The following is a 71,975-nucleotide window of genomic DNA, read 5'->3' as shown; positions in this document are numbered from 1 at the left end:
ATACACACACACTTACAGAAATATACACATACACACTTACAGAAATATATACATACACACTTACAGGAATATATACACACTTACAGAAATATATACATACACACTTACAGGAATATATACACACACACTTACAGAAATATATACACACTTACAGAAATATATACATACACACTTACAGAAATATACACATACACACTTACAGAAATATACACATACACACTTACAGGAATATATACACACTTACAGAAATATATACATACACACTTACAGGAATATATACACACACACTTACAGAAATATATACACACTTACAGAAATATATACATACACACTTACAGAAATATACACATACACACTTACAGAAATATATACATACACACTTACAGGAATATATACACACTTACAGAAATATATACATACACACTTACAGAAATATATACATACACACTTACAGGAATATATACACACTTACAGAAATATACACATACACACTTACAGAAATATACACATACACACTTACAGAAATATATACATACACACTTACAGAAATATACACATACACACTTACAGGAATATATACATACACACTTACAGGAATATATACACACTTACAGAAATATATACATACACACTTACAGGAATATATACACACTTACAGGAATATATACACACTTACAGAAATATACACATACACACTTACAGATATATACACATACACACTTACAGGAATATATACACACTTACAGAAATATACACATACACACTTACAGAAATATACACATACACACTTACAGAAATATATACATACACACTTACAGAAATATATACATACACACTTACAGGAATATATACACACTTACAGAAATATATACATACACACTTACAGAAATATACACATACACACTTACAGAAATATATACATACACACTTACAGAAATATACACATACACACTTACAGGAATATATACACACTTACAGAAATATATACATACACACTTACAGGAATATATACATACACACTTACAGAAATATATACACACTTACAGAAATATATACATACACACTTACAGGAATATATACATACACACTTACAGGAATATATACACACTTACAGAAATATATACATACACACTTACAGGAATATATACATACACACTTACAGAAATATATACATACACACTTACAGGAATATATACACACTTACAGAAATATACACATACACACTTACAGAAATATACACATACACACTTACAGAAATATATACATACACACTTACAGAAATATACACATACACACTTACAGAAATATACACATACAAACATACAGAAATATACACATACACACTTACAGAAATATATACATACAAACATACAGAAATATACACATACACACTTACAGAAATATACACATACACACTTACAGGAATATATACATACACACTTACAGAAATATACACATACACACTTACAGAAATATACACATACACACTTACAGGAATATATACACACTTACAGAAATATACACATACACACTTACAGGAATATATACACACTTACAGAAATATATACATACACACTTACAGGAATATATACACACTTACAGAAATATATACATACACACTTACAGGAATATATACACACTTACAGGAATATATACATACACACTTACAGGAATATATACACACTTACAGAAATATATGCATACACACTTACAGGAATATACACATACACACTTACAGAAATATATACATACACACTTACAGATATATACACATACACACTTACAGGAATATATACACACTTACAGAAATATATACATACACACTTACAGGAATATATACACACTTACAGAAATATGTACATACACACTTACAGGAATATATTCACACTTACAGAAATATATACATACACACTTACAGAAATATACACATACACACTTACAGGAATATATACATACACACTTACAGGAATATATACACACTTACAGAAATATATACATACACACTTACAGGAATATACACATACACACTTACAGAAATATATACATACACACTTACAGATATATACACATACACACTTACAGGAATATATACACACTTACAGAAATATATACATACACACTTACAGAAATATATACATACACACTTACAGAAATATATACATACACACTTACAGAAATATATACATACACACTTACAGAAATATATACATACACACTTACAGGAATATATACACACTTACAGAAATATATACATACACACTTACAGGAATATATACACACTTACAGAAATATATACATACACACTTACAGAAATATATACATACACACTTACAGAAATATATACATACACACTTACAGAAATATATACATACACACTTACAGGAATATATATACACACTTACAGAAATATATACATACACACTTACAGAAATATATACATACACACTTACAGGAATATATACACACTTACAGAAATATATACATACACACTTACAGGAATATATACACACTTACAGAAATATATACATACACACTTACAGAAATATATACATACACACTTACAGAAATATATACATACACACTTACAGGAATATATACATACAAACATACAGAAATATACACATACAAACATACAGAAATATACACATACAAACATACAGAAATATACACATACACACTTACAGAAATATATACATACACACTTACAGAAATATATACACACACACTTACAGGAATATATACACACTTACAGAAATATACACATACACACTTACAGAAATATATACATACACACTTACAGGAATATATACATACAAACATACAGAAATATACACATACAAACATACAGAAATATACACATACAAACATACAGAAATATACACATACACACTTACAGAAATATATACATACACACTTACAGAAATATATACATACACACTTACAGGAATATATACACACTTACAGAAATATACACATACACACTTACAGGAATATACACACTTACAGAAATATATACATACACACTTACAGGAATATATACATACACACTTACAGGAATATATACACACACATACACGTGCATGCACACACACGCACACACACACACGCACACACACACACACACACACACAGAGACACGACACGACACATACACATACACACACATAAATACACAGGCCACTGGAGCAGAACAGAACATATGCTGTTAAACACACACTGGTCCATGATTCACTAACTGCCCTATGTTGCCAAACCAGATGGAAGAGAGGATATGTTGTTAGCAGTAATGGTTAATGTTGTTTATAATGAAGAGACAATGTAGAGTGTTTAGACGATGTTAATCTGGAGGTGTAGGTCGGTTATGTTGACCATGTTGATTAGATGCAGGTTGGTTATGTTGACCATGTTTATTAGATGTAGGTCGGTTATGTTGACCATGTTCATTAGATGTAGGTCGGTTATGTTGACCATGTTCATTAGATGTAGGATCGGTTATGTTGACCATGTTGATTAGATGTAGGTTGGTTATGTTGACCATGTTTATTAGATGTAGGTCGGTTATGTTGACCATGTTCATTAGATGTAGGGTCGGTTATGTTGACCATGTTGATTAGATGTAGGTTGGTTATGTTGACCATGTTTATTAGATGTCGGTCGGTTATGTTGACCATGTTCATTAGATGTAGGGTCGGTTATGTTGACCATGTTTATTAGATGTAGGTTGGTTATGTTGACCATGTTTATTAGATGTAGGTCGGTTATGTTGACCATGTTTATTAGATGTAGGTCGGTTATGTTGACCATGTTCATTAGATGTAGGTCAGTTATGTTGACCATGTTCATTAGATGTAGGTCGGTTATGTTGACCATGTTCATTAGATGTAGGTCGGTTATGTTGACCATGTTCATTAGATGTAGGATCGGTTATGTTGACCATGTTGATTAGAAGGGCTGATTTCTGGGCGGTGAGATCTTCATCTGATGGGATGTGTGATAGTCTGTGGAAAAATACCACATTCCTTTCTAATTCTGGGATTTGTTATTTTTCGGCGACATATTTACACGTCTGTTAAAATATTGAAAATGACTAAATGCCAGTGAGATACCAGATGCTTGCTGTACCTACGAGGTACCTTGGCAGTGAGTGCTGCCAGGATACACTACCCACTGATTCCCAGTCATAGAGCTATCCCATGAGTACACAATGTGTGTGTATCCCCGCACGGACTTCTGTGAGTGTGTGAGGGAGGCGACACTTCCGACGGAAGTGGCGATGTGCTTCGTCTCCGTGAAGCGGGCGCTCACCAGGGATCAAGCTGTCAACAGTCTTCCGACACGTCACTTTAGTTAGCCACCTGGTGAAGGAGAGTGTGTGTGTGACTGTGTGTGAGTGTGTGTGAGTGTGTGTGTGAGTGTGAGTGTGTTTGAACTGAGACACTGCAGAGACATTGCTGTGGGGGTGAATGAAGGTTGTTTAGTCAGTGCCTGTCAGACAGGGGAAGAGAGAGAGGTATCACATTGTGATGGTTTTGGTGGAAGATACTGCCCCTTGTGGCCAAAACAGAGTTTTATTTAATGGCTGCATGGTTAGAACTAGACTTGAGTCAATTTAATAGAGAATGCTGACATTGGCTGGTCTTCTTTGTTGTTTGTGCAGCGTTTCCTCCTCCTCCATCTTTCTTTGTTTATTCTCTCTCTCTCACTACTTCTCCCACCTCATTTTATCTTTTGCTCTCTCTCGCCCACTCTATCCACCCCTCTCTTATTTAGTTTCTCTCTCTCTCTTTCTGTCTTTCATTTGATCCCTCTGGTTCTCATCTTCTGCCATCCTCTCTCTCTCTCTCTCTCTCTCTCTCTCTCTCCCCTATTCTCTCTCCCTCCATCTTTCCTCTCCAGTGCCTTTGTAATAATCTTCTATATCTCCATCACTCCTTCCATCGCTCATCTCGTGTGTGTGTGTGTGTGTGTGTGTGTGTGTGTGTGTGTGTGTGTGTGTGTGTGCGCGTGCGTGCGTGTGTGTGTTGACCGGTGCATCATTAGCGCTGTGTGTGATTGGCAGCAGGCCTGACAGGGCCTCCTATGGGGGGAGGCAGTGGAGGGAACCTGCCGCTCTGCTCCGCAAGGGAAGACTGCCAAGCGTCCTCTCTCACACACTGAGACATGCATCCATCCATGCACAATAATGGCATGTTGTGTCTCTATGCAGGGTAGTGTCTTTGCCCCCTACTGTATCAAACATCCTAGCCTGTCAGAAACCTTTCACCCTCCCAGTAAAATATATTTCATTTAGCCTCACACTCACTAAGACAGTCAGTCTCAGTCCTTTTTGTCAACTTTGGACTCCTACAAAATCCAACCGTTCAATTATTCAGCGACTTTGCCGCTCGCCCTCTGATCCCTCCCTCTCTTGACGTGTCCATTTGATGAGGATTACTAGAAACCGTATAAATCAGGAAATAAATACAGAAAAGTTGATGACAGCCCGAGTAAAGAAGGATAGGGGAGAGAGAGAGGAGGAGAGACAGAGTAAAGAAGGATGGGGGAGAGAGAGAGGAGGAGAGACAGAGTAAAGAAGGATGGGGGAGAGAGAAAGGAGGAGAGACCGAGTAAAGAAGGATGGGGGAGAGAGAGAGGAGGAGAGACCGAGTAAAGAAGGATGGGGGAGAGAGAGAGGAGGAGAGACAGAGTAAAGAAGGATGGGGGAGAGAGAGAGGAGGAGAGACAGAGTAAAGAAGGATGGGTGAGAGAGAGAGGAGGAGAGACAGAGTAAAGAAGGATGGGGGAGAGAGAGAGGAGGAGAGACATAGTAAAGAAGGATGGGGGAGAGAGAAAGGAGGAGAGACAGAGTAAAGAAGGATGGGGGAGAGAGAGAGGAGGAGAGACCGAGTAAAGAAGGATGGGGGAGAGAGAGAGGAGGAGAGACATAGTAAAGAAGGATGGGGGAGAGAGAGAGGAGGAGAGACAGAGTAAAGAAGGATGGGGGAGAGAGAGAGGGAGGAGAGACATAGTAAAGAAGGATGGGGGAGAGAGAGGAGGAGAGACAGAGTAAAGAAGGATGGGGGAGAGAGAGGAGGAGAGACAGATTAAAGAAGGATGGGGGAGAGAGAGGAGGAGAGACAGAGTAAAGAAGGATGGGGAAGAGAGAGAGAGGAGGAGAGACAGAGTAAAGAAGGATGGGGGAGAGAGAGAGGAGGAGATACAGAGTAAAGAAGGATGGGGAGAGAGAAGAGGAGGAGAGACAGAGTAAAGAAGGATGGGGGAGAGAGAGAGGAGGAGAGACAGAGTAAAGAAGGATGGGGGAGAGAGAGAGAGGAGGAGAGACAGAGTAAAGAAGGATGGGGGAGAGAGAGAGGAGGAGAGACAGAGTAAAGAAGGATGGGGGAGAGAGAGAGGAGGAGAGACAGAGTAAAGAAGGATGGGGGAGAGAGAGAGGAGGAGAGACAGAGTAAAGAAGGATGGGGGAGAGAGAGAGGAGGAGAGACAGAGTAAAGAAGGATGGGGAAGAGAGAGAGGAGGAGAGACAGAGTAAAGAAGGATGGGGGAGAGAGAGAGGAGGAGAGACAGAGTAAAGAAGGATGGGGGAGAGAGAGAGAGGAGGAGATACAGAGTAAAGAAGGATGGGGGAGAGAGAGAGGAGGAGATACAGAGTAAATAAGGATGGGGGAGAGAGAGAGGAGAGAGGAGGAGACAGAGTAAAGAAGGATGGGGGAGAGAGAGAGGAGGAGAGACAGAGTAAAGAAGGATGGGGGAGAGAGAGAGGAGGAGAGACAGAGTAAAGAAGGATGGGGAAGAGAGAGAGGAGGAGAGCCAGAGTAAAGAAGGATGGGGGAGAGAGAGGAGGAGATACAGAGTAATTAAGGATGGGGGAGAGAGGAGAGAGGATACAGAGTAAAGAAGGATGGGGGAGAGAGAGAGAGAGGAGAGACAGAGTAAAGAAGGATGGGGGAGAGAGAGAGGAGGAGAGACAGAGTAAAGAAGGATGGGGGAGAGAGAGAGGAGAGAGAGTAAAGAAGGATGGGGGAGAGAGAAAGGAGGAGATACAGAGTAATTAAGGATGGGGGAGAGAGAGAGAGGAGGAGATACAGAGTAAAGAAGGATGGGGGAGAGAGAGAGGAGGAGATACAGAGTACATAAGGATGGGGGAGAGAGAGAGGAGGAGAGACAGAGTAAAGAAGGATGGGGGAGAGAGAGAGGAGGAGAGAGTAAAGAAGGATGGGGGAGAGAGAGAGGAGGAGAGACAGAGTAAAGAAGGATGGGGAAGAGAGAGAGGAGGAGAGCCAGAGTAAAGAAGGATGGGGGAGAGAGAAAGGAGGAGATACAGAGTAATTAAGGATGGGGGAGAGAGAGAGAGGAGGAGATACAGAGTAAAAAAGGATGGGGGAGAGAGAGAGAGGAGGAGAGACAGAGTAAAGAAGGATGGGGGAGAGAGAGAGGAGGAGAGACAGTAAAGAAGGATGGGGGAGAGAGAGGAGAGAGAGTAAAGAAGGATGGGGGAGAGAGAGAGGAGGAGATACAGAGTAAAGAAGGATGGGGGAGAGAGAGAGGAGGAGAGACAGAGTAAAGAAGGATGGGGGAGAGAGAGAGGAGGAGAGAGAGTAAATAAGGATGGGGGAGAGAGCGGGGTGAGTAGAGAGGGGGGGAGAGAGAGAGAGAGAGAGAGGGGGGAGAGTAGAGAGAGAGAGAGAGAGAGAGGAGGAGAGACATTAAAGAAGGGTAGGGAGGAGAGAGAGGAGGAGAGACAGAGTAAAGATGGGTGGGGGAGAGAGAGAGGAGGAGAGACAGAGTAAAGAAGGATGGGGGAGAGAGAGAGGAGGAGAGACAGAGTAAATAAGGATGGGGGAGAGAGAGAGAGGAGGAGAGACATAGTAAAGAAGGGTGGGGGAGAGAGAGAGAGGAGGAGAGACAGAGTAAAGAAGGGTGGGGGAGAGAGAGAGAGAGGAGGAGAGACAGAGTAAAGAAGGTTGGGGGAGAGAGAGAGAGGAGGAGAGACAGAGTAAAGAAGGATGGGGAAGAGAGAGAGGAGGAGAGCCAGAGTAAAGAAGGATGGGGGAGAGAGAGAGAGAGGAGGAGAGACAGAGTAAAGAAGGATGGGGGAGAGAGAGAGAGGAGGAGAGACAGAGTAAAGAAGGATGGGGGAGAGAGAGAGAGAGGAGAGACAGAGTAAAGAAGGATGGGGGAGAGAGAGAGGAGGAGAGAGAGTAAAGAAGGGTAGGAGAGAGAGAGCGGGGTGAGTAGAGAGAGAGAGGGGGGGGGGAGTAGAGAAAGAGAGAGAGGGGGGGAGAGTAGATAGAGAGAGAGAGAGGAGGAGAGACATTGAAGAAGGGTAGGGAGGAGAGAGAGGAGGAGAGACAGAGTAAAGATGGGTGGGGGAAAGAGAGGGGAGAGACAGAGTAAAGGGATGGGGGAGAGAGAGAGAGGAGGAGAGACAGAGTAAAGAAGGATTGGGAAGAGAGAGAGGAGGAGAGACAGAGTAAAGAAGGGTGGGGGAGAGAGAGAGGAGGAGAGACAGAGTAAAGAAGGATGGGGAAGAGAGAGAGGAGGAGAGACAGAGTAAAGAAGGATTGGGAAGAGAGAGAGGAGGAGAGACAGAGTAAAAACGGATGGGGGAGAGAGAGAGGAGGAGAGACAGAGTAAAAAGGATGGGGGGAGAGAGAGGGAGGAGAGACAGAGTAAAGAAGGATGGGGAAGAGAGAGAGGAGGAGAGCCAGAGTAAAGAAGGATGGGGGAGAGAGAAAGGAGGAGATACAGAGTAAAGAAGGATGGGGGAGAGAGAGAGGAGGAGATACAGAGTAAAGAAGGATGGGGGGGAGAGAGAGGAGGAGAGACAGAGTAAAGAAGGATGGGGAGAGAGAAAGAGGAGGAGAGACAGAGTAAAGAAGGGTAGGAGAGAGAGAGGAGGAGAGACAGAGTAAAGAAGGATGGGGGAGAGAGAGAGGAGGAGAGACAGAGTAAAGAAGGATGGGGGAGAGAGAGAGAGGAGGAGAGACAGAGTAAAGGGATGGGGGAGAGAGAGAGGAGGAGAGACAGAGTAAAGAAGGGTGGGGGAGAGAGAGAGAGAGAGGAGAGACAGAGTAAAGAAGGATGGGGGAGAGAGAGGAGGAGAGAGAGTAAAATTAGGAGAGGGGAGAGAGAGAGAGGAGGAGAGACAGAGTAAAGAAGGGTAGGGGGAGAGAAAGGAGGAGATACAGAGTAAAGAGATGGGGGAGAGAGAGGAGGAGAGAGAGTAAAGAAGGATGGGGGAGAGAGAGGAGGAGAGAGAGTAAAGAGGAGGGGAGAGAGAAAGAGGAGGAGAGACAGAGTAAAGAAGGGTAGGGGGAGAGAAAGGAGGAGATACAGAGTAAAGAAGGATGGGGGAGAGAGAGGAGGAGAGAGAGTAAAGAAGGATGGGGGAGAGAGAGGAGGAGAGACAGAGTAAAAAAGGATGGGGGAGAGAGAGAGGAGGAGATACAGAGTAAAGGATGGGGGAGAGAGAGAGGAGGAGAGACAGAGTAAAAGAGGAGAGGGAGGAGAAAGAGAGAAAGAGAGAGTCCTAGATTTCTTTCTGCAACACTGATGTTATAATTGAAGGTGACATTACAGACAGGCGGTGACATGGACGTGTGACCCAGACACACTTACAGACACTCAGACACACACACACACACACACACACACACACACACACACACACACACACACACACACACACACACACACACACACACACACACACACACACACACACACACATGCTTAAGAGACCCGGAGGTTAAGTATTAGGCTGTCTACAGAGACTGGTTGAAGAGCACTTCTTCTTGTCTAGACACCAGTGATATCAATCTGGTTGAAACTTCTGCTGAGCAGTTAGTGAGAGCTGCCATGTTTCACTGATACCCTACCATTATACCTGTCAGGAAGACCTCTGGTCACGTTGGACAGTTCAAACACAATCCCTCTACATTATACAGTAACTATCCAGTTAGTGGGGCAGGACATTGGCTGGCTGTTGTCATGGCGACAGCAGAAAGTCTATCACTACACAACTCTGAAGAGAACTGTGTAAAAAGTAGCAACTGTAATCTCCCCGTGTGAATTTGGAACGGTTCGTCCTTGAGTTGCTGTCCGTTGTGAGTGGAGTGAATGAGACTTGGAGCGAGAGGGCGATGCCACGAGTTATTCTATGTTTTTATTTCGACTTTTACTATGAGTTTCTAGACTCTTAACACTAGCCTAAGTTGTTAGGTTCTGCGCTTCTGTTCAGAGCTCGTATTCAGTGCACATGAATAGAACTTCAAATGAGAGCCAGGCCGCGAAATAGTTTATCAACGTTTTCGACTTCTACCACAATGCCCTTTTGTGAAGGCATACCCTTGAACGTGTAGATTTTCAACAACAACAAAGTAGATTCCGGGGGAGAGTTGTACAGCACAATGGCTGTCACACATCACAACGTTTGATAGCCCCCTTGAGATTCGTGTGTGTGACTCATTCATTCTAGAAAACACCAATTATTTCCTGGTTGACACCTGGTTTAATACTTGGTCATAATGGTTTCTCCTGTTTTCCTTTCCCTTCCTGTTCACCCTTCCTCCCTCGTTTTCCCTTCCCTCTCACCCTTCCTCCCTCCTTTTCCCTTCCCTCTCACCCTTCCTCCCTCGTTTTCCATTCCCGTTCACCCTTCCTCACTCCTTTTCCCTTCCCTCTCACCCTTCCTCCCTCCTTTTCCCTTCCCTCTCACCCTTCCTCCCTCCTTTTCCCTTCCCTCTCACCCTTCCTCCCTCGTTTTCCCTTCCCGTTCACCCTTCCTCCCTCCTTTTCCCTTCCCTCTCACCCTCCTTTTTTCCCTTCCCTCTCACCCTTCCTCCCTCCTTTTCCCTTCCCGTTCAACCTTCCTCCCTCCTTTTCCCTTCCCTCTCACCCTTCCTCCCTCCTTTTCCCTTCCCTCTCACCCTTCCTCCCTCCTTTTCCCTTCCCTCTCACCCTTCCTCCCTCCTTTTCCCTTCCCGTTCACCCTTCCTCCCTCCTTTTCCCTTCCCTCTCACCCTTCCTCCCTCATTTTCCCTTCCCTCTCACCCTTCTTCCCTCCTTTTCCCTTCCCTTTCACCCTTCCTCCCTCCTTTTCCCTTCCCGCTCACCCTTCCTCCCTCCTTTTCCCTTCCCGTTCACCCTTCCTCCCTCCTTTTCCCTTCCCTCTCACCCTTCCTCCCTCCTTTTCCCTTCCCTCTCACCCTTCCTCCCTCCTTTTCCCTTCCCTCTCACCCTTCCTCCCTCCTTTTCCCTTCCCTCTCACCCTTCTTCCCTCCTTTCCCTTTCCATCTTCCTCCCCTCTCTCGTCCTCCTCTCTCCATCCCTGTTTTTCCAGAACATGTTGGTGGAGAAGGTGGATCAGATGATGGAGTGGAGCTCCAGGCGTTCCGTGATCCGGATGAACGGCGATAAGTTCCGGAGGTTCGTCAAGGCCCCGCCCCGGAACTACTCGGTCATCGTGATGTTCACTGCGCTGCAGCCACAGAGGCAGTGCTCCGTCTGCAGGTATGGAACCCCTCCGCGCCGCCACACGACCACAGACAGGAGGCGCTATGCTACACAGCACTGGGTACAGTTTTTGCAGTTTTTTGCTCCAGCCCAGTGTGTTGAGACCATGTGAAATACACTTGAAATAAATAGTGATTTGATTTGAAGATCAGGATGAGCTGTTTATTTGAATCAGGGATGCAGCAGGTAGCCTAGCGGTCAGAGGGTTGTGCCAGTAACCCGAAGATGGCTGGTTAGAATACCCGACTAGGTGAAAGACATGTGGATGATAGTTTGATCCAGGGTGCGCTGTACTTCTATGTCTGAACCCTGTAAAACAACACATTTCACTGCACCTACCTGGTGTGTGTGACAATAAAACATAGATTTATTTGATTATCTTGGAACAAAATGGTGCACACACAGCAGCCCTTCAGGCCTGGAGTTTCCCACCTCGGCCCAATCAGTCAATACAAGATAATACAAATCAATCATACAGTTGATGAAAGAGACTAAACAGAATAAAGAAAAGTATGATGACCTTTTGTTTGATCTCTAGTGATGACCCATCAACAACTCTACAGAACAGTCAGTCTATTCAGTCTAGATCTACGTTTGGGTATAGGGGGGAGTTTAAAGACAACGACATAGGCTGAAGTCATCAGGCCCTTTTGACCTCTGGTGATAGTCCATCAACCTGCCAGTCTGTTCAGTCTAGATCTGTGTTTGGCTATGACGTAGACGACAGTCAACATGACCTGTTGACGTGTAGTGATGACCTCCAGACAGTGATCTACTCTACATAACAGCCAGTGTGTTCAGTCTAGATCTCCGTTTTGGGGCCCAGTGTCTCACCAGGGTGTTTCTCTCCTCAAGGAGCCTTCACACGGAGAACCCTTCACACGGAGAACCGTTCACACGGAGAACCCAGCCGTTCGCTTCATTGAATAAAGATGACGCCGACCAGGGAATAATCATGTGTATTACGGAAATAGAGGAAGTTAATTTAATCCACACTGACCTTTCCCACTCCCATCATCCTCTCTGTTCCCCGTGACCCATAATGCTTTTTTAATCATCTGCTGTCGACTCAAATCACTTAATTATTTATCTCTCTCTCTCTCTCTGTTCCTCTTGTTTTTTGTTTTTCCCTCGCCCTTTCTTCCGGCTCTCAACGACGGCAGGGCCAACCTCGACGTATGCATTTATATATCCATTCATATTAAAATGATTCATCTTAACCAGGAAACAAGGTTTCCTTTCAATTTGAGGACGTCACTCCGAAGCGCATTAGTTAATGTCACGCGCCAGCTCTCTCTGCTTCGCAATTGGAACGGACCATTTGCATAAACGATACCATCGCGTCGCTATTCAGCGGGCGCCCAAGACACATTTTGGGTTGTGACCCCCCCCCCCGTCAGCGTTCAAAGTACAGACGGGCACCGGGAGGGACTGCTAATTGCCGGGGTCCTCGCACTGCCATCACTCTTTCTTTCATTCTTCTCTCTCTCTTTTCTGTACCACTCTCTCTTTGTTTGTTTCCTTCTCTCCGTCTCAGTTCCTCTTTCTCTCTCTCCCTCCCTCCAACGACGGTACGATTTAAAGTGCACTGTGCTGAAAGCTACTAATTGTTTACAGACTTTAATCACCAAAAGAGCCACCAAATACAACGCTCTCTGAAGAGACACACTATACGTAGAGCAGCGCCAGAGCGCCCAACACTACACACCATATCACTTATGGAGGAGCATGAATAGTACATGAAGTCAATGCAACATTGATGCAAGTCGACATGCAATTTATGGCACTTGTGTTTAATTCCCAACAGAAACGAGTGTTTTGCTACTTGTTTTATTCATGATTTTCTGTTGTCCCGTTTGTTAATTCATGTACTGTAACGTGTGGCAGAGGACATTAAAGTTGTCAGAGGACATTAAAGTTGTCGCCAGACGTTGGCGCTGCGACTTTACGAAGCCATCTGGAGTAAACATGCTTTTATGAGGTTATTTGAGCACTAAATGGGAAGCTTCAAGACTTCCACAGGCCCAAACTCTCTTTCCACTAGTTTTAAGTGTACTTCTAACTAGGGTTGCATAATTCCTGGAACTTTCAATACATTCCCTGGTTTTTCCGGTTTTCCTCTTGGACAATTCCCAGAAACAGGAGGGAATAAGCAGGAAATCCAGAATCATCCAACAAGGATTTCTGGAAAACCAGTGAATTTATTGAACGTTTCAGGTATTTTGTAACCCTACTTTAAACTCTATTACGTCAGATTATATAAAGAAGTTTGCTGTACATTCATTTCCATCTTTTTATCCACCACTGTGACAGACCTGGCGGGCCCACCGCTGTATGTATTTACCCGTGACAGGTTGAGTGGCTACGGCTCAATTTGCAAAATGTCTGCCGTAATTTCCCCTCTAATTGGCACGTTTTATTTATTTGTTGTTATCGTTCCCCCTGTCATGCCACTGTGGGGGAATTGCGACGGGCATAAGAAGTGGCAGCAGCGCCAGAGTTAAAAGGAAAGCGATGGGTAGAGACGGTGGTTCGTCGTGATGTTTTCCTCGTCTGTCCAGGACAGGATAGAGCAGACAGTAATTACAGCTGTAGCGACATTCTTCTCACGGCATGGCGTCGTTATCCTTCTCTCTCTGGGGAGGAACATGTGGCATGAGTATCTCTCTCTCTCTCTCTCGTCCGTCTCTTCCAACTCAAGCCAGCGTGGCCATGATCATCACCAGCATTTACTCATCTGTTTCTTCTTCCCTCTTTCTCTCCTTCTCGTTTGCTCTCCCTCTCTTGTTCAATTTCCCTTTTGCCTTCGTCTCTGCCCCTCTGTCTTCCTCTCCTCTTTTCAACTCTATTTTCTCCCCTGTTCCCCCTCTCTCTCTTCCCCTCTCTCTCTCTCTCTCTCGCTCTCTCTCTCTCTCTCGCTCTCTCTCCCTCTCTCCTCTCCTCTCTCTCCTCTCCCTCTCCCTCTCCCTCTCCCTCTCCCTCTCCCTCTCGCTCTCGCTCTCTCTCCCTCTCGCTCTCTCTCTCCCTCTCTCTCTCCCCCTCTCTCTCTCTCTCTCTTTCTCTCTCTCTCTCTCTCTCTCTCTCTCTCTCTTCCTCTGCCTCGGTCTCTCTCTCTCTCTCTCTCTCTCTCTCTCTCTCCTCTCTCTCTCTCTCCCTCCCTCCCTCCCTGTCTTTTTAACAGACAAGCTAACGAGGAGTACCAGGTGCTGGCTAACTCCTGGCGCTACTCTTCAGCTTTCTCTAACAAACTCTTCTTCACCGTGGTGGACTATGATGAGGGGGCGGACGTCTTTCAGCAGGTAACCGTCTGGATCTACCCCAGCACCCCTCCCTCCAACCGTCCCCCTCTCCGTTCCCCCGCTCGCTCCCTCCATCCCCAAAGCCTTCATTTCCATGTTCATAGTTGCCTGTCAGCCTCGGCGCGGAGACACAGCATGCTAATTAGCACGCAGGTCACGTTTTAAAGGAGAGATGAATCATTGAAATAAGGTAAATGAATCAGAGGTGGCTGACAGGCTCTCTGCATGGTTTTATTTACCCGCGGGGGCTCGTCGTCCGGCGGCCGTTTTAAGATCAGGCCACTTGGGGAGAGAGTTTGGGGTTTATATATATATACGGTAGTGTCGGATGACATTTAGTGAAGTACTCGCAAACACAAACGCTCATGTACCTTGCAATGGCTGTTTAGTCTTGATTTATTTAGATGAGCTCTCTTATCCAACCCACATACTGTACTCCTGACTCAGTCCATACACACCCTGCATACAGTACTCTGAAGGTATAATCCATATTATAAACTGAGTTTGTCCAGCCCCTCAATTCTGATTGGCCGAAAGTGGTGGTATATCAGACCGTATGTCACGTGTATTACTGTACTAATTACATTTGTAACCAGTTTATAATAGCGATAAGGCACCTCGGGGGTTTGTGGTATATGGCCAATATACCACGGCTAAGGGCTGTGTCCAGGCGCGTTGTGTCGCGCTAAGGAACCGTGGTATATTGTCCGTAGCAGCCACTGTCACTGCAGGCTGGCAGCTAGATAAACACCCGTGTGGGAGATTAATACGAGTCGGTTCTGCGCAACCAACCTCTTTCCCTGGGGTTGTCATTATTTTCCCAGGGTGCATCCATAGGTGGGCCGTGGGCGAAGCCCGTGTGGGCGTATGTGTGTGCATGTCACCGGGCTCCGGAGTTTCTTACAGTACATCACCGCCTGCTGTGTCACTCAGTGCAGACCTCGATACAGTGGGAAGACGACCGCCCCAACACATAAATAACATATTCCACATCGCCATAGCAACTCAGCACCAGAGAAACCCATAATAGAACGTTGGTTTCTTATCACTAACAGTCGTTTGCATGACAATAAACAGATGTGAAGCTTCCAACCGCCCATTACCATAGCCAATGAGCAATTAATCTGGGTTAAATACTCACCCCTGAGGTACGCCTCACACTCTTCACTCGAGCAATTATGCGATTACGGGCCTCTAAGATTAAAAGGACATGTAATTAAATGCAGATCACTTTGTCTAGCTTTTCTTTTGTTATAATGGAGAGAGTGCTAATGTAGCACTCCTAATGGGCGAATCACCTCTACGCTCCAGGGAGGATGCGGTGGGCTCGTTTCATGCAATTAAGAGAAATAACCTCTGTAACGATCCTCACTTTGTTCTCTGTGAGTTTGGACTGGGGAGGAGGTGGGAATAGACTGACTTTTTAGTTGATTTGAATTGCAGGAAGAGGGGTTTGGAAAGCAAACCGAGTGGAAAGAGAGAGAGACTGAGAAGCACACAGTGGAGAGGTATCGACACAAGTAGTCAGAGATATATCTAAGAGGGAAAGAGCAGTTCATTTTAGAGACAGAATCGGGCAAGACAGATACAGATTGAGGGAAAGATAGAGAGAGAAACAATTGAGAGAATACTTTTGAGAAAGAGGGAATATCGTTGAGCAGGAGAGAGAGAGATTACTGTTGAAAGAGAGGGAGGAGGCAGACACCTAACATAATAAGTATGCAGTGTGCATGCCTATCCATTCATTAGGCCTAATGGCCAGCCTGTGCAGAGGGAGAGTGTAGTAATTAGATGTATGTTAGTGCCACCAGTGAGTTCTCTGCACCGTTCTCCTCCCTCCCTGGGTAGGTGGCCTCATGGCCAGTCACATCATGTGGTGGGGCCCCTGCTTGATCATAACACCACTGGGGAAAGGGAACTGTGTATAGGGGATGTTTTTGTAGGGGCAGTGGTATATATGCACACGTCATGTAATTGGGGTTCTCACCACTTCTCTTGATTCTCTCTCTGCCTTTTCCACCTATGTCCCTCTCCCTCTCTCTCCTCCTACCTACTGTATCTATCCCTCCCTCCCTCCCTCCCTCTCTCTCTCTCCTCCCTACTGTACCTTTCCCTCCCTCCCTCTCTCTCTCCTCCTCCCTACTGTATCTATCCCTCCCTCCCTTCCTCTCTCTCTTCCTCCCTACTGTACCTATCCCTCCCTCTCTCTCTCCTCCTCCCTACTGTATCTATCCCTCCCTCCCTCCCTCTCTCTCTTCCTCCCTACTGTACCTATCCCTCCCTCTCTCTCTCCTCCTCCCTACTGTATCTACCCCTCCCTCCCTCCCTCTCTCTCCTCCTACCTACTGTATCTATCCCTCCCTCCCTATCCTTCTCCTCCCTACTGTATCTATCCCTCCCTCCCTCTCTCTCTTCCTCCCTATTGTTTCTATCCCTCCCTCCCTCTCTCTCCTCCTCCCTACTGTATCTATCCCTCCCTCCCTCTCTCTCTTCCTCCCTATTGTATCTATCCCTCCCTCCCTCTCTCTGCTTCTCCCTACTGTATCTATCCCTCCCTCTCTCTCTCTCCTCCTACCCACTGTATCTGTCCCCCCTCCCTCCCTCCCTCCCTCTCTCTCTCTCCTCCTACCCACTGTATCTACCCCTCCCTCCCTCCCTCTCTCTCCTCCTACCTACTGTATCTATCCCTCCCTCCCTCTCCTTCTCCTCCTCCCTACTGTATCTATCCCTCCCTCCCTCTCTCTTTTCCTCCATACTGTATCTATCCCTCCCTCTCTCTCTCTCCTCCTACCCACTGTATCTGTCCCCCCTCCCTCTCTCTCTCTCCTCCTACCTACTATATCTGTCCCCCGTCCCTCTCTCTCTCCTCCTACCTACTATATCTGTCCCCCCTCCCTCTCTCTCTCCCCCTACCTTCTATATCTGTCCCCCCTCCTTCTCTCTCTCTCCTCCTACCTACTATATCTGTCCCCCTCCCCCTACTCTCTCTCTCTCTCTCTCTCTCTCTCTCTCTCTCCTACCTACTGTATCTATCACCAATCCTTTCCTCTCTTTCTCTCTCTCCCTCTGTCTCTCTCTCTTTTCTCTCTCTCTCTCTCTCTCTCTCTCTCTCTCTCTCTCTCTCTCTCTCTCTCTCTCTCTCTCTCTCTCTCTCTCTCTCGCTCTCTCTCCCTCTCCCTCTCCCTCTCCCTCTCCCTCTCCCTCTCCCTCTCCCTCTCCCTCCCTCCAGCTGAATATGAACTCAGCCCCTACCTTCATGCACTTCCCAGCTAAGGGGAAGCCTAAGAGGGCAGACACCTTTGACCTCCAGCGGATCGGCTTTGCCTCGGAGCAGCTGGCCAAGTGGATTGCAGACCGCACCGACGTACAGGTGAGAATTTAACATAATACAATTTAACATAATACACCTGTGATGATTGTACAGGTGATATAAGACCCGGGTTCAAATAGCATCTGTTTTATGTCAGCTGCGCCTGATCGGGCTTGCCTGGAGGAATGGAGCTAATGGAATTGTCCCAAAAGTGCAAATGCCACCAATTTAGCAGGCTCAATCGAACGTTCAACATAGTTGAAAGACAAACAAATACTCTTTAAACCCAGGCCTGCCTATCACATTTTTATTTATTTATTTTAAACTAAACCCCCCTTTTCTCCCAAATTTCATGGTATCCAACTGTTATTAGTTACTATTATCTTGTCTCATCGCTACAACTCCCATACGGGCTCGGGAGAGACGAAGGTCGAAAGTCATGCATCCTCCGAAACACAACCCAACCAAGCCGCACTGCTTCTTAACACAGCGCGCATCCAACCCGGAAGCCAGCCGCACCAATGTGTTGGAGGAAACACCGTGCACCTGGCCACCTGGTTAGCGTGCACTGCGCCCTGCCCGCCACAGGAGTTGCTAGTGCGCGATGAGACAAGGATTTCCCTACCGGCCAAACCCTCTCCTAACCCGGATGATGCTGGGACGAATTGTGTGTCGCCCCATGAACCTCCCGGTCGCGGCCGGCTGCGACAGAGCCTGGGCGCGGACCCAGGGTCTCTGGTGGCACAGCTAGCACTGCGATGCAGTGCCCTAGACCACTGCGCCATCCGGGAGGCCCCGCCTATCACATTTTAATGCTTTTACAAAGTGCACACACAACTACTTACCTGTCACAAAACAGACAAGCATCACAAAAACATATCAGATATAATATTTGCAGCCAACTCTGTGCCAAACATGTATAGAATACCAGAGGTTATGCTTTTTATAGCCGCGCCAGAGACGACATCATCCGTTTCAGATCCATCTTAGAGATGCAAGAAGGACAAGATCACTTTGAGCACAACCTTTTATACAGCCCCGAAAACACAATGACCAGCTAATGGCTGTGGTATCCAATGCTTTCTGTATGGCCCACTGCTCTCTGAGAATTCAACCTTTTATACAGCCCTGAAAACACAATGACCAGCTAATGGCTGTGCTATCCAATGCTTTCTGTATGGCCCACTGCTCTCTGAGAATTCAACCTTTTATACAGCCCTGAAAACACAATGACCAGCTAATGGCTGTGCTATCCAATGCTTTCTGTATGGCCCACTGCTCTCTGAGAATTCCAATGAGGTTAGAAACTGTTATCCTTTATTAGATCCACGGCGTCCATTAAGGCTTTTTTAAAAGCCACCGTCCTCCATTACGGGGCGACGTCTCCCCCAGTCGCCCGTTAATCCTTTGGGTTCCACGTCGTCCTGCGGATTTGAAAAACGGCGGTTGACAGTGGACAGAATGCGACTGGTACACTTTATAATGTTTCATTGTCACATACACTGGATAGGTGCAGTGACATGTGTTGTTTTACAGGGTGGTGCAACGCCCCTGGAGCATATTAGGGTTAAGTGCCTTGCTCAAGGGCGCGTCGACAGATTTTTCACCTTGTCGGCTCGTGTATTCGAACCAGCAACCTTTCGGTTACTGGCCCAATTCTCTAACGCGCGCACACAATCTCCCTCTCGGTTCCACAAGCAGACTGAATTATGGGATATGTGGTTCCCTTCATTTGAGCTAATCCAATAGCATTAGAAGGCAAGGCCGGCGATCGACCAACAAGACGACTCAGATCTGGGTTGTGTTCAAACTGAAGATAAAAAAACAGACTGAAACAGTGAGGGGACTACCTGAACTTGTCCAAAATGAAATGCTCATTATCGTTTTCTGTTTCCCAAATGTTTTTCAACAGTATGTCCTAATGAATACAACCCTGGCCTACTAAAGCTCCACATGTAGATCTCTTTGTTTGAATGGGAATGTGACGTATCTTTTCATTACTGAGGGTATCCTATTCCCCAGTAATATCATATTATTATACTTGCTATGCCTCTATTGTAGCCTTCAACCTAATGCCACACTGTGCCCAAATCACATCTCACTGACAGGAACCCTTGTGTTATTCAACTAGGTGTAATTACATTGTACTGAGCTATATCATTCTAAAATAGTTTTCTTTGATCAGACGAAAACTAACCGTCTCCCTCCCTCTACCTCACCTCCTTTCACTGGGTCTCCCTCCCTCCCTCTACCTCACCTCCTTTCACTGGGTCTCCCTCCCTCTACCTCACCTCCTTTCACTGGGTCTCCCTCCCTCTACATCACCTCCTTTCACTGGGTCTCCCTCCCTCTACCTCACCTCCTTTCACTGGGTCTCCCTCCCTCTACCTCACCTCCTTTCACTGGATCTCTCTCCCTCTACCTCACCTCCTTTCACTGGGTCTCCCTCCCTCTACATCACCTCCTTTCACTGGGTCTCCCTCCCTCTACCTCACCTCCTTTCACTGGGTCTCCCTCCCTCTACCTCACCTCCTTTCACTGGATCTCTCTCCCTCTACCTCACCTCCTTTCACTGGGTCTCCCTCCCTCCCTCTACCTCACTTCCTTTCACTGGGTCTCCCTCCCTCCCTCTACCTCACCTCCTTTCACTGGGTCTCCCTCCCTCTACCTCACCTCCTTTCACTGGGTCTCCCTCCCTCCCTCTCCCTCACCTCCTTTCACTGGGTCTCCCTCCCTCCCTCTCCCTCACCTCCTTTCACTGGGTCTCCCTCCCTCTACCTCACCTCCTTTCACTGGGTCTCCCTCCCTCCCTCTAACTCACTTCCTTTCACTGGGTCTCCCTCCCTCCCTCTACCTCACCTCCTTTCACTGGGTCTCCCTCCCTCCCTCTACCTCACCTCCTTTCACTGGGTCTCCCTCCCTCTACCTCACTTCCTTTCACTGGGTCTCCCTCCCTCCCTCTACCTCACCTCCTTTCACTGGGTCTCCCTCCCTCCCTCTACCTCACCTCCTTTCACTGGGTCTCCCTCCCTCCCTCCCTCTAACTCACTTCTTTTCACTGGGTCTCCCTCCCTCCCTCTACCTCACCTTCTTTCACTGGATCTCTCTCCCTCTACCTCACCTCCTTTCAACCTCACCTCCTTTCACTGGGTCTCTATCCCTCCCTCCCTCTACCTCATCTCCTTTCACTGGGTCTCTCTACCTCACCTCCTTTCACTGGATCTCTCTCCCTCTACCTCACCTCCTTTCACTGGGTCTCCCTCCCTCTACATCACCTCCTTTCACTGGGTCTCCCTCCCTCTACCTCACCTCCTTTCACTGGGTCTCCCTCCCTCTACCTCACCTCCTTTCACTGGATCTCTCTCCCTCTACCTCACCTCCTTTCACTGGGTCTCCCTCCCTCCCTCTACCTCACTTCCTTTCACTGGGTCTCCCTCCCTCCCTCTACCTCACCTCCTTTCACTGGGTCTCCCTCCCTCTACCTCACCTCCTTTCACTGGGTCTCACTCCCTCCCTCTCCCTCACCTCCTTTCACTGGGTCTCCCTCCCTCCCTCTCCCTCACCTCCTTTCACTGGGTCTCCCTCCCTCTACCTCACCTCCTTTCACTGGGTCTCCCTCCCTCCCTCTAATCTAACTCACTTCTTTTCACTGGGTCTCCCTCCCTCCCTCTACCTCACCTTCTTTCACTGGATCTCTCTCCCTCTACCTCACCTCCTTTCACTGGGTCTCTGTCCCTCCCTCCCTCGACCTCATCTCCTTTCACTGGGTCTCTCTACCTCACCTCCTTTCACTGGGTCTCTCTCCCTCTTCCTCACCACCTTTCTCTCGGTCTCTCTCCCTCTACCTCACCTCCTTTCACTGGGTCTCCCTCCCTCTACCTCACCTCCTTTCACTGGGTCTCCCCCCTCTACCTCACCCCCCCTCCCCCGCTCTCCCCCTCCTCCTCTCTCCCCCTCCTCTCTCCTCCTCCTCCCCCCTCCTCCTCCTCTCCTTCCCTCCTCCTCCTCTCCTCCTCTCCCTCCCCCTCCTCCTCCTTTCCCTCCTTACCCCTCTCTCCTCTCCTCTCCCCCTCCTCTCCTTCCCTCCCCCTCCTCCTCTCCCTCCCTCCCCCTCTCTCCTCCTCTCCTCCTCCTCCTCCTCCTTCCTCCTTTCCCTCCTCTCCCCCTCCTCCTCTCTCCCCCTCCTCCTCTCTCCTCCTCCTCCCCCCTCCTCCTCTTCTCCTTTACTCTCCTCCTCTCACTCCCCCTCCTCCTCCTCTCCCTCCCTCCCCCTCTCTCCTCCTCTCTCCTCCTCCTCCTCCTCTCCTCCCTCCCCTCCTCTCCCCCTCCTCCTCCTCTCCTCCCCCTCCTCTCCTCCTCCAGATCCGTGTGTTCCGCCCCCCTAACTACTCTGGCACCATAGCCTTGGCCCTGCTGGTGTCCCTGGTAGGAGGGCTGCTCTACCTCCGCAGGAACAACCTGGAGTTCATCTACAACAAGACTGGCTGGGCCATGGCCGCGCTGGTGAGAGAGGACTACACCCACACCCCAGGGAGCACACCCACATCCCAGGGAGCACACCCACATCCCAGGGAGCACACCCACACACCAGGGAGCACACCCACACACCATGGAGCACACCCACACCCCACCTCAGCTCAATCACACCCCACCTCAGCTCAATCACACACACATACAAACATGTATGCATATGCAGACAGGCACACACACAATCACACACACAATGGACTGGAGAGAGCACAACATCCCTGAAGTAGGTAAGCAGAATGTCCCTATGAACGGTTCTCACAGCGTGATATTGTCTTTCCTAAGTGTTCCACATAATGGTTTCTTAGAACACTTACGTTAACAAGCTATTGATGAAGCTACCCACACCCCACACGTTCTGCCCACCTAGGGGGAGGTGCATTACCATAGTTACATATATATATATATATATATATATATGGTTAGAAAGGCCTTTGTACTCAACTCAACTTCGGCAGAAAAGCACTTTGTGTACAGTCTATAAAGCAGTCTATAAGTCTATAAAGCAGTCTATAAAGCAGTCTATAAGGCAGTCTATAAGGCAGGCTATAAGGCTATAAGGCAGTCTATAAGGCAGTCTATTAGGCAGTCTACAAGGCAGTATATAAGACAGTCTATAAGGCAGTCTATAAGGCAGTCTATTAGGCAGTCTATAAGTCTATAAGTCAGTCTATAAGGCAGTCTATTATGCAGTCTATAAGGCAGTATATAAGACAGTCTATAAGGCAGTCTATAAGGCAGTCTATAAGGTCTATACAGGTCTAAGGATCTTCATCTGATCACCCTGTTGCAGGAAGTGTCAAACTTCCAGTGTATTTGAGGTTTAAAAAGGCTTCTGAAGTTTGTAATTTCCACTTTCAAATCTCAGACCTGATTTCCCTCGTGAAAAATGTTTCAACCCCCTACAAAAATGTCCATTAATTATAGTCCACTAAATAATTCAAACAGGCTCAAGTTAAGATTCTACATCTGTATGTGAAACAATATAATGTCAATTCTGCATTTCTTCAGTATCTTTGTGAACTACAATCAATGAGCGCGATCCAGCATGCTGGTCCGTCTTCATCAGCAGCAATGCTCTGACTGATAGTGAGGGCAGTACGAGGCAGAGTGGACGAGTGTCCTATGTGTAGACAGAGAGGGCTGTTATCCCATATGTTAAGAGACAGGGAGAAGGCTGAGGAAGCCACAGAGAGTATTGATCGTAAAGGGAGCAGCGGGCAAGTCACGGAGGTCAGGTTCAATGTGGGTTTTACCTCTCCTCTGCTCTGTTGGAGTGGCGAGATGGATCGATGTGGGTGTGCAGCCTCTCTCTCTCTCTCTCTCTCTCTCTCTCTCTCTCTCTCTCTCTCTCTCTCTCTCTCTGTCTCTAACTCTCTCTCTCTCTCTCTCTCTCTCTCTCTCTCTGTCTCTAACTCTGTCTCTGTCTCTCTCTGTGACTGTGAAGAAATAGCAGCAGGAGTGTTGATGAGTGTAGCGTCATTTCTACCTGTTGGTTCTGTAACTTTTAAACTTTTTTTTCTCTCTCTCTCTGTCTGTCTCTGTCTGTCTCTCTGTCTGTCTCTGTCTGTCTCCTCTGTCTGTCCATCCGTCTCTCTCCCTCACTCTCCCTCTCTCTCTCTCTCTCTGTCTCTAACTCTCTCTCTCTCTCTCTCTCTCTCTCTGTCTCTAACTCTGTCTCTCTCTCTCTCTCTCTGTCTCTAACTCTGTCTCTGTCTCTCTCTGTGACTGTGAAGAAATAGCAGCAGGAGTGTTGATGAGTGTAGCGTCATTTCTACCTGTTGGTTCTGTAACTTTTAACCTTTTTTTTTTCTCTCTCTCTCTGTCTGTCTCTGTCTGTCTCTCTGTCTGTCTCTCTCTGTCTGTCTCCTCTGTCTGTCCATCCGTCTCTCTCCCTCACTCTCCCTCTCTCCCCATCCCTCGCTCTCTCTCCCTCTTTCCCTCTCTCTCTCTCTTCCTCTCTCCCTCCCTCCCTCCCTCAGTGTGTGGTGTTTGCCATGACATCAGGCCAGATGTGGAACCACATCCGCGGCCCACCTTACGCACACAAGAACCCCCAGAACGGCCAAGTGGTGAGTCTGTCCACCTCTACATCCACTCCTGATTGATGTTTTTCTGGGGCTGTAAACACTGAATGGACAAAACATTAGGAACACCTGCTCTTTCCATGACACAGACTGACCAGGTGAATCCAGGTGAAAGCTATGATCCCTTGATGATGTCACTTGTTAAATCCACTTCAATCAGTGTAGATGAAGGGGAGGAGGCAGGTTAAAGAAGGATTTCTGAGCCTTGAGGCAATTGAGACATGGATTGTGTATGTGTGTCATTCAGAGGGTGAATGGGCAAGACAACAGATTGAAGTGCCTTTGAACGGGGTATGGTAGTAGGTGCCTTTGAACGGGGTATGGTAGTAGGTGTCTTTGAACGGGGTATGGTAGTAGGTGCCTTTGAACGGGGTATGGTAGTAGGTGCCTTTGAACGGGGTATGGTAGTAGGTGTCTTTGAATGGGGTATGGTAGTAGGTGCCTTTGAACGGGGTATGGTAGTAGGTGTCTTTGAACGGGGTATGGTAGTAGGTGTCTTTGAACGGGGTATGGTAGTAGGTGTCTTTGAACGGGGTATGGTAATAGGTGCCTTTGAACGGGGTATGGTAGTAGGTGCCTTTGAACGGGGTATGGTAGTAGGTGCCTTTGAACGGGGTATGGTAGTAGGTGTCTTTGAACGGGGTATGGTAGTAGGTGCCTTTGAACGGGGTATGGTAGTAGGTGCCTTTGAACGAGGTATGGTAGTAGGTGCCTTTGAACGGGGTATGGTAGTAGGTGCCTTTGAACGGGGTATGGTAGTAGGTGTCTTTGAACGGGGTATGGTAGTAGGTGCCTTTGAACGGGGTATGGTAGTAGGTGCCTTTGAACGGGGTATGGTAGTAGGTGCCTTTGAACGGGGTATGGTAGTAGGTGTCTTTGAACAGGGTATGGTAGTAGGTGCCAGGCACAGCGGTTTGTGTCACGAACTGCAATGCCACTGGGTTTTAAAACCTCAACAGTTTCCTGTGTGTACCAAGACTGGTCCACCACCCAAAGGACATCCAGACAACTTGACACAACTGTGGGAAGCCTTGGAGTCAACATGGGCCAGCATCCCTGTGGAACGCTTTCAACACCTTGTAGAGTGGGGGGGGCAACTCAATATTAGGAAGGCGTTCTTAATGTTTTGTACACTCAATGTTGGCTATTGGCTTTTCACTCTTTCCCTCTCCTCTCATCCCCCCTCTCATATCCCTCCTCTCATCCCTCCTCTCATCCCTCCTCTCATCCCTCCTCTCATATCCCTCCTCTCATCCCTCCTCTCATCCCTCCTCTCATCCCTCCTCTCATATCCCTCCTATCATCCCTCCTCTCATCCCTCCTCTCATATCCCTCCACTCATCCCTCCTCTCATCCCTCCTCTCATATCCCTCCTCTCATCCCTCCTCTCATCCCTCCTCTCATCCCTCCTCTCATCCCTCCTCTCATATCCCTCCTATCATCCCTCCTCTCATCCCTCCTCTTGTGGGAAGGTTCCTGACTTTTTCCGTGGCTAAACCAACCAGGCTCCTAATGTAACAATTTGATTTGTATTTATGAACAGAGAACAGATGTCACTAAGGTTCTGCCTAGCAACAGAGATGCATGCATTGGCTGTTCAGATGTGTAGGAGGAAACTCGTTATAGGAGAAAGGGTTAAATATCAGTGCTTGTGTGAATGTATTTTGTCTTACTCAGCTGTATCGACCCAATGGGTGAATAAACTTGGTTTGAGCTTTATGAAGCGTCCGTGAGTTTTAATAGGTTCATTTAGAACCTAACAGGTGTTAGGTTTAGTGTTAGGTTTAGGGGTGAGGGAAAATAGGATTTGGAATGGAAATCAATTTTAGGTTTCCACGAGCATAGAAGAACAAAAGTGTGTGTGTGTGTGTGTTTTTTTATCAGCTTCTGCAGTTCCAACAGATTTTTCAGACTACAAAGGGAAGCCAACCAAACCCTAAGCATCTGTTGTTGTTACTGTGCTTATTTACTGGGAAAATATTATCCTTGTCGAAAGGCAACCAAAAACTAAAAATAGTACTCTCAAACTACAGGGTGTTTTTCCAGAAAGATTTCCCGGTCATCATTTATAGTTGTGCATCGGAGTGTGAAATTAAAAAAACAGAGAGAAAAACATTTAGCGGAGAGGGAGGAGAGAAGAAACGGTGCCTTGATTACCAAACTAAAAGCTACATTTGCATGAAATGATCCTCTTGTCAGACTACTGGATGTCCTTTCTGCTTTTTCTTCCCCCTCTTTCTCTCCTCCCTCCTTCTTCTGGCCCATCCAATCTTCTCTCCCTTATCACCCTCTCCCTTCATCTCTGGCCGGGCTCTAAACCCTTTGGAGAGAGAGAGAAGGAGAGGGAGGGAGACCAGGGTTGTTTGGGTAGTAAAAGCGACTGATGCGGTTGGCCAGTCGGTTCAGCCTGTGCAGAAAAGTTCATGGGCGACTGGAGCTGTTTGACGACACAGAGAAGAGAGAGAGTGAGAGAAGAAAGAGGGAGAGAGAAGAGAGAGAGAGTGAGAGAAGAAAGAGGGAGAGAGAAGAGAGAGAAGAGAGAGAGAGAGAAATAGACCTCTTACAATCCTGTCTGCTTTTCTCTGTTTCCCTCTCTTACTATCCCCACTTCTCTCGCGCTCTTTTACCTCTTGCTCTTTCTCTCACCTCCCCCTCTCTTTCTCTCACCTCTCCCTCTCTTTCTCTCACCTCCCCCCTCTCTTTCTCTCACCTCCCCCTCCCTTTCTCTCACCTCCCCCGCTCTTTCTCCCACCTCCCCCTCGCTTTCTCTCACCTCCCCCTCTCTTTCTCTCACCTCCCCCTCTCTTTCTCTCACCTCCCCTTCTCTTTCTCTGACCTCCCCCTCTCTTTCTCTCACCCCCCCCTCTCTTTCTCTCACCTCTCCCTCTTTCTCTCACCTCCCCCCTCTCTTTCTCTCACCTCCCCCTCTCTTTCTCTCACCTCCCCCCTCTCTTTCTCTCACCCCCCCTCTCTTTCTTTTACCTCCCCCTCTCTTTCTCTCACCTACCCCTCTCTTTCTCTCACCTCCCCCTCTCTTTCTCTCACCTCCCCCTCTCTTTCATACACCTCCCCCTCTCTTTCTCTCACCTCCCCCCTCTCTTTCTCTCATCCCCCCTCTTTCTCTCCCCTCCCCCTCTCTTTCTCTCACCTTCCCCCTCTCTTTCTCTCACCTACCCCTCCCTTTCTCTCACCTCCCCTCTCTCTTTCTCTCACCTCCCCCCTCTCTTTCTCTCACCTCCCCCTCTCTTTCATACACCTCCCCTCTCTTTCTCTCACCTCCCCTCTCTTTCTATCACCTCCCCTCTCTTTCTCTCACCTCCCCCTCTCTTTCTCTCACCTACCCCTCTCTTTCTCTCACCTCCCCCTCTCTTTCTCTCACCTCCACCCTCTCTTTCTCTCACCTCCCCCCTCTCTTTCTCTCACCTCCCTTCTCTCTCTCTCCCCCTCTCTCTCTCTCTCTCTCTCCTACTCTCTCTCTCTCCTACTCTTTCTCTCTCACCATCTCTCTCTCTCCTACTCTCTTACCATCTCTTAACATCTATCTATCTCTCTCTCTATCTGAACAGAAAGGTACACCACAAACCAGACTGGTCTGTATCCATACAGCCTTCTCTGCCCACAGTCATTTTTTGTTGTATTTTTGTCTGCAGGCAGTTGGCTACCAGACAGGATAATAACATTATAAAAAATGGCCCAATCCTGGAGGAGTATATTGAAAGAATTTGTCAATTGATGAATGGGAACCAAACAGGACTAAACTAGATGAAATTGTATCTGCTCGGTGCCCAAGAACTGCTCTTGAGGATCCCGGATAATGAGAGATGTTGGTGACTAAACAAAGGCCATTTGTTAGTCTATGAGCAGTTTGAGATCCTCCAGGAAGTGACTTTGCAGGCTCAGTGCTGCCCTCTCTCATTGAGGAACTCCAGTTGAAGACCACCCAGGGTTCTGCAGGCTACCATTTAGTAAATCACTTATCCTTATAACTTCTTCTATGTACGATTTTAAAATATACCAGGACATACATCTGGTATATTAGAAGCAATTAGAGGTACCATGAATGCCTTCTAAAATAATTTTCTGTTCACTATAATGTTGGGGCCTGTTTTCTGCTAACAATTCCTGCAGTATCGCGGTCAGCCTTGAACTTCCTTGGCTTTAATGAGAGGGCGCAGTAGTTCTCCCTTGGTTCAAAAGGAGATCTCCAACTGCCGTTCAAGAGAACCAATTTCGCATCCAGGAACTTAAACTGTGGCTTTAGATTGAACCAAAATGGCTGAAGCACTCAGTGCTTTCAGCCTTTCGCTCAAAAATGGTGTACCCATGCAGTTCCAGAGGGGGATGCTCGAAGTAGACGTTGTCACTAACCACAGATCAGATTATATTAACCCCAATCTGAACCTTAACTATGAGGGAGGCGAAACAATATCTGACCCCGTATCTGTGGTTTGGTGGAACTTCACCTCAGCAGCCTAACAGACAGTCAGAAAAGGATGTTCAGAGCCCTGAGGACCTTCTTCTGTTGACCCCTTAGAAATATGTTTTACTTCAACGTTTCATCTGGGTGTTTTAGAGTTCCCCCTGACTGGATCCATCTGTGAAACCGAGACGCTGGGGCGGCTATCTCCTCTGCCTACACATCAGCCACGCCTCACATCCCTTTCCCATATCATCCCAACCCATTACTTCATTAAGTTTGGCTGCAAACAACCTCCTCCGCCCTGCTTCCCAAAGACACGACTCAAGTATATATAAATCTCATCTTTTTTTCATAATCCGAGCAGACCGTTGTCACTTTTAATGCGTCTTAGCAAATATTTAGGTTTTCTCCCGGAGATGTTCGTGGGGGGGGGACTGAGTCTATATTAAGTGAATTGAACTGTGAACCAAAGCATGAAACACATATTTGTATTTTGGGCCCTTTTCCAGGATGCTTAGCTCTCCATTCCAAGGGACTGGAGCATTAAAAATGAATCTTTGTGGCGAACGAGCGCCTTAATTAAGAATGGGGAGACCTAGGAGGGATGGAGGGAGGAAGAAAACAGAAGGAGAAAAACAAGCTGAAAAACAAACGCTGATTAACTGTGAATGAATCACTTTGATGGAAAACGTTTCCTTACGGGGACCGGCAGTAGAAAACAACTAAAGGCTCGCCGGGAGCAAGAGGTTTATTATTTATGGAGCTTCTTTTTTTAAATTCTAAATATGTGATTTTTTTTTCTAGATATTTATTTTTATGTGTGCTAGTGCTGGGCTGGAGCAAAACCCCTTCACACCCACCAGCTTCCCAACCCAGAGAGGAGCCTTTTCTACTGTCTGGCACCGATGTTTTTTTACTGAGGTCTGAAGTAGATGATCAAAAGTGCTTCTCTATCGACAGTGGTTGCTAGGGCGGGAGAAAAATCTCCTTAGCAACCCCTCCACCTGTCAATCATTCCCGGAACTCTCAACACAATTGGCTATCGTCTTCCCCCGTTCACCTTAATGCACTTTAACCCACTGGCTCCGTGTCTGTATCCATCTACCCACCCCTCTGTGGTCGCATCACTTCCTCCTCTCTCTCCCAGGCCATCTGTCTCCGAGCCCAGAGATTGAATCAATACGGCTGCATGTGTCAGCGGTATTGCTATATTGAATTTATGTGAGGTTCTTATTGAAATATTATAATGTGGCTGTATGAATTCCAGGCCTCCTGCTCAGCATACAGGGGCGCTGGCAGAATACAGCGTAACGTTTTATGGCCCGGCTAATATTGGCCCCGGGAAAATCTCAGGGTTATGTGGACAATGACTTATGAGGATAGCGAGGACTCTCTGGGACTTTAACGCCACGTTTGAGACGTGCAGCGCTAGTGTCCTTATTGTAGTGTGTGTGTGTGTGTGTGTGTGTGTGTGTGTGATGTTTCAGGCGATATATTATATGATTATTGTGGTAGTGGTGATGATGATAACAGTGATGATGACAGTGAGGATGGTGATCTGGCATTGATAATAGTGACATTATGATGGTTGATGATAAGAATGTGGAAGGTTGACAACTTTTCCAGATACCTTAGGATAGGACAGACAGACTATTTAGGTATTTTCACTGACAGACAGGAATCCAAACATACTCCATTCATCTGAACTGTGTTTTCTCTTTCTCTCTGTCTGTTTCTCTCTGTCTCTGTTTCTCTCTGTTTCTCTCACTGTTTATCTCTGTTTCTCTCTCTCTGTTTCTCTCTGTTTCTCTCTCTGTTTATCTCTGTTTCTCTCTCTCTGTTTCTCTCTGTCTCTGCCTCTCTCTGTCTCTGCCTCTCTCTCTGTCTCTGCCTCTCTCTCTGTTTCTCTCTGTCTCTGCCACTCTCTCTCTGTCTCTGCCACTCTCTCTCTGTCTCTGCCTCTCTCTCTGTCTCTGCCGCTCTCTCTGTCTCTGCCTCTCTCTCTGTTTCTCTCTCTCTGTTTATCTCTCTCTCTGCCACTCTCTCTCTGTCTCTGCCTCTCTCTCTGTCTCTGCCTCTCTCTCTGTCTCTGCCACTCTCTCTCTGTCTCTGCCTCTCTCTCTGTCTCTGCCGCTCTCTCTGTCTCTGCCGCTCTCTCTCTCTCTGCCTCTGTCTCTACCTCTGCCTCTGTCTCTGCCTTTCTCTGTCTCTGTCTCTCTCTCTGGCTCACTCACGCACTCACTCACTCACTCACTCACTCACTCACTCACTCACTCACTCACTCACACACACACACACACACACATGCACGTTTTCTCACTCACAACGGGCCAGGCTCTGTGCAATATCGATCCTATACACCAGGCTTCCTACTGACTCCTGAACAATGCCTCCGCTGTAGACCACATTCTGACTCTTATCTGAGGAATGCTACAGTGTCTGTCTGGAGACCAGTAAATGGGTAGACAGTGGAGAGGTACAGCTCACATGCATTTCACTCAGTGTCCACTGAATAGAATACAGGGGTCAGTAATGGGTGATGGGGTGGCATTGTACCCTGTTAGAATACAAAGATCAGTAATGGGTGATGGGGTGGCATTGTAACCTGTTAGAATACAGGGATCAGTCATGGGTGATGGGGTGGCATTGTAACCTGTTAGAATACAGGGATCAGTCATGGGTGATGGGGTGGCATTGTAACCTGTTAGAATACAGGGGTCAGTAATGGGTGATGGGGTGGCATTGTAACCTGTTAGAATACAGGGATCAGTCATGGGTGATGGGGTGGCATTGTAACCTGTTAGAATACAGGGATCAGTCATGGGTTATGGGGTGGCATTGTAACCTGTTAGAATACAGGGATCAGTCATGGGTGATGGGGTGGCATTGTAACCTGTTAGAATACAGGGATCAGTAATGGGTGATGAGGTGGCATTGTAACCTGTTAGAATACAGGGGTCAGTCATGGGTGATGTGGTGGCATTGTAACCTGTTAGAATACAGGGGTCAGTAATGGGTGATGGGGTGGCATTGTAACCTGTTAGAATACAGGGGTCAGTAATGGGTGATGGGGTGGCATTGTAACCTGTTAGAATACAGGGGTCAGTAATGGGTGATGGGGTGGCATTGTAACCTGTTAGAATACAGGGATCAGTAATGGGTGATTGGTGAACTTCCTCCTCCTTCCTTCTACCCCGTATACAATTAGTATAATTAACAATCATCTCTTTCGCTTTGCTTCTCGCCAACCAAAACACACACTCTCTGTTTCTCCCTGTTCCCTACTCCGCCTCTCCTTTCTGCTTGGTTAACTCCTCATTTATCTGGCTCCTCGAGCCACGTCTTTTGACCTTTGAAGACAGAGGCCGCGGAAACATTGGGTAAAAACAATGAACAGAATCATTTGTTAAAGGTTACCACACGGCACCCCATTAGGCACCAGCCGTGGCTCTCTGGGAAACTATTTGTTTTTGGAGTACCCTCTGGAAAATAACAAGTCAACCATGTTTGACTAGATGCTTTATTTTTCTGAAGCTCTGAGTGGGAGCTTGCGGTCATTTACCAGCTTTTCGATACATCTGCGGGTGTTTGGAATGTCAGACTGTTGAGACGAGATGGAGGACGGGACGTGTGTAGATGGAGAACGGGACGTGTGTAGATGGAGAACGGGACGTGTGTAGACGGAGAACGGGACGTGTGTAGATGGAGAACGGGACGTTTGGAGACGGAGAATGGGACGTGTGTAGATGGAGAACGGGACGTTTGGAGACGGAGAACGGGACATGTGTAGATGGACAACGGGACGTGTGTAGATGGAGAACGGGACGTGTGTAGATGGAGAACGGGACGTGTGTAGATGGAGAACGGGACGTGTGGAGACGGAGAACTGGACGTGTGGAGATGGAGAACGGGACGTGTGTAGATGGAGAACGGGACGTGTGTAGATGGAGAACGGGACGTGTGTAGATGGAGAACGGGGCGTGTGTAGGTGGAGAACGGGACGTGTGGAGGTGGAGAACGGGACGTGTGTAGACGGAGAACGGGACGTGTGGAGACGGAAAACGGGACGTGTGTAGATGGAGAACGGGACGTGTGTAGATGGAGAACGGGACGTGTGTAGATGGAGAACGGGACGTGTGTAGATGGAGAACGGGACGTTTGGAGATGGAGAACGGGACGTGTGTAGATGGAGAACGGGACGTGTGTAGACGAGGACGTGTGTAGATGGAGAACGGGACGTGTGTAGATGGAGAACGGGACATGTGTAGCTGGAGAACGGGACGTTTGGAGATGGAGAACGGGACGTGTGTAGATGGAGAACGGGGACGTGTGTAGATGGAGAACGGGACGTGTGTAGATGGAGAACGGGACGTGTGTAGACGAGGACGTGTGTAGATGGAGAACGGGACGTGTGTAGATGGAGAACGGGACGTGTGTAGATGGAGAACGGGACGTGTGTAGATGGAGAACGGGACGTGTGTAGATGGAGAATGGGACGTGTGGAGACGGAGAACGGGACGTGTGGAGACGGAGAACGGGACGTGTGTAGATGGAGAACGGGACGTGTGTAGATGGAGAACGGGACGTGTGTAGATGGAGAACGGAACGTGTGTAGACGAGGACGTGTGTAGATGGAGAACGGGACGTGTGTAGATGGAGAACGGGACGTGTGTAGGTGGAGAACGGGACGTGTGGAGACGAGGACGTGTGTAGATGGAGAACGGGACGTGTAGATGGAGAACGGGACGTGTGTAGGTGGGGAACGGGACGTGTGTAGGTGGAGAACGGGACGTGTGTAGATGGAGAACGGGACGTGTGTAGGTGGAGAAGGGGACGTGTGTAGATGGAGAACGGGACGTGTGGAGACGGAGAACGGGACGTGTGGAGACGGAGAACGGGACGTGTGTAGGTGGAGAACGGGACGTGTGTAGGTGGAGAACGGGACGTGTGTAGGTGGAGAACGGGACGTGTGTAGGTGGAGAACGGGACGGGTGTAGATGGAGAACGGGACGTGTGTAGGTGGAGAACGGGACGTGTGTAGGTGGAGAACGGGACGTGTGTAGGTGGAGAACAGGATGTGTGGAGATGGAGAACGGGACGTGTGGAGACGGAGAACGGGACGTGTGGAGACGGAGAACGGAACGTGTGTAGATGGAGAACGGGACGTGTGTAGGTGGAGAACGGGACGTGTGTAGATGGAGAACGGGACGTGTGGAGACGAAGAACGGGACGTGTGTAGATGGAGAACGGGACGTGTGTAGACGAGGACGTGTGTAGATGAGAACGGGACGTGTGTAGATGGAGAACGGGACGTGTGTAGATGGAGAACGGGACGTGTGTAGATGGAGAACGGGACGTGTGTAGACGGAGAACGGGACGTGTGTAGACGGAGAACGGGACGTGTGTAGGTGAAGAACGGGACGTGTGTAGGTGGAGAACGGGACGTGTGTAGATGGAGAACGGGACGTGTGTAGATGGAGAACGGGTGTAGATGGAATCCTAAAGAGACGTTTCCTCAGTGTTCAGGGTCTATATGCATGAGAAGAAAAAAGACAATTGAAAATACATTTGTTTGGTAGTTTTGAGAAAAGGTCTCCATTTATTTACAGGGGTACCTTAGCTGGTGTCTCCCACTGTAGATTGAGCCGTCAATTGATGCATCTTGTCAATGCTTCTATCTCTGTAGTAAAAGGTTAAACCCGTAGTTTTATAGGAATATGTTAAACACAGAATACCTGGGAGCTATTATAAATGTCATTAGAATGTTCTAGACCTTGTCAAGACTACGTGAGAGTTGATCTATGTGTTTCCATGAACATGGACTGACCAGGTGAATCCAGGTGAAAAGCTATGATCCCTTATTGATGTCACTTATTAAATCCACTTCAATCAGTGTAGATCAGTGGTCACCCACCTTTTTTGAGTCGAGACCACTTTCTGAGTCAAACTGCAAGCCAGTTTTTTGTTGTTAACGTGACTTAACAAAAACGTTAGCCTATGTAACATGAACCTATTCAAAACAGTACTGTAGTAATGAGGTTGGTGCAGTAGGCTATAGGCCCAATATATTACATGCAATGTTCTTCTCAGATCATCTATTTCAACATGTGAGGTAGGCTATATGATCACACCGGTAATAGATCAGCTGTTGTATTACTTGTGAGGCACAGCATACATAAAAAAAAAAAATGTTTTACTGGGTTGATGGTACCTGCATCTGATGGTCAGGCTCTGCCCTTCCTCCTCTGACACTGACCAAAAAGGGACACTGTCATCCATCTGATGGTCAGGCTCTCCCCTTCTTCCTCTGACACTGACCAAAAAGGGACACTGTCATCCATCTGATGGTCAGGCTCTCCCCTTCCTCCTCTGACACTGACCAAAAAGGGACACCGTCATCCATCTGATGGTCAGGCTCTCCCCTTCCTCCTCTGACACTGACCAAAAAGGGACACCGTCATCCATCTGATGGTCAGGCTCTCCCCTTCTTCCTCTGACACTGACCAAAAAGGGATACCGTCATCCATCTGATGGCCAGGCTCTCCCCTTCCTCCTCTGACACTGACCAAAAAGGGACACCGTCATCCATCTGATGGTCAGGCTCTCCCATTCCTCTTCTGACACTGACCAAAAAGGGACACTGTCATCCATCTGATGGTCAGGCTCTCCCTTTCCTCCTCTGACACTGACCAAAAAGGGACACTGTCATCCATCTGATGGTCAGGCTCTCCCCTTCCTCCTCTGACACTGACCAAAAAGGGACACCGTCATCCATCTGATGGTCAGGCTCTCCCCTTCCTCCTCTGACACTGACCAAAAAGGGACACTGTCATCCATCTGATGGTCAGGCTCTCCCCTTCCTCCTCTGACACTGACCAAAAAGGGACACCGTCATCCATCTGATGGTCAGGCTCTCCCCTTCCTCTTCTGACACTGACCAAAAAGGGACACCGTCATCCATCTGAAGGTCAGGCTCTCCCCTTCTTCCTCTGACACTGACCAAAAAGGGACACCGTCATCCATCTGATGGTCAGGCTCTCCCCTTCTTCCTCTGACACTGACCAAAAAGGGACACTGTCATCCATCTGATGGTCAGGCTCTCCCCTTCTTCCTCTGACACTGACCAAAAAGGGACACTGTCATCCATCTGATGGTCAGGCTCTCCCCTTCTTCCTCTGACACTGACCAAAAAGGGACACTGTCATCCATCTGATGGTCAGGCTCTCCCCTTCTTCCTCTGACACTGACCAAAAAGGGACACTGTCATCCATCTGATGGTCAGGCTCTCCCTTTCCTCCTCTGACACTGACCAAAAAGGGACACTGTCATCCATCTGATGGTCAGGCTCTCCCCTTCCTCCTCTGACACTGACCAAAAAGGGACACCGTCATCCATCTGATGGTCAAGCTCTCCCCTTCCTCCTCTGACACTGACCAAAAAGGGACACCGTCATCCAAACTTTAGTCGCATCGCATTGTATCTGCCTCATGCACAAATTCATGTTGTTACTCCTTTGAACAGAGGAGGTGACTTTTTCCTCAATATGGAAAAAATACCCAAGCCGCTAATAATAATAACAACACAAGCCTTTCCATTCCACTTTCCTACTCATTCATTACTGCTGCAGTGCTGGTTGTAGGGCGAGTGGAAGTAGGAAGAAAGCACATTTTATGGAGTATAAAAGTGTTGACAGTGCTGAGTGAGAACTTGAACATGAACTCACTCATAAAAACAGCAGCTCTTTGCTGTATTCGTTGACTCATTCGTCATGGTTTTAAAAGTTTAGAAGTCTCACAGTATCAACTTTGCTGTAGATTTATTTCACGCCTGCCTAGTTACTGCAGACATGCTAATCTGAGCCATCCGACTGGCCAGTGGTAGGCCTATGGTGCACTTGATTTGCACCCCCTGGGAAGGCAGAGTTTGCACCTTTAAAACATATGAAATGGCTGAAAATGGAAACACGTCACCTACCCGGCGCGCAGGGCAGCTGAATCCGGTGCGCCTACCGCCAACAGCGCGTGACAAATAAATAAAAAATAGGACACAAGGCTTTGTTGTTGCGTTTTTTACAGAAATGTTTGTCCATGGACTAGGAATGCCTTGGAGATCGACCAGTCTATCGCGATCGACCAGTTGGTGACCACTCGTGAAGATGAAGGGGAGGAGACGGGTTAAAGAAGGATTTTTAAGCCTTGAGACATGGATTGTGTATGTGTGTCATTCAGAGGGTGAACGGGCAAGACAACAGATTTAAGTGCCTTTGAACGGGGTACGGTAGCAGGTGCCAGTTTTGAGTGTGTCAAGAACTGCAATGCTGCTGGGTTTAACACACTCAACAGTTTCCCGTGCATATCCAGAATGGTCCACCACCCAAAGGACATCCAGACAACTTGACACAACTGTGTGAAGCATTGGAGTCAACATGGCCCAGCATCCCAGTGGAAGGCTTTCGACACCTTGTAGAGTCCCTGCCCCGACCAATCGAAGCTGTTCTGAGGGCAAAAAGGAGGGTGCAACTCAATATTAGTTCCTAATGTTTTCTACACTCAGTGTATATGTGTCTTTTAGTTATTGACCTCTTTGGGAACCTATTTCACATGTCATTGACCCTTTGTAGACATTGAAGATATGAAGCTAATGTAAGCTTCCGTTCTATGTAAAGGTGTGTAGGTATGGAGTGTTTTCTCTAAGTTGTTATTGCATTCATCTTAAAGCCGTCGGCAGCCAATGAGGCGCGGCTCTTTAATCCCAGACGGAGAGGAATATTCCCTCTAATGAATTGAGGGAACAAAACCTAATCCATCAGATTAATTGGATGCGTCCGTGCGGGTTTTTCAACCCGCCGTCCCGCGCTCTCAATTCTGATTTATGTGGCCAGACCACGCCAGCGTTCAGCCTGTATTTCTGGGACTAAGAGTCAGGAGTTGGGACTCGGGAGCGACAGGGGTGCTGGTCTGATTCTGTTGTTTTCCTTGATTGAGAATGAGATTAACCGGGGCCATCCAAGTGGGAAAATAGGGGAAATTAATTGAGAAAACGGGATGAGTAATATTTTATTGGGCGTGCCGATCGCGTGAGAAGACGATGTTATCAGGTTGCTTATCGCCCAGATGGGTTTTCTCTGATGAGAAATCATCAACATAAATTCTGTTTGACAAATTCTCTCCATTAGTTTCTCTAGTTGGAAAAGCCAAAGCAATTTTGAAAGTGCAATGAGTGGAAATCTCTACTGAAATGTAGTGAGATAACCAGAGTAAGAATCATGCATTGTTGTTTAGTTGGTGTGGAGACATATTCCCTATGGGCCAAATGAGGTGTACATACACACACTCAGTGTCTCTACTCACTGGAAAAGTGATGGAGGCAGGTAGATCTGAGGCCCCAAAGCATACACAGACACACTCACTCACTCACTCACTCACTCATAATACACCTGCATACACTTCCATCTGCATATTATGACTCCCATTTCCTGTTGCTCAAGGGGTGTTTGGTGGTCAAAAGGTCATTATAATTTTACATTCCCTCCCTTACCCTCCCATTAATCCACCTACTGTGGTGTGTGTGTTTAGAGGTGAACAGGTTAACCTCTCCACCAACATCAGAGCCAGACAGACTCTGGGCAGGCTCATCTCTTCATTTTTCACCGGCAGACTGCTGTTTGGGGAGAGAGAGGGGGGGGGGGAGTGTGAGAGAGAGAGAGAGAGAGAGAGGAGGGAGTGTGAGAGAGAGAGAGAGAGAGGAGGGAGTGTGAGAGAGGAGGGAGTGTGTGAGAGAGAGAGAGAGAGAAAGAGAGGGGGAATGTGTGATAGAGAGAGGGGGGAGTGTGTGTGAGAGAGAGGGGAGTGAGAGAGAAAGCGCGAGGGGGGGGGGGGTTGTGAGAGAGAGAGGGGTGGGGGGCGAGAGAGAGAGATGAATGCAGGCCCCCTCCAGACACATGGTTCCATTACAGAGTACTGCATTCACAGCACAAGGGCCTGTCGGGATGGAGAGAACTAGAAAGAGAGAGAAAAAGAGAGGGCAAAGGGAAAAGAGGGAGACTCACTCTCCAGAATTGGTAATCACTCGCTCTCGTCCATCGCACACTCTCCACATCCATAATTTCCTCCTCCTCTCCTATCCTCTCCTCCAAATCTCTTTATTCTAATGAGTTCCTGAGATAATGTTGCCCAGACCCTTTCACTTATATTCTCTCTTATTTAGGAAAATACATTCAGCGTTTTGTCCTTCCAAACGAGGAAATATCTTCTCCCTCCTCCTTCTCTTCTCTCTCCTCTCCCTCTCATCTCCTCCTGTCCTCTGTTGCTCTCCTCTCCTCAGTTCTCTACTATACTCCTCTCCTCAGTTCTCTAATATACTCCTCTCCTCAGTTCTCTACTATATTTCTCTCCTCAGTTCTCTGATATACTCCTCTCCTCTCCTCAGTTCTCTACTATATTTCTCTCCTCAGTTCTCTGATATACTCCTCTCCTCTCCTCAGTTCTCTACTATACTCCTCTCCTCAGTTCTCTAATGTACTCCTCTCCTCTCCTCAGTTCTATACTATATTCCTCTCCTCAGTTCTCTAATACACTCCCCTCCTCAGTTCTCTACTATTCTCCTCTCCTCAGTTCTCTAATATACTCATCTCCTCTCCTCTCTTCAGTTCTCTACTATATTTCTCTCCTCAGTTCTCTGATATACTCCTCTCCTCTCCTCAGTTCTCTACTATACTCCTCTCCTCAGTTCTCTAATGTACTCCTCTCCTCTCCTCAGTTCTCTACTATATTCCACTCCTCAGTTCTCTACTATACTACTCTCCCCAGTTCTCTAATATACTCCTCTCCTCAGTTCTCTGCTATACTCCTCTCCTCAGTTCTCTGATATACTCCTCTCCTCTCCTCAGTTCTCTACTATACTCCTCTCCTCTCCTCAGTTCTCTACTATACTCCTCTCCTCAGTTCTCTACTATACTCATCTCCTCAGTTCTCTACTATACTCCTCTCCTCAGTTCTCTACTATATTCCTCTCCTCAGTTCTCTAATATACTCCTCTCCTCAGTTCTCTACTATACTCCTCTCCTCTCCTCTCCTCAGTTCTCTACTATACTCCTCTCCTCAGTTCTCTACTATACTCCTCTCCTCAGTTCTCTACTATACTCCTCTCCTCCTCAGGGCTCTACTATATTTCTCTCCTCAGTTCTCTACTATTCTCCTCTCCTCTCCTCAGTTCTCTACTATACTCCTCTCCTCAGTTCTCTACTATACTCCTCTCCTCAGTTCTCTACTATACTCCTCTCCTCTCCTCAGTTCTCTACTATACTCCTCTCCTCAGTTCTCTACTATACTCCTCTCCTCAGTTCTCTACTATACTCCTCTCCTCCTCAGTTCTCTACTATATTTCTCTCCTCAGTTCTCTACTATACTCCTCTCCTCTCCTCAGTTCTCTACTATACTCCTCTCCTCAGTTCTCTACTATACTCCTCTCCTCAGTTCTCTACTATACTCCTCTCCTCTCCTCTCCTCAGTTCTCTACTATACTCCTCTCCTCAGTTCTCTAATATACTCCTCTCCTCAGTTCTCTACTATACTCCTCTCCTCAGTTCTCTAATATACTCCTCTCCTCAGTTCTCTACTATATTCCTCTCCTCAGTTCTCTAATATATTCCTCTCCTCAGTTCTCTAATATACTCCTCTCCTCTCCTCAGTTCTCTAATATATTCCTCTCCTCAGTTCTCTAATATATTCCTCTCCTCTCCTCAGTTCTCTACTATTCTCCTCTCCTCAGTTCTCTAATATATTCCTCTCCTCTCCTCAGTTCTCTAATATATTCCTCTCCTCAGTTCTCTACTATACTCCTCTCCTCTCTTCAGTTCTCTACTATATTCCTCTCCTCAGTTCTCTACTATACTCCTCTCCTCTCCTCAGTTCTCTAATATACTCCTCTCCTCAGTTCTCTACTATACTCCTCTCCTCAGTTCTCTAATGTACTCCTCTCCTCTCCTCAGTTCTCTACTATATTCCTCTCCTCAGTTCTCTACTATACTCCTCTCCTCAGTTCTCTAATGTACTCCTCTCCTCTCCTCAGTTCTCTACTATATTCCTCTCCTCAGTTCTCTACTATACTCCTCTCCTCTCCTCAGTTCTCTAATATACTCCTCTCCTCTCCTCAGTTCTCTAATGTACTCCTCTCCTCTCCTCAGTTCTCTACTATATTCCTCTCCTCAGTTCTCTACTATATTCCTCTCTTCAGTTCTCTACTATACTCCTCTCCTCTCCTCAGTTCTCTACTATATTCCTCTCCTCTCCTCAGTTCTCTACTATACTCCTCTCCTCAGTTCTCTACTATACTCATCTCCTCAGTTCTCTAATATACTCCTCTCCTCAGTTCTCTACTATACTCCTCTCCTCAGTTCTCTACTATACTCCTCTCCTCAGTTCTCTACTATACTCCTCTCCTCAGTTCTCTAATATACTCCTCTCCTCAGTTCTCTAATATACTCCTCTCCTCAGTTCTCTAATATACTCCTCTCCTCAGTTCTCTACTATACTCCTCTCCTCAGTTCTATACTATATTCCTCTCTTCAGTTCTCTACTATACTCCTCTCCTCTCCTCAGTTCTCTACTATACTCCTCTCCTCAGTTCTCTAATATACTCCTCTCCTCAGTTCTCTGATATACTCCTCTCCTCTCCTCAGTTCTCTACTATATTCCTCTCCTCAGTTCTCTACTATATTCCTCTCTTCAGTTCTCTACTATACTCCTCTCCTCTCCTCAGTTCTCTACTATACTCCTCTCCTCAGTTCTCTAATATACTCCTCTCCTCAGTTCTCTACTATATTCCTCTCCTCTCCTCAGTTCTCTACTATACTCCTCAGTTCTCTAATATACTCCTCTCCTCAGTTCTCTACTATATTCCTCTCCTCTCCTCAGTTCTCTACTATACTCCTCTCCTCAGTTCTCTAATATACTCCTCTCCTCAGTTCTCTAATATACTCCTCTCCTCAGTTCTCTGATATACTCCTCTCCTCTCCTCAGTTCTCTACTATATTCCTCTCCTCAGTTCTCTACTATATTCCTCTCCTCAGTTCTCTACTATACTCCTCTCCTCAGTTCTCTAATATACTCCTCTCCTCAGTTCTCTACTATATTCCTCTCCTCAGTTCTCTGATATACTCCTCTCCTCAGTTCTCTAATATACTCCTCTCCTCAGTTCTCTACTATATTCCTCTCCTCAGTTCTCTGATATACTCCTCTCCTCTCCTCAGTTCTCTAATATATTCCTCTCCTCTCCTCAGTTCTCTAATATACTCCTCTCCTCAGTTCTCTACTATACTCCTCTCCTCAGTTCTCTACTATACTCCTCTCCTCAGTTCTCTAATATACTCCTCTCCTCAGTTCTCTACTATATTCCTCTCCTCAGTTCTCTGATATACTCCTCTCCTCTCCTCAGTTCTCTACTATATTCCTCTCCTCAGTTCTCTAATATACTCCTCTCCTCAGTTCTCTACTATACTCCTCTCCTCGGTTCTCTAATGTACTCCTCTCCTCAGTTCTCTACTATACTCCTCTCCTCAGTTCTCTAATACACTCCTCCTCAGTTCTCTACTATTCTCCTCTCCTCAGTTCTCTACTATATTCCTCTCCTCAGTTCTCTAATACACTCCTCCTCAGTTCTCTACTATTCTCCTCTCCTCAGTTCTCTAATATACTCCTCTCCTCTCCTCAGTTCTCTACTATACTCCTCTCCTCAGTTCTCTACTATATTACTCTCCTCAGTTCTCTACTATATTCCTCTCCTCAGTTCTCTACTATACTCCTCTCCTCTCCTCAGTTCTCTACTATACTCCTCTCCTCAGTTCTCTACTATATTCCTCTCCTCAGTTCTCTACTATACTCCTCTCCTCTCCTCAGTTCTCTACTATACTCCTCTCCTCAGTTCTCTACTATACTCCTCTCATCAGTTCTCTACTATACTCCTCTCCTCTCCTCAGTTCTCTACTATACTCCTCTCCTCTCCTCAGTTCTCTACTATATTCCTCTCCTCAGTTCTCTACTATATTCCTCTCCTCAGTTCTCTACTATATTTCTCTCCTCAGTTCTCTACTATACTCCTCTCCTCTCCTCAGTTCTCTACTATACTCCTCTCCTCTCCTCAGTTCTCTACTATACTCCTCTCCTCAGTTCTCTACTATACTCCTCTCCTCAGTTCTCTACTATACTCCTCTCCTCTCCTCAGTTCTCTACTATACTCCTCTCCTCTCCTCAGTTCTCTACTATACTCCTCTCCTCAGTTCTCTACTATATTTCTCTCCTCAGTTCTCTACTATACTCCTCTCCTCTCCTCTCTACTATATTCCTCTCCCCAGTTCTCTACTATACTCCTCTCCTCTCCTCAGTTCTCTACTATATTTCTCTCCTCAGTTCTCTACTATACTCCTCTCCTCTCCTCAGTTCTCTACTATACTCCTCTCCTCAGTTCTCTACTATACTCCTCTCCTCGGTTCTCTACTATATTCCTCTCCTCAGTTCTCTACTATATTCCTCTCCTCAGTTCTCTACTATACTCCTCTCCTCAGTTCTCTACTATATTTCTCTCCTCAGTTCTCTACTATACTCCTCTCCTCTCCTCAGTTCTCTAATATACTCCTCTCCTCAGTTCTCTAATACATTCCTCTCCTCAGTTCTCTACTATATTCCTCTCCTCAGTTCTCTAATATACTCCTCTCCTCTCCTCAGTTCTCTACTATATTCCTCTCCTCAGTTCTCTAATATACTCCTCTCCTCTCCTCAGTTCTCTACTATATTCCTCTCCTCAGTTCTCTACTATACTCCTCTCCTCAGTTCTCTACTATACTCCTCTCCTCAGTTCTCTACTATTCTCCTCTCCTCAGTTCTCTAATATATTCCTCTCCTCTCCTCAGTTCTCTACTATTCTCCTCTCCTCAGTTCTCTAATATATTCCTCTCCTCTCCTCAGTTCTCTACTATACTCCTCTCCTCAGTTCTCTACTACACTCCTCTCCTCAGTTCTCTAATATATTCCTCTCCTCTCCTCAGTTCTCTACTATACTCCTCTCCTCTCCTCAGTTCTCTTCTATATTCCTCTCCTCAGTTCTCTAATATATTCCTCTCCTCTCCTCAGTTCTCTACTATACTCCTCTCCTCAGTTCTCTACTATACTCCTCTCCTCAGTCCTCTAATATACTCCTCTCCTCCTCAGGGCTCTGCACTGGCTCTGGTTTGCCAGGTTGGTGAGATAGAACGAAAGAGATGGACTACACAGAAACCTAGAGGTTTTTCTCAGCGCCTCTGGCAATACACAGGATGATATTCCCTGCTATTTCCGCATGTTGTTTTGGACCTGCCGTGAAGCACGCGTGTTCTTCTTACCGTGTCACATGTCGGCAGTGTCGGTGTAGGCGTGTTCTTGGAGAGCTGAATGACAACAAGTTGACAGTGATGATGTGATTTGGTGAAGCTAGGTGCTGTATATGGTTTCAGGGTTTCTCCACTCTGAGGGGTGTATGCAGATTGTACTCTGTGTATTTCTGGGTTGTGCTTGCGTCCTAGCAACCGGAATGACGACAGCCGCTGTTATATTTTCAGACGAAGTTGGCGGCCCACTTCCCTTGACTACGCTGGCATGAAGTCTTGTACTACACACACACACACACACACACACACAACAGAGAGGCATCTGGCTCTCCCCTCGTCATGTTCATCATCATCATTATGCACTCCACTTTGAGATAGTTTTTCTAAGAAAAGCATGTTATAAATTCAGTGGTTTATTGTTATTGTTGTTATTATTATTATTATTATCATGGTAAACCTGTGTTAGCGAACCTGTGTTAGCGATCCTGTGGTAGCTAGTAAGATGCTGGAGTCCCTCAGGAGGGCCATCATGACGACCGACCGCCAGCCCACACTATGCAGACACGGTGCGGCTGAAACCCACACGTGTTACGTAGCCTAGCGGAGATACGGGGGAATGGATGACTCACTCACACGCATACGACAGGAGTGCAGCGAGCGCCCGCACACACACACTCTTTCTCACACACACACACACAGACACACACACACACTCTTTCTCACACACACACACACACACACACACACACACACACACATACACACACACACACACACACACACGCAGGGACCAAATGAGGACAAAATGGCACTGACACTAGTATCTATATGGCTGTTAAAGGCCCATGTTATCAACCATGTGAATGTAATGAATTCATCCTGTTTCTATGTTATCAACAGAACCTAATGTCTAGTAGCTATTCTCCCTGGTGCTCACGATAGGCCCTCAGCTATTCTCCCTGGGGCTCACGATAGGCCCTCAGTTATTCTCTCTGGTGCTCACGATAGGCCCTCAGCTATTCTCCCTGGGGCTCACCATAGGCCCTCAGCTATTCTCCCTGGTGCTCACGATAGGCCCTCAGCTATTCTCCCTGGGGCTCACGATAGGCCCTCAGCTATTCTCCCTGGTGCTCACGATAGGCCCTCAGCTATTCTTCCTGGGGCTCACGATAGGCCCTCAGCTATTCTCCCTGGGGCTCACGATAGGCCCTCAGCTATTCTCCCTGGTGCTCACGATAGGCCCTCAGCTATTCTCCCTAGGGCTCACGATATACATTTCTCTGCTATTGGGTTCTCTAGTAGAATCAGAATGGATTCTGTCCAACGGTCTGCAATTCAATTATTTACAGCCACTGTGGTTGGTAAACACACACACCCACCTGTGGAATCTTATCGCCGTAGGGAGATAGATGGTATGTACAGGGACATGGGATGCCTTTTTCCCCCTCCATACCGTGTAGCTGGTGGGCCTCAGTTTGACCACACTGTCTCGTAAAAACACACACACACGCACACCGCGGACAAGGATAGGAAATAGATGTTTTCTTATCAGTGGAGACACAGGCTCCTTGTGTGAGGACACTTTTCTGGTAACTGAGTACACTGTAGTGTACATTCTCTCCTCCTATTGGCTAAGGTTAGTTAGTAAAGAGTTGTGATTGGCCACAGTTAGTAATGCGTTGTGATTGGCCATGGTTAGTAATGCGTTGTGCCTTGACCTTGTGACAACAGGTAGACCAGACTTCTCTTTCATGGAGCTGTGAAAAGGCATAGGGCCATGTTTGTTTTCCTGGGGTGAGTGGTGTGTGAGAGAGAGAGAGAGAGTCTAAGACGGGGAATAGGCATTGCTTATCTTGAAGCCACACAGCTAGCGAGTGTTTAGCACCGTTGTGAAATATGTGGCCATTGTGAGGGAATTTTTACCCATTTCATTTGTACATTTTTTATCTTGGCCTTTTCCCCCTCTCTCTCATTCATGGTCTATAGCTCACGTGCTGTACGTCTCTCCAATTCCATCTCTCTCCCTACCTGTTTTTTCATAATAAGTGAATTTTGACCAATTGTGACTAACATTTTATCTTCTCTCTCTCTCTCTCTCTCTCTCTCTCTCTCTCTCTCTCTCTCTCTCTCTCTCGTTCTCTCGCTCTCTCTCTCTCGTTCTCTCTCTCTCTCAATACTTCTCTCTACCTCTCTCTCCGGTTCTCCCCTCCTCTCTCTTTTTCAGAGTTATATCCATGGGAGCAGCCAGGCCCAGTTTGTAGCTGAGTCCCACATCATCCTGCTGCTCAGTATCCTTAAGACAAATGCCTCATTGGAGAACTGAGGATTAACCAATGGGAAGCCTGTATTCACTACTTCTTCTATATGATACAGAGGATTAACCAATGTGAAGCCTGTATTCACTTCTTCCTCTATATGATACAGAGGATTAACCAATGTGAAGCCTGTATTCACTACTTCCTCTATATGATACAGAGGATTAACCAATGTGAAGCCTGTATTCAATAACTACTATGTATGATACAGAGGATTATCCAGTAGGAAGCTTATACTTACTACCTACAGTACTCTGTATGATACATATGACTAACCAATGGGAAGCCTGTATTCACTACTTCCTCTATATGATACAGACGATTAACCAATGGGAAGCCTGTATTCACTACTTCCTCTATATGATGCAGAGGACTAACCAATGGGAAGCCTGTATTCACTACTTCTATATGATACAGAGGACTAACCAATGGGAAGCCTGTATTCACTACTTCCTCTATATGATACAGAGGACTAACCAATGGGAAGCCTGTATTCACTACTTCCTCTATATGATACAGAGGACCAACCAATGGGAAGCCTGTATTCACTACCTATTCTAGAGCCAGATTCAGGAGGGAGATTCCTCAGGAAAAACAATTGTAGACCTCCACAAGTCTGGTTCATCCTTGGGAGCAATTTCTAAACGCCTGAAGGTAGAACGTTCATCTGTAGAAACAATAGTACGCAAGTATAAACACCATGGGACCACGCAGCCATCATACTGCTCAGGAAGGAGACTCGTTCTGTCTCCTAGAGATGAACGTACTTTGGAGCGAAAAGTGCAAATCAATCGCAAAACAACAGCAAAGGACCTTGTGAAGATGCTGGAGGAAATAGGTACAAAAGTATCTATTTCCACAGTCAAACGAGTCCTATATCGACACAACCTGAAAGGCCGCTCAGCAAGGAAGAAGCCACTGCTCCAAAACCGCCATAAAAAAAGACAGACTACGGTTTGCAACTGCACATGGGGACAAAGATCGTACTTTTTGGAGAAATGTTCTCTGGTTTGATGAAACAAAAATAGAACTGTTTGGCCATAATGACCATTGTTATGTTTAGAGGAAAAAAGGGGAGGCTTGCAATCCAAAGAACACCATCCCAACGGTGAAGCACGGATGTGGCAGCATCATGTTGTGGGGGTGCTTTGCTGCAGGAGGGACTGGTGCACTTCACAAAATAGATGGCATCATGAGGTATTGTGAATATATTGAAGCAACATGTCAAGACATCAGTCAGGAAGTTATAACTTGGTCGCAAATGGGTCTTCCAAATGGACAATGACCCCAAGCATACTTCCAAAGTTGTGGCAAAATGGCTTAAGGACAACAAAGTCAAGGTATTGGAGTGGCCATCACAAAGCCCTGACCTCAATCCTATAGAACATTTGTGGACAGAACTGAAAAAGCGTGTGCAAGCAAGGAGGTCTACAAACCTGACTCAGTTACACCAGCTCTGTCAGGGGGAATGGGCCAAAATTCACCCAACTTATTGTGGGAAGCTTGTGGAAGGCTACCTGACACATTTGACCCAAGATAAACAATTTAAAGGCAATGCTACCAAATACTAATTGAGTGTATGTAAACTTCTGACCCACTGGGAATGTGATGAAAGAAGTAAAATCTGAAATAAATAATTTTCTCTATTATTCTGACATTTCACATTCTTAATATAAAGTGGTGATCCTAACTGACCTAAGACAGGGCATTTTTACTAGGTTTAAATGACAGGAATTGTGACTTTGACTAATGTGTATGTAAACTTCCGACTTCAACTGTATCTAGCGTCATTCTAGTCCATAGTGTATCGCCGTAGAGACCTACAGTCATTCTAGTCCATAGTGTATCGCCGTAGAGACCTACAGTCATTCTAGTCCATAGTGTATCGCCGTAGAGACCTACAGTCATTCTAGTCCATAGTGTATCGCCGTAGAGACCTACAGTCATTCTAGTCCATAGTGTATCGCCGTAGAGACCTACAGTCATTCTAGTCCATAGTGTATCGCCGTAGAGACCTACAGTTATTCTAGTCCTTACTGTTTCCTACAGTGTCATTCTGGGGGGGGGGTTGGATGGGACATATGTGGGATATAGACACCAGTGAAAACACAGAGGCACACATACATCAGGCAGCATCTGTAAAGGGCCCATACAAACACACTGACATGATGCACAGCTGTACACAAAACACAGTTCCACCCACATGCTCTACCCTTTCTCTGTGGTTCACATTCAAACACTATCTGTAGCTCTCACACACAATCAATGGAACACATGCTAAAAGGCTTGAGAGCAGCAGCCTTGAGAATGAGGCCTGAGACTCTCTCACACACACACAGCTGGCAGTTGTCTTCTTTTTTTCATTAGTACTATCTCCAGTCTCTTCCAGTTTTAATTCCACTTTAATTAGAATGGTTTGTTTGCTCCGTGTTGGCTCTGTCCAACCCCCACTCCCACCCACCCACACACAGACTCACACTCACACACTGCTTGGGGAGATGAGAAGCCGATGTGTGCGTGCGCAGGTGTGTATGTCTCAGGCCTGATTCTCAAGGACCCGTTGGCATAATCACATATGCTGTTGTCAAGCCTCTCAACATCACGATGTGTTCCATCGAAGGTGGCCCAGTTTAGTTATGGAAGTGGCCTTTCAAAAAGATCCATGATTTCCATATGCATGAGAGCCCGTGCACAAGGAAATGGCTAGACTTGCTTTAGGAATGACTGTAATGCACTTAAATGAAATAGTTTTGTTAATATTTCATGTTCCTTACTTTACTGGTCATAATACCAGACACTTCTTTCCAAAGTGACAGGTAGTGTTCAGTATATGGTATGTGACCCATGCGGGAGTCAAACCCTCGACCCTGGCCTTATCATCACTACACTCTAACCCGCTGAGCTAATGGAACTTCCTAAATAGGCGTCAAGATGAGTGCATCCAGTGGTCCGAACCTCAGCCACCTTGTGGCTCCAGAGTCTTTATGTCTGGGTGGTCCACACAACTCCCCTGTCCACAGCTAACGTCGTAGTCCATCGGCATCTCTTCTCCTTCCGTTCTCTAGCCATCTCCTATTCCGTCGTTAGCAATGCCTGCACAATAGCTACAATAGCCGAGGAGTTGATTAACCATTTATCCCTCAGTAATCGCTACTTTCACAGTCTGGAGTTAACGGCTCACTGCTCACCCTGAGTGAGAACACACTGCAGCTGAATAGACTTTTGACTTTTGGAAGATTGACATTGTCTGGGTTATACACAGTGCACGCGCACACTATCACAAACATACACTTACAGCACACACACTGTGGTTAGTCCGTTTCCTTGACAACTGCCCACAGATGCCGCCATCACCATGGGGATGGTCCTGCTCAACGAGGCGGCGACGTCCAAAGGAGATGTGGGCAAGAGGAGAAGTGAGTGATTCCTCCTGGTTTGTTATTGTATCACGGACTGTATTACAGGGCCATTCAGCTGCCGGGCCCCCAAGGGCCCAAGTGCTGTACTGCTGCTTTCCTTCTCTACCTGCTAGTCAATTGGTGAACTGTCAGGTGGTTGGTCAGTGCTGTCCCAGGTCCCTGATTAGAAGGAGGAAATGGCCAGAAGGTTTTCTACCTCGGCTCCAGGACTGACTGCAGTTGAATAGTCCCGCTGCTGCGTTGTAATCTCTGTAGTATGAGGGGTGTGATTGTTGTGGTTAGAATAGAGGGACTTTGTATGGAAATGAGAGGATCTCTTGTTCCACTGTCAGTGATTGGGTCACCTGCATTTGTTTGTGTGTGTCTGAAAACTCAGTCACACACAGCATGAAACTATCATCCCGTTGCTAATTGTTACGCTGAAAATATTGGTGAGGTAACGTCCTGGTCTTTGACATCAGACACCCGATCACTCTTCAACTCTACTGTTTTAGCTGCTGAGTGTGGAGTGTTCAGACACAACTTCTCTACCGAGCAGGACCCAGATAAGTAAACCTAAAAACAAAATGGCGGTTAAAGGGGTGTGTTATCCCCTTAACAATGTAAAGTAAAGGCAAATGCCAGTTTTTCATTGTTACCGTCATAAGCATTCCTTTTAGCATCAACCGCTAACAAGCCTTTGAAATGCTAATTAGCGCGCTAGGATCATGCTCCTATTATGGGGCTTAGGCCAGTGGTGGAATCAGAGGTTGGCTGAACTTTGATCTCGCGTGCTAATCCTGAAAAGCACAGCCCAAACCAAGCTGCGTAGCTAATGAGGGAAATTATAAACAGGGCTTAAATTAGCTCTCACGATGAAACAAACAGGCCACGACATGAAACAGTTGGATCGGCCGGTTCCCTGGTCCGGGATCAGATTTACTTAAGCGCGAGAACACATTGAACAAAATCGATTAAAAGGACTGATTAGATAATATCTTTAAATGTTCTCTGTAATGAGTGAAATCTTTCAAAACACTTAGCAACATAAACTGAATGAGTGATGCAGGGCTTTATCAAATTTCTATTAGAGGAAAATCACTGACCTTTATCGCAAGTATGTACACAGAAGCACAAATAACCAGATGTTGTGTTAATATGGAAGCCACACACACACACCCTTCCACCATTGTTAGCATGTGTGTGTGATTGTGGTGGCTGATCAACTTGCAGCGGCTCAGTGAATACACACACACAGTGAAAACAGTGGCAGCTGCTGGGTGAAATGAAAGCTAATGGAGGCTCCATCAAACCCAGTTAACCCCAGTCTGACGAAGGCCACCATCAATAACAGGATCAGCAGCACTGGAGCCCACCCTAATGAGCCTACTGTTCAATCACATAGTCACACACTGTCATTAACTACTGTTCAATCACATAGTCACACACGGTCACTAACTACTGTTCAATCACATAGACACACACGGTCACTAACTACTGTTCAATCACATAGTCACACACAGTCACTAACTACTGTTCAATCACATAGTCACACACGGTCACTAACTACTGTTCAATCACATAGTCACACAGTGTCACTAACTACTGTTCAATCACATAGTCACACACTGTCACTAACTACTGTTCAATCACATAGACACACACTGTCACTAACTACTGTTCAGTCACACAGACTGTCACTAACTACTGTTCAATCACATAGACACACACTGTCACTAACTACTGTTCAGTCACACAGACTGTCACTAACTACTGTTCAGTCACACAGACTGTCACTAACTACTGTTTGTCACACAGATTGTCACTAACTACTGTTCAATCACATAGACACACACTGTCACTAACTACTTTTCAATCACATAGTCACACACTGTCACTAACTACTGTTCAATCACATAGACACACACTGTCACTAACTACTGTTCAGTCACATAGACACACACTGTCACTAACTACTGTTCAATCACATAGACACACACTGTCACTAACTACTGTTCAATCACATAGACACACACTGTCATTAACTACTGTTCAATCACATAGTCACACACTGTCACTAACTACTGTTTGTCACACAGATTGTCACTAACTACTGTTCAATCACATAGACACACACTGTCACTAACTACTGTTCAATCACATAGACACACACTGTCACTAACTACTGTTTGTCACACAGATTGTCACTAACTACTGTTCAATCACGTAGACACACACTGTCACTAACTACTGTTCAATCACATAGACACACACTGTCACTAACTACTGTTCAATCACATAGACACACACTGTCACTAACTACTGTTCAATCACATAGTCACACACTGTCACTAACTACTGTTCAATCACATAGACACACACGGTCACTAACTACTGTTCAATCACATAGTCACACACAGTCACTAACTACTGTTCAATCACATAGTCACACACGGTCACTAACTACTGTTTAATCACATAGTCACACAGTGTCACTAACTACTGTTCAATCACATAGACACACACTGTCATTAACTACTGTTCAATCACATAGTCACACACTGTCACTAACTACTGTTTGTCACACAGATTGTCACTAACTACTATTCAATCACATAGACACACACTGTCACTAACTACTGTTCAATCACATAGACACACACTGTCACTAACTACTGTTTGTCACACAGATTGTCACTAACTACTGTTCAATCACATAGACACACACTGTCACTAACTACTGTTCAATCACATAGACACACACTGTCACTAACTACTGTTCAATCACATAGACACACACTGTCACTAACTACTGTTCAATCACATAGTCACACACTGTCACTAACTACTGTTCAATCACATAGTCACACACTGTCACTAACTACTGTTCAATCACATAGACACACACTGTCATTAACTACTGTTCAATCACATAGACACACACTGTCATTAACTACTGTTCAATCACATACACACAGACTGACACAGACTGTCACTAACTACTGTTCAGTCGCGTAGTCTCATGCACGCATGGAAGCAAGCTCACACATTTTTAATTACATTTAAATTAATCAGCCTCAAACTGGAGCTACACACATCTCCCAGTGAAAAACACACAGTCACACACATTATGCCAACAGGTCCATGAGAATGAGTCACCCACAAAATATCCTGGTGTCACCACTCCCTGTCTCACCACTTATCTCTCTTTCTCTCTCTCTCGCTCTCTCGCTCTCTCGCTCTTTCTCTCTCTCTTTCTCTCTCTCTCTTTCTCTCTCTCTCTCTTTCTCTCTCTTTCTCTCTCTCTCTCTTTCTCTCTCTCTCTCGCTCACTCGCTCTCTCGCTCTTTCTCTCTCTCTTTCTCTCTCTCTTTCTCTCTCTTTCTCTCTCTCTCTCTTTCTCTCTCTTTCTCTCTCTCTCTCTCTCTCTCTCTATCTCTCTCTCTCTTTCTCTCTCTCTCTTTCTCTCTCTCTCTTTCTCTCTCTCTCTCTTTCTCTCTTCTCTCCTCTTTCTCTCCCCTCTCTCCTCTTTCTCTCTTCTCTCCTCTTTCTCTCTTCTCTCCTCTTTCTCTCTTCTCTCCTCTTTCTCTTTCTCTCTCCCTCTGTCCCTCTCTCTGTTCTTTATTTATGTCTCTCTCTCTCTCTCTCTCTCTCTCCCTCTCTCTCTCTCTCTCTCTCTCATTCAATTCAATTCAAGGGGCTTTACTGGCATGGGAAACGTGTTAACATTGCCATAGCAAGTGAGGTAGATAATATCCAAAAGTGAAATAAACAATAAAAATGAACAGTAAACATTACACATAGAGAAATTTCAAAATAGTAAACACATTACAAATGTCATATTATACATATATATATATATATATATATATATATATATATATATATATATATATATATATATATATATATACAGTGTTGTAACAATGTACAAATGGTTAAAGAACACAAGGGAAAATAAATAAGCATAAATATGGGTTGTAATTACAATAGTGTTTGTTCTTCACTGGTTGCCCTTTTCTTGTGGCAACAGGTCACAAATCTTGCTGCTGTAATGGCACACTGTGGATTTTCACCCAGTAGATATGGGAGTTTATCAAAATTGGATTTGTTTTCGAATTCTTTGTGGATCTGTGTAATCTGAGGGAAATATGTATCTCTAATATGGTCATACGTTGGACAGGAGGTTAGGAAGTGCAGCTCAGTTTCCACCTCATTTTGTGGGCAGTGTGCACATAGCCTGTCTTCTCTTGAGAGCCATGTCTGCCTATGGCGGCCTTTCTCAATAGTAAGGCTATGCTCACTAAGTCTGTACATAGTCAAAGCTTTCCTTAAGTTTGGGTCAGTCACAGTGGACAGGTATTCTGCCACTGTGTACTCTCTGTTTAGGGCCAAATAGCATTCTAGTTTGCTCTGTTTTTTTTTGTTAATTCTTACCAATGTGTCAAGTAATTATCTTTTTGTTTTCTCATGATTTGGTTGGGTCTAATTGTGCTGCTGTCCTGGGGCTCTGTGAGGTCTGTTTGTGTTTGTGAACAGAGCCCCATGACCAGCTTGCTTCGGGGACTCTTCTCCAGGTTCATCTCTCTGTAGGTGATGGCTTTGTTATGGAAGGTTTGAGAATCGCTTCCTTTTAGGTGTTTTTAGATTTGAACAGCTCTTGTCTGGATTTTGATAATTAGTGGGTATCGGCCTAATTCTGCTCTGCATGCATTATTTGGTGTTCTACGTTGTACACAGAGGATATTTTTGCAGAATTCTGTATGCAGAGTCTCAATTTGGTGTTTGTCCCATTTTGTGAAGTCTTGGTTGGTGAGCGGACCCCAGACCTCACAACCATAAAGTGCAATGGGCTCTATGACTGATTCAAGTATTGTTAGCCAGATCCTAATTGGTATGTTGAAATTTATGTTCCTTTTGATGGCATAGAATGCCCTTCTTGCCTTGTTACTCAGATTGTTCACAGCTTTGTGGCGCTGATGTTTCGGCCAAGGTATGTATAGTTTTTTGTGGGCTCTAGGGCAACAGTGTCTAGATGGAATTTGTATTTGTAGTCCTGGCAACTGGACCTTTCAGGAACACCGTTATTTTGGTGTTACTGAGATTTACTGTCAGGGCCCAGGTCTGACAGAATCTGTGCAGAAGATCTTGGTGCTGCTGTAGGCCCTCCTTGGTTGGTGACAGAAGCACTAGATCATCAGCAAATAGTAGACATTTGACTTCGGATTCTAGTAGGGTGAGGCCGGGTGCTGCAGACTTTTCTAGTGCCAGCGCCAATTTGTTGATATATATGTTGAAGAGGGTGGGGCTTAAGCTGCATCCCTGTCTCACCCCACGACCCTGTGTGAAGAAATGTGTTTTTTTTGTTGGCAATTTTAACCGCACACTTGTTGTTTGTGTACATGGATTTTATAATGTCGTATGTTTTACCCCCAACACCACTTTCCATCAATTTGTATTGCAGACCCTCATGCCAAATTGAGTTGAAGGATTTTTTGAAATCAACAAAGCATGAGAAGACTTTGCCCTTGTTTTGGTTTGTTTGGTTGTCAATTAGGGTGTGCAGGGTGAATACATGGTCTGTTGTACGGTCATTTGGTAAAAAGCCAATTTGACATTTGCTCAGTACATTGTTTTCATTGAGGAAATGTACGAGTCTGCTGTTAATGACAATGCATAGGATTTTCCCAAGGTTACTGTTGACGCATATTCCACGGTAGTTATCAAATTTGTCTCCACTTTTGTGGATTGGGGTGATCAGTCCTTGGTTCCAAATATTGGGGATGATGCCAGAGCTAAGGATGATGTTAAAGAGTTTTAGTATAGCCAATTGGAATTTGTTGTCTGTATATTTGATCATTTCATTAAGGATACCATCAACACCACAGGCCTTTTTGGGTTGGAGGGTTTTTATTTTGTCCTGTAACTTTTTCAAGGTAATTGGAGAATCCAGTGGGTTCTGGTAGTCTTTAATAGTTGATTCTAAGATTTGTATTTGATCATGTATATGTTTTTGCTCTTTATTCTTTGTTATAGAGCCAAAAATATTGGAGAAGTGGTTTACCCATACATCTCCATTTTGGATAGATAATTCTTCGTGTTGTTGTTTGTTTAGTGTTTTCCAATTTTCCCAGAAATGGTTAGAGTCTATGGATTCTTCAGTTACATTGAGCTGCTTTCTGACATGCTGTTCCTTCTTTTTCCGTAGTGTATTTCTGTATTGTTTTAGTGATTCACCATAATGAAGGCGTAGACTCAGGTTTTCCGGGTCTCTATGTTTTTGGTTGGACAGGTTTCTCAATTTCTTTCTTAGATTTTTGCATTCTTCATCAAACCATTTGTCATTGTTGTTAATTTTCTTCTGTTTTCTATTTGAGATTTTTAGATTTGATAGGGAAGCTGAGAGGTCAAATATACTGTTAAGATTTTCTACTGGCAAGTTTACACCTTCACTATTGCAGTGAAACATTTTACCCAGGAAATTGTCTAGAAGGGATTGAATTTGTTGTTGCCTAATTGTTTTTTGGTAGGTTTCCAAACTGAATTCCTTCCATCTATAGCATTTCTTAATGTTACTCAGTTCCTTTGGCTTTGATGCCTCATGATTGGGGATTGCTCTGTTCAAGTAGACTGTGATTTTGCTGTGGTCTGATAGGGGTGTCAGTGGGCTGACTGTGAACGCTCTGAGAGACTCTGGGTTGAGGTCAGTGATAAAGTAGTCTACAGTACTACTGCCAAGAAATGAGCTATAGGTGTACCTACCATAGGAGTCCCCTCGAAGCCTACCATTGACTATGTACATACCCAGCGTGCGACAGAGCTGCAGGAGTTGTGACCCGTTTTTGTTTATTTTGTCATAGTTGTGCATATGTGGGAAGGAATGCTGTCACCTGCAGGCAGGTGTTTGTCCCCCTGTGTGCTGAGGGTGTCAGGTTCTTGTCCGGTTCTGGCATTTAGGTCACCACAGACTAGTACATGTCCCTGGGCCTGGAAATGATTGATTTCCCCCTTCAGGATGGAGAAGCTGTCTTCATTAAAGTATGGGGATTCTAGTGGGGGGATATAGGTAGCACACAGGAGGACATTTTTCTCTTTTAAGATAATATCCTTTTGAATTTCTAGCCAAATGTAAAATGTTCCTGTTTTGATTAATTTAATGGAGTAAGTTAGGTCTGCTCTATACCAAATTAGCATACCCCCTGCTCTCAGGTTGTTTGTGCCTGTGTGTATTATTATGTGGCTAGGTGAGCCTAGTTGGTCCTCAGACAGAAGGTCGAGGGCACGCTGGGTGTTTGGACACCAGAGTTTAGACACACTGTGTTTGGGAAAAAGTTTTTTTTCTTCTATATATTTCCCATTTGTGTCCATAAGGAGTACAATCTGTGTCTTGTGTTTGTCCTCAGTGGGTGTGGGGGGGTTGTCAGAAGGGCTGACAGGGGGGGTGCTACGAGGGGGTGATGTTCTGCTGTGATGTCGACTCTATGGTCAGGGTCTGGTGTGGACTGTTCTGCTGTGGTGTCGAGACTTTTGTCGGGTGCTGAGGTGGGCTGTTCTGCTGGCTTCTCTGTGGGGGTGGCCACCTCTCTAGTTGGTTGTTCTCTGTCACACGCCATCCCCCTCACCCTCTCCTCCATCCCCCTCAACCTCTCCTCCAGCAGTCTGATCCTCTCCTCCACCCCCCTCACCCTCTCCTCCACCCCCCTCACCCTCTCCTCCTCTGCCCCCTCACCCTCTCTTCCAGCAGTCTGATCCTCTCCTCCATCCCCCTCAACCTCTCCTCCAGCAGTCTGATCCTCTCCTCCATCCCCCTCAACCTTTCCTCCAGCAGTCTGATCCTCTCCTCCATCCCCCTCAACCTCTCCTCCAGCAGTCTGATCCTCCTCCATCCCCCTCAACCTCTCCTCCAGCAGTCTGATCCTCTCCTCCATCCCCCTCAACCTCTCCTCCAGCAGTCTGATCCTCTCCTCCATCCCCCTCACCTCTCTCCTCCAGTCACCCTCTCCTCCAGATCCTCTCCTCCATCCCCCTCAACCTCTCCTCCAGCAGTCTGATCCTCTCCTCCATCCCCCTCAACCTCTCCTCTAGTCCTCTGTTCTGCTCCTGCTCTTTCTCCTGTTGTAGTTGTCTCACCACTGTCCAGAGTGCAGATATGTCTCTGTCCACCTCCAGCTCTCCGGGTCTGGTTAAAGGGGTGTTGTTGTGCTGGACTGTTGTTTGTGCTGTCTCTCTCTCTCTCTCTCTCATTCAATGCATACTTCAGTGGAGTGAGATTCCACTCTCCTATTTAAACACCACCACGATGTGAACAAGGTGAGGACCAGATAGTTGTTCTTCAATGCCAGAAGTAATTTCTCTCTGCTATTAACAGTACAGTAGAGATAAATATCAGGAAGTTCCAGCAATGCTGTACTGCTTGGAGAAATATGTCAACCGGTGTACAGGGCATTAACATGGTGAACAATACAAAGCACATTCGTCTCAACACTGTACTGTTTCCAATGTCAGAATATGTGATGTGTCTGAGCCCATCTCTCTCTGAGGGGGTGTGAATATGATTTCCAGAAGGACATCCCCCATAAGCACATGTAGGAACAGAAACACACATTTGTCATTGCCTCACAGCATCTAATCCTTGATCTCTCACACACACACACACACACACACACACACACACACACACACACACACACACACACACACACACACACACACACACACACACACACACACACACACACACACATACTGTATGCAAACATTCCCCTCCACCTCTCTCTTCCTTCCCCTGCTCCTCTACTCCTTTGCCTGCTCCTCTCTCCTCCTCCCCTCTCCTCCTTCCCCTGCCCCTCTCTCCTCCTCCCCCTGCTCCTCTCTCCTTCCCCTGCTCCTCTCTTCTCCTTCTCTCTCCTCCTTCCCCTGCTCCTCTCTTCTCCTTCCCCTGCTCCTCTCTCCTCCTTCCCCTCCTCCTCTCTCCTCCTACTCTCTCCTCCTTCCCCTGCTCCTCTCTCCTCCTTCCCTGCTCCTCTCTCCTCCTCCTCTTTCCTCCTCCTCTCTCATCCTTCCCTTGCTCCTCTCTTCTCCTCCTCTCTCCTCCTTCCCCTGCTCCTCTTTCCTCCTCCTCTCTCCTCCTTCCCCTGCTCCTCTCTCCTCCTCCTCCTCCTCTCTCCTTCCCCTGCTCCTCTATCCTCCTTTGCCTGCTCCTCTCTCCTCCTCCTCCTCCTCTCTCCTCCTTCCTTCTCCTCCTTCCCCTGCTCCTCTCTTCTCCCACTACGTGTGTGTCTGTGTGTGTGTAGGGGGTCTCCTCCTCACAGCAGGGGGAGGAACAGAGGGACCAAGGCATGTTCCCCCAGCTAATGTTGTATGACTGAATCGTGCCCCCCACCCCACACAACCTTCCCCTGCTCCTCTCTTCTCCTTCCCCTGCTCCTCTCTCCTCCTTCCCCTGCTCCTCTCTCCTCCTTTCCCTGCTCCTCTCTCCTCCTCCTCTCTCCTCCTTCCCTCTCCTCCTTCCCCTGCTCCTCTCTCCTCCTCCTCTCTCCTCCTCCTCTCTCCTCCTTCCCCTGCTCCTCTCTCCTCCTTCCCTCTCCTCCTTCCCCTGCTCCTCTCTCCTCCCACTATGTGTGTGTCTGTGTGTGTGTAGGGGGTCTCCTCCTCACAGCAGGGGGAGGAACAGAGGGACCAAGGCATGTTCCCCCAGCTAATGTTTTATGACTGAGTCGTGCCCCCCCCCCCACACACACAACCTTCCCCTGCTCATCTCTCCTCCTTCCCCTTCTAGTCCGCTAGACTCACTGAGGTACTTCCAGTGGAACCCACATGCTGCATACATAATGACATGACATTATCATTTGTAGAAGCATGATGGATATTTGCATAACTGTCAATTAAGTCTGGCAGATGTGAAGAGGCCGACACTCAGTCCACTGTTCCTTTAATTAACACCAGAGAGATGAACCCTGACCCCCATGGCGTGTGTGTTTGTGGTGCGTGCGCAGCACAGAAGGCCAACCTCGTGTGTGTGTGTGTGTGTGAGTTTGTGTGTGTGTGTGTGTGTGTGTGTGTGTGCGCGTGCGCGTGCGTACGTGGTTGTTTGTGCGTGTGTGTGTGCGCTGGAGCGTACTGTAAACATGATTAATGCAGAGCTTCAGAGGCCCACTGTTGTAGTTCTACTGAGACCGGACAAACACATGCATGTACACACATACACATATTTGTGCAAAAGCAGTTATCCTTGAGGAAGCGGTAATTAAAATGCAAAACAAGGTTTTTGTAACGTGTCCAGTGACAGTCTTTCATCCGTCTGCAACGTGTCGACTGACAGCACATGGAGAAAACAAGCCCCTTTTAAAGTTTGTCTCTCAGCTATCGCTGCCTGCACCTGCCCGCCCGTCCAGCATCACTACTCTGTTCTGACTCAGAATACGTGGACAACTACAAATACCTAGGTGTCTGGTTAGACTGTAAACTCTCTTTCCAAACTCACATTAAGCATCTCCAATCCAAAATTAAATCTAGAATTGGCTTCCTATTTCGCAACAAAGCATCCTTCACTCATGCTGCCAAACATACCCTCGTAAAACTGACCATCCTACCGATCCTCGACTTCGGTGATGTCATTTACAAAATAGCCTCCAACACTCTACTCAACAAATTGGATGCAGTCTATCACAGTGCCATCCGTTTTGTCACCAAAGCCCCATATACTACCCACCACTGCGACCTGTACGCTCTCGTTGGCTGGCCCTCGCTTCATACTCGTCGCCAAACCCACTGGCTCCATGTCATCTACAAGACCCTGCTAGGTAAAGCCCCATCTCATCTCAGCTCGCTGGTCACCATAGCAGCACCCACCTGTAGCACGCGCTCCAGCAGGTATATCTCTCTGGTCACCCCCAAAACCAATTCTTCCTTTGGCCGCCTCTCCTTCCAGTTCTCTGCTGCCAATGATTGGAACGAACTACAAAAATCTCTGAAACTGGAAACACTTATCTCCCTCGCTAGCTTTAAGCACCAGCTGTCAGAGCAGCTCACAGATTACTGCACCTGTACATAGCCCACCTATAATTTAGCCCAAACAACTACCTCTTTCCCTACTGTATTTAATTTATTTATTTATTTTGCTCCTTTGCACCCCATTATTTCTATCTCTACTTTGCACATTCTTCCACTGAAAATCTACCATTCCAGTGTTTTACTTGCTATATTGTATTTACTTTCCCACCATGGCCTTTTTTTGCCTTTACCTCCCTTATCTCACCTCATTTGCTCACATCGTATATAGACTTGTTTCTACTGTATTATTGACTGTATGTTTGTTTTACTCCATGTGTAACTCTGTGTCGTTGTATCTGTCAAACTGCTTTGCTTTATCTTGGCCAGGTCGCAGTTGTAAATGAGAACTTGTTCTCAACTTGCCTACCTGGTTAAATAAAGGTGAAATAAATAAATAAATAAAAGCTAGAACTGCCGGGCCGCTAAATCAGCAGAAACACCCATCATTCACAGCATGAGTCCCAAATGGCACCCTGTACCCTCCTTTGGGCCTTGGTCAAACGTAGTGCGTCCCAAGTAGGGACCCATTTGGGCCTTGGTCAAATGTAGTGCGTCCCAAGTAGGGACCCATTTGGGACAATGTCGTAGTGACTAATTTTCATAGAAACCCATTATTTAAAAAAAATATATATATATATGATATGATTATAAAAACCACAGGCTGGTAAACGTCAGAATATAAGCCTTAGTGATGATTACGAAGAGCTTACATTGCACTGCTTATGTGACATTAGTTCCCCTCAGCCCTGTCTTCAACCCACAGCTACGTAGAGGACTGTTGAAGGATCTCAGTGGTGACATCAAATCCATTCAATAGGTCCTCCACACACCCTTTACCGTTACCACTGTCTGATAGCTAATTATACTACCAGACAACATACTGCAGTGGGGAATATGACCAACCTAGGGAGGGAGGGAGGGAGGGAGGGAGGGAGGGAGGGAGGGAGGGAGGGAGGGAGGGAGGGTGAATCATTCTCATCTTTTGTCATTGAGGTGTTTTTAACCATCCCAAAATAACTATAAATTGCCTCGTTATCATACTAAAGGTGTGTGTGTGTGTGTGTGTGTGTGTGTGTGTGTGTGTGTGTGTGTGTGTGTGTGTGTGTGTGTGTGTGTGTGTGTGTGTGTGTGTGTGTGTGTGTGTGTGTGTGTGTGTGTGTGTGTGTGTGTGTGTGTGTGTGTGTGTGTGTGTGTGTGTGTGTGTTGTGAGGGGTAGTATGTGTGAGTGGTATTGTGTGTGTGCTTGTGAGGGGTAGTGTGTGTACGTGTGTGATAGTGTGTGTGTGTGTGTGTGTGTGTGTGTGTAATGTTGTGCTGTGTGTTTCAGTTATCTGCCTGGTGGGACTGTGTGTGTGGTAGTGTGTGTGTGTGTGTGTAATGTTGTGCTATGTGTTTCAGTTATCTGCCTGGTGGGACTGGGCCTGGTGGTGTTCTTCTTCAGCTTCCTGCTGTCCATCTTCAGGTCCAAATACCACGGCTACCCCTACAGGTAACACACATACAGTACCTGGACTTCACCATGTTACCAATGGCATTCACACACACATTAGAGTTTTCCTGGACACGTGACCAGGAAAACGTCTGTGCCCATAGTTTTTCAGTTGAGGTGGTCTGGATAAACTCCTGGCCCTACATAGTGAATAAATAGAGTACTTCACTCCAGGTCTCCAGGGGTGTCTAAGTTCACACCATCCACCCTCTAACATGGAACACACCCAGACACTTTTCACCCAGAACATCGTGTTGCATTTTTTCCTAACCGAGCGAAATCAAACTGCCCTTCGAAGACAACTTTACCCACTTTTGAACTTCGTCAGATGAGTCGCGTCAGATGAGTCGCGTCAGATGAGTCGCGTCAGATGAGTCGCGTCAGATGAGTCTTCAGATGAGCCGTCAGATGAGCCGTCAGATGAGCCGTCAGATGAGTCGTCAGATGAGTCGCGTCAGATGAGTCGCGTCAGATGAGCCGTCAGATGAGCCGTCAGATGAGCCGTCAGATGAGTCGTCAGATGAGTCGTCAGATGAGTCGTCAGATGAGTCGCGTCAGATGAGCCGCGTCAGATGAGCCGTCAGATGAGCCGTCAGATGAGCCGTCAGATGAGTCGTCAGATGAGTCGTCAGATGAGTCGCGTCAGATGAGCCGTCAGATGAGCCGTCAGATGAGTCGCGTCCGTCAGATGAGTTGTCAGATGCTTTATCCCAAAAGGATTTTGTCAGCCTCTGCTCGAATCAATGGCTTTGCCCCAAATAGCGGCCTTTGTTCTTTTATGAGCACTAATTTTGTCCAGGGCCCGTAGAGATCTGGTAGGGTACCATTTAGGACACATCCAGATTCTCCAGCTATCAGAATATAAGTAACAAGTAACACCCATAATCATCAAAACAACAGTTAGCAGCACACAGTCCGAGAGAACTTCTGAACGACACTTAATACAGTCATATCACAATGAAATCTACTGAACAATACTTAATACAGTCATATCACAATGAAATCTACTGAACAACACTTAATACAGTCAGATCACAATGAAATCTACTGAACGACACTTAATACAGTCATATCACAATGAAATCTACTGAACTGCATTTAATACAGTCAGATCACAATGAAATCTACTGAACAGCATTTAATACAGTCAGATCACAATGAAATCTACTGAACAACACTTAATACAGTCAGATCACAATGAAATCTACTGAACAAATCAAATCAAATTTATTTATATAGCCCTTCGTACATCAGCTGATATCTCAAAGTGCTGTACAGAAACCCAGCCTAAAACCCCAAACAGCAAGCAATGCAGGTGTAGAAGCACGGTGGCTAGGAAAAACTCCCTAGAAAGGCCAAAACCTAGGAAGAAACCTAGAGGAACCAGGCTATGTGGGGTGGCCAGTCCTCTTCTGGCTGTGCCGGGTGGAGATTATAACAGAACATGGTCAAGATGTTCAAATGTTCATAAATGACCAGCATGGTCGAATAATAATAAGGCAGAACAGTTGAAACTGGAGCAGCAGCACAGTCAGGTGGACTGGGGACAGCAAGGAGTCATCATGTCAGGTATTCCTGGGGCATGGTCCTAGGGCTCAGGTCCTCCGAGAGAGAGAAAGAAAGAGAGAATTAGAGAGAGCATATGTGGGATGGCCAGTCCTCTTCTGGCTGTGCCGGGTGGAGATTATAACAGAACATGGCCAAGATGTTCAAATGTTTATAAATGACCAGCATGGTCGAATAATAATAAGGCAGAACAGTTGAAACTGGAGCAGCAGCACGGCCAGGTGGACTGGTGACAGCAAGGAGTCATCATGTCAGGTAGTCCTGGGGCATGGTCCTAGGGCTCAGGTCCTCCGAGAGAGAGAAGGAGAGAATTAGAGAACGCACACTTAGATTCACACAGGACATCGAATAGGACAGGAGAAGTACTCCAGATATAACAAACTGACCCTAGCCCCCCGACACAAAAACTACTGCAGCATAAATACTGGAGGCTGAGACAGGAGGGGTCAGGAGACACTGTGGCCCCATCCGAGGACACCCCCGGACAGGGCCAAACAGGAAGGATATAACCCCACCCACTTTGCCAAAGCACAGCCCCCACACCACTAGAGGGATATCTTCAACCACCAACTTACCATCCTGAGACAAGGCTGAGTATAGCCCACAAAGACCTCCGCCACGGCACAACCCGAGGGGGGGGGGGCAGCATTTAATACAGTCAGATCACAATGAAATCTACAGAACAACACTTAATACAGCCTTTTTACAATGAAATCTACTGAACAACACTTAGTACAGTCAGATCACAATGAAATCTACTGAGCGACACTTAATACAGTCAGATCACAGTTGACTTTGTCACACACTAACTGGCGAGCGCTCTGTAATCACACGCTCTCTCTGTCTCTCTCTCTCTTTTTCAGCTTCCTTATAAAGTGAGTCTTCAGAGTGAAGGGTGAAGAGGCTACTTGATACTGCTAGCTGAGAGGCTGCAGACACCGGGACAGGGTGCATGGGGCGGGGGGGTCATTTCAACTGCTGTACTCAATCTGCTTAATAAATGATAATGTGGTGACAAACTGAGAAAAGAGACACTCCTACCTATCTGATTAGTACGGTTATATCACACACACCTGTTCTGAAGGAGTTGAGCTCTTCAAGTCTGAATGTGTTTTATTTGATAGTGTCTGACCAAATGACAGAGAGAGAGAGGAGGACAGGAGAGGAGAAGAGGAAAGCGAGAGAGAGACATGCTGAGGAAATGTGGAAAGAGAGAGACGTGCTGAGGAGAAGAGAGAGAGAGAGAGAGACATGATGAGGAGAAGAGAGAGAGAGACATACTGAGGAGAAGAAGAAAGAGAGAGAGAGACATGATGAGGAGAAGAGAGAGAGAGAGAGACAGTACTGAGGAGAAGAGAGAGAGAGACATACTGAGGAGAAGCGGAAGTAGAGAGACATGCTGAGGAGAAGAGGAAGTAGAGAGACATGCTGATGAGAAGAGGAAAGAAAGAGAGAGACATGCTGAGGAGAAGAGGAAAGAGAGAGAGAGACATGCTGAGGAGAAGGGGAAAGAGAGAGAGACATGCTGAGGAGAAGAGGAAAGAGAGAGAGATAAATGCTGAGGAGAAGAGGAAAGAGAGAGAGAGAGATGCTGAGGAGAAGAGAGAGAGACATGATGAGGAGAAGAGAGAGAGAGACATGCTGAGGAGAAGAGGAAAGAGAGAGAGAGAGAGACATGCTGAGGAGAAGAGGAAAGAGAGAGAGAAATGCTGAGGAGAAGAGGAAAGAAAGAGAGAGGAGAAGAGGAGAAGAGGAAAGAGAGAGAGAGACATGCTGAGGAGAAGAGAGAGAGACATGATGAGGAGAAGAGGAAAGAGAGAGACATGCTGAGGAGAAGAGGAAAGAAAGAGAGAGAGAGACATGCTGAGGAGAAGAGGAAAAGAGAGAGAGAGACATGCTGAGGAGAAGAGAGAGAGACATGATGAGGAGAAGAGGAAAGAGAGAGAGAGACATGCTGAGGAGAAGAGGAAAGCTGAGGAGAAGAGGAAAGAGAGAGAGACATGCTGAGGAGAAGAGGAAAGAGAGAGACATGCTGAGGAGAAGAGGAAAGAAAGAGAGAGAGGATGCTGAGGAGAAGAGAAAGAGAGAGACATGCTGAGGAGAAGAGGAAGAGGAAAGAGAGAGAGAGACATGCTGATGAGAAGAGAGAGAGACATGATGAGGAGAAGAGGAAAGAGAGAGACATGCTGAGGAGAAGAGGAAAGAAAGAGAGAGACATGCTGAGGAGAAGAAGAAAGAGAGAGAGAGATGATGAGGAGAAGAGAGAGAGAGAGAGACATACTGAGGAGAAGCGGAAGTAGAAAGACATGCTGAGGAGAAGAGGAAGTAGAGAGACATGCTGAGGAGAAGAGGAAAGAAAGAGAGAGACATGCTGAGGAGAAGAGGAAAGAGAGAGAGAGACATGCTGAGGAGAAGAGGAAAGAGAGAGAGAGAGACATGCTGAGGAGAAGAGAGAGAGAGACATGCTGAGGAGAAGAGAGAGACATGATGAGGAGAAGAGAGAGAGAGACGTGCTGAGGAGAAGAGGAAAGAGAAAGAGAGACATGCTGAGGAGAAGAGAGAGACATGATGAGGAGAAGAGAGAGAGAGACATGCTGAGGAGAAGAGGAAAGAAAGAGAGAGACATGCTGAGGAGAAGAGGAAAGAGAGAGAGAGACATGCTGAGGAGAAGAGGAAAGAAAGAGAGAGACATGCTGAGGAGAAGAGGAAAGAGAGAGAGAGACATGCTGAGGAGAAGAGGAAAGAGAGAGAGAGAGACATGCTGAGGAAAGAGAGAGAGAGGCATGCTGAGGAGAAGAGGAAAGAGAGAGAGAGACATGCTGAGGAGAAGAGGAAAGATAGAGAGACATGCTGAGGAGAAGAGGAAAGAGAGAGAGAGATGATGAGGAGAAGAGAGAGAGAGAGAGACATACTGAGGAGAAGCGGAAGTAGAGAGACATGCTGAGGAGAAGAGGAAGTAGAGAGACATGCTGAGGAGAAGAGGAAAGAAAGAGAGAGACATGCTGAGGAGAAGAGAGAGAGAGAGGCATGCTGAGGAGAAGAGTAAAGAGAGAGAGATATGCTGAGGAGAAGAGGAAAGAGAGAGAGAGACATGCTGAGGAAAGAGAGAGACATGATGAGGAGAAGAGAGAGAGAGACATGCTGAGGAGAAGAGGAAAGAGAGAGAGACATGATGAGTAGAAGAGGAAAGAGAGAGACATGCTGAGGAGAAGAGGAAAGAAAGAGAGAGACATGCTGAGGAGAAGAGGAAAGAGAGAGAGAGACATGCTGAGGAGAAGAGGAAAGAGAGAGAGAGACATGCTGAGGAAAGAGAGAAAGAGGCATGCTGAGGAGAAGAGAGAAAGAGGCATGCTGAGGAGAAGAGGAAAGAGAGAGAGGCATGCTGAGGAGAAGAGGAAAGAGAGAGAGATATGCTGAGGAGAAGAGAGAGAGAGACATGCTGAGGAGAAGAGGAAAGAAAGAGAGAGACATGCTGAGGAGAAGAGGAAAGAGAGAGAGAGACATGCTGAGGAGAAGAGGAAAGAGAGAGAGAGACATGCTGAGGAAAGAGAGAGAGAGGCATGCTGAGGAGAAGAGGAAAGAGAGAGAGAGACATGCTGAGGAGAAGAGAGAGAGAGAGGCATGCTGAGGAGAAGAGGAAAGAGAGAGAGATATGCTGAGGAGAAGAGAGAGAGAGACATGCTGAGGAGAAGAGGAAAGAGAGAGCGACATGCTGAGGAGAAGAGAAAGAGAGAAGAGAGAGACATGCTGAGGAGAAGAGGAAAGAGAGAGACATGCTGAGGAGAAGAGGAAAGAAAGAGAGAGACATGCTGAGGAGAAGAGGAAAGAGAGAGAGAGACATGCTGAGGAAAGAGAGAGAGAGGCATGCTGAGGAGAAGAGGAAAGAGAGAGAGAGACATGCTGAGGAGAAGAGAGAGAGAGAGGCATGCTGAGGAGAAGAGGAAAGAGAGAGAGATATGATGAGGAGAAGAGAGAGAGAGACATGCTGAGGAGAAGAGGAAAGAAAGAGAGAGACATGCTGAGGAGAAGAGGAAAGAGAGAGAGAGACATGCTGAGGAGAAGAGGAAAGAGAGAGAGAGACATGCTGAGGAAAGAGAGAGAGAGGCATGCTGAGGAGAAGAGGAAAGAGAGAGATAGACATGCTGAGGAGAAGAGAGAGAGAGAGCATGCTGAGGAGAAGAGGAAAGAGAGAGAGACATGATGAGGAGAAGAGGAAAGAGAGAGCGACATGCTGAGGAGAAGAGGAAAGAGAGAGCGACATGCTGAGGAGAAGAGGAAAGAGAGAGCGACATGCTGAGGAGAAGAGGTAAGAGAGAGAGAGACATGCTGAGGAGAAGAGGAAAAAGGGAGAGACATGCTGAGGAGAAGAGGAAAGAGAGAGAGTGATGCTGAGGAGAAGAGGAAAGAGAGAGCGTCATGCTGAGGAGAAGAGGAAAGAGAGAGCGACATGCTGAGGAGAAGAGGTAAGAGAGAGAGAGACATGCTGAGGAGAAGAGAGAGAGACATGCTGAGGAGAAGAGGAAAAAGAGAGAGACATGCTGAGGAGAAGAGGAAAGAGAGAGAGAGACATGCTGAGGAGAAGAGGAAAGAGAGAGAGACATGCTGAGGAGAAGAGAGAGAGACATGATGAGGAGAAGAGAGAGAGAGACATGCTGAGGAGAAGAGGAAAGAGAGAGAGATATGCTGAGGAGAAGAGAGAGAGAGACATGCTGAGGAGAAGAGGAAAGAGAGAGAGAGAGATGCTGAGGAGAAGAGGAAAGAGAGAGCGACATGCTGAGGAGAAGAGGTAAGAGAGAGAGACATGCTGAGGAGAAGAGAGAGAGACATGCTGAGGAGAAGAGGAAAAAGAGAGAGACATGCTGAGGAGAAGAGGAAAGAGAGAGAGAGACATGCTGAGGAGAAGAGGAAAGAGAGAGCGACATGCTGAGGAGAAGAGGAAAGAGAGAGCGACATGCTGAGGAGAAGAGGAAAGAGAGAGCGACATGCTGAGGAGAAGAGGTAAGAGAGAGAGACATGCTGAGGAGAAGAGAGAGAGACATGCTGAGGAGAAGAGGAAAAGAGAGAGAGACATGCTGAGGAGAAGAGGAAAGAGAGAGAGAGACATGCTGAGGAGAAGAGGAAAGAGAGAGCGACATGCTGAGGAGAAGAGGAAAGAGAGAGCGACATGCTGAGGAGAAGAGGTAAGAGAGAGAGACGTGCTGAGAGAAGAGAGAGAGACATGCTGAGGAGAAGAGGAAGAGAGAGAGACATGATGAGGAGAAGAGGAAGTAGAGAGCGACATGCTGAGGAGAAGAGGAAAGAGAGAGCGACATGCTGAGGAGAAGAGGTAAGAGAGAGAGAGACATGCTGAGGAGAAGAGAGAGAGAGAGACATGCTGAGGAGAAGGGGAAAGAGAGAGAGAGACGTGCTGAGGAGAAGAGGAAAGAGAGAGAGATACATGCTTAGGAGAAGAGGAAAGAGAGAGAGAGACATGCTGAGGAGAAGAGAGAGACATGATGAGGAGAAGAGAGAGAGAGACATGCTGAGGAGAAGAGGAAAGAGAGAGAGACATGCTGAGGAGAAGAGGAAAGAGAGAGACATGCTGAGGAGAAGAGGAAAGAAAGAGAGAGACATGCTGAGGAGAAGAGGAAAGAGAGAGAGAGACATGCTGAGGAGAAGAGGAAAGAGAGAGAGAGACATGCTGAGGAAAGAGAGAGAGAGGCATGCTGAGGAGAAGAGGAAAGAGAGAGAGAGACATGCTGAGGAGAAGAGAGAGAGAGAGGCATGCTGAGGAGAAGAGGAAAGAGAGAGAGATATGCTGAGGAGAAGAGAGAGAGAGACATGCTGAGGAGAAGAGGAAAGAAAGAGAGAGACATGCTGAGGAGAAGAGGAAAGAGAGAGAGAGACATGCTGAGGAGAAGAGGAAAGAGAGAGAGAGACATGCTGAGGAAAGAGAGAGAGAGGCATGCAGAGGAGAAGAGGAAAGAGAGAGAGAGACATGCTGAGGAGAAGAGAGAGAGAGGCATGCTGAGGAGAAGAGGAAAGAGAGAGAGATATGCTGAGGAGAAGAGAGAGAGAGACATGCTGAGGAGAAGAGGAAAGAGAGAGAGACATGATGAGGAGAAGAGGAAAGAGAGAGCGACATGCTGAGGAGAAGAGGAAAGAGAGAGCGACATGCTGAGGAGAAGAGGTAAGAGAGAGAGAGACATGCTGAGGAGAAGAGAGAGAGACATGCTGAGGAGAAGAGGAAAAAGGGAGAGACATGCTGAGGTGAAGAGGAAAGAGAGAGAGAGACATGCTGAGGAGAAGAGGAAAGAGAGAGAGACATGCTGAGGAGAAGAGAGAGAGACATGATGAGGAGAAGAGAGAGAGAGACATGCTGAGGAGAAGAGGAAAGAGAGAGAGATATGCTGAGGAGAAGAGAGAGAGAGACATGCTGAGGAGAAGAGGAAAGAGAGAGAGAGAGATGCTGAGGAGAAGAGGAAAGAGAGAGCGACATGCTGAGGAGAAGAGGTAAGAGAGAGAGAGACATGCTGAGGTGAAGAGGAAAGAGAGAGAGAGAGATGCTGAGGAGATGAGGAAAGAGAGAGCGACATGCTGAGGAGAAGAGGAAAGAGAGAGCGACATGCTGAGGAGAAGAGGAAAGAGAGAGAGAGACATGCTGAGGAAAGAGAGAGAGAGGCATGCTGAGGAGAAGAGGAAAGAGAGAGAGAGACATGCTGAGGAGAAGAGGAAAGAGAGTGAGATATGCTGAGGAGAAGAGAGAGAGAGACATGCTGAGGAGAAGAGGAAAGAGAGAGAGACATGCTGAGGAGAAGAGGAAAGAGAGAGACATGCTGAGGAGAAGAGGAAAGAGAGAGACATGCTGAGAAGAAGAGGAAAGAGAGCGAGATATGCTGAGGAGAAGAGAGAGAGAGAGACATGCTGAGGAGAAGAGGAAAGAGAGAGAGACATGCTGAGGAGAAGAGGAAAGAGAGAGACATGCTGAGGAGAAGAGGAAAGAGAGCGAGATATGCTGAGGAGAAGAGAGAGAGAGAGGCATGCTGAGGAGAAGAGGAAAGAGAGCGAGATATGCTGAGGAGAAGAGAGAGAGAGACATGCTGAGGAGAAGAGGAAAGAGAGAGAGACATGATGAGGAGAAGAGGAAAAAGAGAGAGACATGCTGAGGAGAAGAGGAAAGAGAGAGAGAGACATGCTGAGGAGAAGAGGAAAGAGAGAGCGACATGCTGAGGAGAAGAGGAAAGAGAGAGCGACATGCTGAGGAGAAGAGGTAAGAGAGAGAGAGACGTGCTGAGGAGAAGAGAGAGAGAGACATGCTGAGGAGAAGAGGAAAGAGAGAGAGACATGATGAGGAGAAGAGGAAAGAGAGAGCGACATGCTGAGGAGAAGAGGAAAGAGAGAGCGACATGCTGAGGAGAAGAGGTAAGAGAGAGAGAGACATGCTGAGGAGAAGAGAGAGAGAGAGACATGCTGAGGAGAAGGGGAAAGAGAGAGAGAGACGTGCTGAGGAGAAGAGGTAAGAGAGAGAGAGACATGCTGAGGAGAAGAGAGAGAGACATGCTGAGGAGAAGAGGAAAAAGAGAGAGACATGCTGAGGAGAAGAGGAAAGAGAGAGAGAGACATGCTGAGGAGAAGAGGAAAGAGAGAGCGACATGCTGAGGA

The 71,975-nt window shown here is 46.6% G+C and overlaps 1 protein-coding gene across 1 annotated transcript; it reads left to right on the top strand.

Moving 5' to 3' along the window:
- The first annotated feature begins 11,344 nt into the window (after positions 1 to 11,344).
- Positions 11,345 to 65,342, top strand: LOC139403145 (dolichyl-diphosphooligosaccharide--protein glycosyltransferase subunit TUSC3). Its single transcript, XM_071146851.1, has 9 exons — positions 11,345 to 11,511; positions 14,696 to 14,813; positions 18,043 to 18,183; positions 22,486 to 22,626; positions 24,633 to 24,722; positions 46,740 to 46,803; positions 50,172 to 50,246; positions 62,678 to 62,768; positions 65,198 to 65,342. Exons 1-9 carry the CDS (start codon positions 11,345 to 11,347, stop codon positions 65,211 to 65,213), a joined length of 903 nt encoding a protein of 300 aa, XP_071002952.1. The 3' UTR covers positions 65,214 to 65,342.
- The last annotated feature ends 6,633 nt before the right edge of the window (positions 65,343 to 71,975 follow it).

This window comes from Oncorhynchus clarkii, unplaced genomic scaffold (assembly GCF_045791955.1).
Source record: "Oncorhynchus clarkii lewisi isolate Uvic-CL-2024 unplaced genomic scaffold, UVic_Ocla_1.0 unplaced_contig_6759_pilon_pilon, whole genome shotgun sequence".
In the NCBI taxonomy this organism is placed as follows: Eukaryota; Metazoa; Chordata; class Actinopteri; order Salmoniformes; family Salmonidae; genus Oncorhynchus; species Oncorhynchus clarkii.
Note: the sequence above shows the minus strand (reverse complement) of the source record. Positions and strands in the feature narration are given on the sequence as shown.

Excerpts from the sequence above, each read along its gene's own strand:
- LOC139403145 (XM_071146851.1), top strand. The coding sequence starts at position 11,345 with ATGTTGGTGGAGAAGGTGGATCAGATGATGGAGTGGAGCTCCAGGCGT. Across the intron at positions 18,184-22,485 it reads CAGACCGCACCGACGTACAG|ATCCGTGTGTTCCGCCCCCC; the intron begins GTGAGAATTTAA and ends CTCCTCCTCCAG. Across the intron at positions 46,804-50,171 it reads CCACATCATCCTGCTGCTCA|ATGCCGCCATCACCATGGGG; the intron begins GTATCCTTAAGA and ends AACTGCCCACAG.